Source organism: Anomaloglossus baeobatrachus, chromosome 2 (assembly GCF_048569485.1).
Source record: "Anomaloglossus baeobatrachus isolate aAnoBae1 chromosome 2, aAnoBae1.hap1, whole genome shotgun sequence".
NCBI classification, from domain to species: Eukaryota; Metazoa; Chordata; class Amphibia; order Anura; family Aromobatidae; genus Anomaloglossus; species Anomaloglossus baeobatrachus.
The window spans coordinates 635,181,962-635,254,050 of record NC_134354.1 but is presented as its reverse complement, the minus strand read 5'-3'; the positions used below and the strand labels follow the sequence as shown (position 1 = coordinate 635,254,050).

Below are 72,089 nucleotides of genomic sequence, written 5' to 3'. Positions count from 1 at the left end.
ATGACCAAGTAGCCGCTCGACAGATTTGGTCAATAGAGGCATCAGCCTTCTCAGCCCATGACATAGATATCACTCTAGTGGAGTGTGCCTTTAAGCCTTGAGGAGGTGTGGTGCCCTTAGCTGAATACGCCAGAGCGATAGCATCCCTGATACATCTGGTCAAAGTAGCTTTAGTAGCCCCATTACCCCTAGATTGCCCTTGAAATGTGACAAACAGGACCTGATATTTTCTCCATTCTTTTGTCCTATCTAGGTACGTGAGTAAGGCCCTCCTGACATCTAACGTGTGGAACCTAGTCTCTTTCTCGTTACGATGGGGATCACAAAGGGAAGGGAGCACGATTACTTGTGAGCGATGAAAGCTTTTACCTACTTTTGGGAGATAGAAGGGATCAGTTCTCAACACCACCCTATCGTCCATAATTTGGGTGTAAGGCTGAACTATGGACAGTGCCTGGAGATCTCCCACCCATATGGCCGAGGCAAGAGCGACGAGAAGCAAAACCTTAAGGGACAGCAATTTGAGAGGGACGTCCCCTAAGGGTTCAAATGGTGGCTCTGTGAGGGCATCTAACACCAAATTGAGGTCCCACGGGGGAACCCTGTGATTATGAACCGGCATGGACCTAGACTTAGATCTAATAAACCTGCAAATCCATTCATTCTGTGCCAGACCACAATTAAACAGTGCCCCCAAAGCTGATACCTGCACCTTGAGTGTGCTGGTGGAGAGACCCAATTCCAACCCTTTCTGGAGAAATTCCAATATAGCCAAAATAGGTGGGGGGCCCTCTGCCCAAGCTCCTCACTGAAGGAGAAAACGCTTCCAGACCCTCCCATAAATGGCCGTGGTGACTGCCTTCCTACTTTTAAGAAGTGTATCTACCAATCCTGGTGAAAAACCCCGACTAGCTAATAGTTGCCGCTCAAACGCCAGGCCGTCAAATGGAGGGCCGGATTGTGGGGGCGATGAACTGGGCCCTGGGAGAGGAGATGTGGGTCGTCTAGGAGAACCCAAGGATCCACCAGAGACATCCTCCGGAGCCAGTAAAACCATGCTCGTTTTGGCCAGAAGGGGGCAATGACGACAACATTGGCTCTGTCGTCCCTTATCTTCCGGAGTACCGAGGGCAATAGTATTAGGGGAAGAAATGCATAGAGGAGAACTTCCGAATAAGATATCTGGAATGCATCTATTGCAACTGGACTGTCTCTGGGGTTGAGTGAGCAGAATTTGTCCACTTTCCAATTCGCCTTGGTGGCGAACAGGTCCAGTACAGGTACACCCCACAGAAGCGTAATCCGGTGAAATATCTCTGTGTTTAAGGACCACTCCCCCTGACTGAGACAGTACCTGCTGAGAAAGTCTGCTTCCTTGTTGTCCGTTCCCCTGATATGAAGAGCAGTTAAGGAGGATAGATGTTGTTCGGCCAGCCGGAAGATTTGCAGAGACAGAGTCAGAAGTGATTGGGACCTGGTGCCTCCCTGATGGTTGACATATGCCACCATCACCCGGTTGTCCAAAAGCATCCGAACATGGCGTCCCCGTAAGGATGGCAGGAACCCTTCCAGTGCTTTGAGGACTGCCATGAGTTCTCTATAGTTGGAGGATTGCTTGACTAACTTTGTGTCCCAGGGTCCCTGAAGCACCTGTTGGCGCAGATGGGCTGCCCACCCCCAACTGCTGGCATCCGTGACTATAGTGTCTGTGACTTGGGAAAGGCAAGGAACCCCTGTCTGTAGGTGAGAAGTGTCCTGCCACCAACCCAGGGAGTGCAAGGTGTCTGCTGACAGGGTCAACTTCCGCTCCAAACAGCTTCTAAACAGTCTTTGAAACATTAGGACTTCCATCTGGAGGACTCTGGAATGGAGTTGGGCCCACCATACTCCTGGAATGCAAGAGGTTAGAGTCCCGACTAGTGACATAGCCTGTCGCAAGGACATGCAGGGGCGACTCCTTACTGAAGAGAGCAAGGACAGGATCCTGGTGATCTTGTCCTCTGGCAGGTGGCACAACTGTCTGGTTGAATCCAAGATGAGACCTAGGAAGACTTGACACTGAAGAGGCTGAAGTCTGGACTTCTCCCGATTCACCACCCAACCCAAGTCTTCCAAGATGGTGATGACTCTGGACACGTGATCTGCACATTGAGCCTCCGACTGACCCACTATCAGGAAGTCGTCGAGGTACGGGATGATTAAAATGTCCAGTTCCCTGACATGTGCCATGACCTCCGCGATGACCTTGGTGAAGATTCTTGGGGCCATAGAAAGGCCGAATAGCAGCGCTGTGTACTGGAAGTGTCGCAGCCTCCCAGACATGTGCAGTGCAAATCTGAGAAACCGTCGGTGAGTTGGGAAAATAGGGATGTGATAATAGGCGCCTTTTAGGTCGAGAACTGCCATAAAACACTCTGGATACAACAGCCTGATAGTTGACTTCATGGTCTCCATTTTGAAGGCTCGCTGCACCAGATGGAAATTCAATTTCTTCAGGTTGATGATGGTACGGAAGGAGGAGTCCGGTTTCTGAACAAGAAACAGAGGGGAGTAAAAGTCGTCCCCCTCCTGTCCCCTGGGGACATCTTGAACGGCCTTCCTTGAGAGGAGATTCATTACTTCTGTTTCTAAAGGTCCAGTCACACTAAGCAACTTACCAGCGATCCCAACAACGATAGGGATCGCTGGTAAGTTGCTAGGAGGTTGCTGGTGAGCTGTCACACTGCGACGCTCCAGCGATCCCACCAGCAACCTGACCTGGCAGGGATCGCTGGAGCGTGGCTACACGAGTTGCTGGTGAGCTCACCAGCAACCAGTGACCAGCCCCCAGTCTCCTAGTTACAGCACACATCAGGTTAATTAACCCGATGTGTGCTGCAGCTAAATGTGCACAGAGCAGGGAGCAGCGCACACTGAGCGCTGGCTCCTTGCTCTCCTAGTTACAGCACACATCGGGTTAATTGCCTGATGTGTGCTGCAGCTAAATGTGCACAGAGCAGGGAGCAGTGCACACTGCTTAGTGCTGGCTCCCTGCTCTCCTAGTTACAGCACACATCGGGTTAATTACCTGATGTGTGCTGCAGCTACATGTGCACAGAGCAGGAGCCGGCAGCACAGGCAGTGAGAGCGGAGGAGCCTGGTATCAAAGGTAAATATCGGGTAACCAAGGACAGGGCTTCTTGGTTACCCGATGTTTACATTAGTTACCAGCCTCAGCAGAAGCCGGCTCCTGCTCACTGCACATTCAGTTGTTGCTGTCTCGCTGTCACACACAGCGATCTGTGCTTCACAGCAGGACAGCAACAACTAAAAAATGGCCCAGGACATTCAGCAACAACCAGCGACCTCACAGCAGGGGCCAGGTTGTTGCTGGATGTCACACACAGCAACATCGCTAGCAACGTCACAAAAGTTGTTCGTTACCAGCGATGTTGCTAGCGATGTTGCTTAGTGTGACGGGGCCTTTAGGCCTGCTGCCTCACTGTGGACCGTAAGAATGTTATAATTAGAGACCCCGAGAGGGCGAACTGAACTCCAACTTCAACCCTTCCGCCACAATCTGAAGGAGCCATTTGTTGGATGAGATTGTCTTCCAGGCATGTAGGAAGAGGGACAGCCTGCCTCCCACCTGATGTCTGGCGTCATTGGGTTGGTTTGTTCTTATTGTTTGCCGAAGAGAAAACCTGAGGTAGTTTTTCTACGGTCCTTCCACTGATCTTGCGTTTTTTTGGGACTATTTACTGAAAAATTGACATCTCCGAAAGGGCCGGCTGCGAGAGGATGTCACAGTGAAAACCGAAAAACCTTTCTTCTTATCAGATGCTTTTGTGAGGAGGTCATCCAGGCCAGAGCCAAAGAGATATGTACCCTCACATGGCATGCCACACAGCCGTCCCTTGGAGTGGACATCTCCTTTCCAATTTTTCAGCCAGAGAGCCCTTCTTGTGGAATTGAAAAGTGCTGCTGATCTGGCGAAAAGACTCAAAGAATCCACCGAGGCTTCCGCCATAAAGGCTGCAGCATCCTGTATTAGGCTATGTGCACACTGGGAAATGGAATTTTCTTGAGAAAATTCCGCATGTTCTCAAAGATTACCGCACCCGCGGTAAAAAACCGTGGCAAACCGCACCCGAAAACCGCATGCGGTTTGCCGCGGTTTCACCGCGGTATTGTTCGCGGTATTGCCGCGTGCGGGTTGGATGTGCTTTATTGCATTCAATGCAATAAAGCACATTGAAAAAAAAAAGTCATTTAATTCTGAGATAGTAGATAGATAGACAGAAGAATAGATAGAGGGATAGATAGCTGCCGCCCCACCACCGTGCCGAGCTGCCGCCCCACCACCGTGCGGAGCTGCCGTCCCACCACCGTGCGGAGCTGCCGCCCCACCACCGTGCGGAGCTGCCGCCCCACCACCGTGCGGAGCTGCCGCCCAACCTACACCCCACCTACTGTCTCCTCCCCAAAATCCTTTAGGATGTAAGCCCGCAAGGGCAGGGCCCTCTTCCCTCTGTACCAGTCTGTCTATTGTAACTTGTATATGTATTCTGTATGTAACCCCCTCATGTACAGCACCATGGAATCAATGGTGCTCTATAAATAAACAATAATAATAATAATAATAATAATAGATAGACAGACAGATAGAGGGATAGATAGATAGATAAGAGGACAGATCGCTACTAGTGATGAGCAAGTATGCTTGTTACTACTCGGTACTCGCACGAGTATCAATGTACTCGGGCTACTCGGCGGGGACCGAGTAATCTCGCGATACTCGTGCTGTACTCGGGGTCTTCATGTTGGCGCTCTTTTTACAGCCATCCCTTATGCAGGGATTGGCTGGCAGACCACTGCAATGCCAAAGCCCTGTTGTGGAATTGCAGTGATTGGCCAGCCCGCACAGCGTGACCGTGCCTTTGGCCCGACACTTCCCCGCTCGGCTACGGCCCCTCCCGCACTCCACTCCGCGTGTATATATATATGCACGCTTACACACACACACACGTTTTTTTTTTTAATTTACAGTTTTATGGTTTCTACATGCTGCCGGGGGTCATTTCAGAATAATACTCGGGTCTCCCATAGGATAACATTGGGCTCGGTGCTCGGGCCGAGTACACGAGTATTTTGAGATGCTCGGCCCGAGCCTCGAGCTCCCGAGCATTTTAGTACTCGCTCATCACTAATCGCTACTAGTGATGAGCGAGTACTAAAATGCTCGGGAGCTCGAGGCTCGGGCCGAGCATCTCAAAATACTCGTGTACTCGGCCCGAGCACCGAGTCCAATGTTATCCTATGGGAGACCCGAGTATTATTCTGAAATGACCCCCGGCAGCATGTAGAAACCATAAAACTGTAAATAAAAAAAAAAAACGTGCGTGTGTGTGTAAGCGTGCATATTAGTGATGAGCGAGCATGCTTGTAACTACTCGGTACTCGCACGAGTATCGCTGTACTCGGGCTGCTCGGCGGGGACCGAGTAATCTCGTGATACTCGTGCTGTACTCGTGGTCTTCATTTCTGCATGTTGGCGATCTTTTGAGAGCCAGCCCTCATGCAGGGATTGGCTGGCAGACCACTGCAATGCCACAGCCCTGTTAGTTGTGGAATTGCAGTGATTGGCCGGCCTGCACAGCGTGACCGAGCCTTTATACCGGCCGGCGCGCTGTGCTCTGCTCACAGCTATCCAGACAGTCAGTGCAGGGAGAGTGTCGCTGATTCAGGGAAAGCTTTGCAGCCCTTTATAGCTTTTTCAGTTGCAGGGCTGCAAACAGTGTGACCAAAAGTCCTTCTCAGGACTATTCTAGTTGTATACAGGCAGGCAGGGTATAGCCAGGTCGGAGTACAGTAGCAGAGTCCTTCTCAGGACTATTGTTGCTATATACAGGCAGGGTATAGCCAGGTCTGAATACAGGCTAGTGACCAGAAGAGTCCTTGTCAGGACTATTGTACCAGTATACAGGCAGGCAGGCAGGCAGGGTAGTGGTGACCGTATACCAGCCTTCATCATATCTGGGGCTGGTGTACACAGTGTAAAACAGTCCAGATAGTGTCTGACTTGTCTGTAATTGTCGCTCCCCAAAAAAACCTGTTAGGTTCTTATTGCGTCCGTGCTTGGTTTTTAAAACCGCACGTGTGTGCCTGTTGGTGGCAGCGTACAGGTGCACTTGTGTGCAATTTCCACAAACTTTGATATAACGCACAAGTAGTGAATATACACGTCAGCAGTGCACAGCATTGCAAAATGCGCAAGGGCATTGGCAAGGAACAAGGAAGTGGACGTGATGGTGGTGCAGGCAGAGGCCGAGGTCGTGGGCAAGCTCTAATTTCGCCACAACAAAGGGCCACATCTAGTCGCTCGCACGTCCTGTCCCAAATTCTTGGGGACCGCAGCAGTACACCGCTCTTGAACCAAGACCAGTGTCAACAGGTTGTTAGTTGGATAGCAGATAATGCTTCCAGTCAGATTGGCACCACCACAAACACTCTGTCTTCCACACGGTCAAGTGTCAGTAGCCGTGATACTGCACCGCACATTTCTGAACCTGATCCTCCTTCCTACCACCAGGCTGAGTACACGTCCTCCTCGGACATTAATGATCCCACACTTGGACACTCGGAAGAGCTGTTCACGTTTCCATTCACACATTCTGGCCTCTCGCCAGCTCATATTGAAGTGGGTCATGAGGAGATCGTCTGTACAGATGGCCAAATATTTGAGCAGCCACGTTCTCACGAAGTTGGCAACGTGTCTCAACAAGTGGTGGACGATGATGAGACACAATTGTCAGGAAGTCAGGAGGAGGAGCAGGGTGCGGAAGAGGAAGACGACGTGGTGGATGATCCAGTAACTGACCCAACCTGGCAGGAGGATATGCAGAGCGAGGACAGCAGTGCACAGGGGGAGGGAGGCGTAGCATCACAACAGGCAGTAAGAAGCAGGGTGGTGGCCCCAGGCAGAAGTCAGGCAACCGTTCCCCGGAACAACACGACGACACAAGGTGCCTGTACAAATGTTAGGTCTTCCCGAGTCTGGCAGTTTTTTAAGTTGGATCCAGATGATTCAAAAAAGGCCATTTGCAACACCTGCCGTGCCAGCATCAGCAGGGGTATCAAAACTAGCAGCCTGACCACCACCAGCATGATCAGGCACATGTCAGCCAAGCACCCGACTTTGTGGGAAGTACAACAGAGTCGAGGAGCAGTGCTTGCTGATGTCACTGCTACGTCTTCGCTGGTTGTGCATGCGAGCCAATCCCCTGTCCATGCTGCCTGCGAACAAGCCTCCTCCACTCCTGCACCTGCAGTTGCCTACGCAGAAAGAACACCATCATCAAGCACGTCCTTGTCCCAGCGCAGCGTTCAGTTATCCATTCAGCAAACCTTTGAACGCAGGCGCAAATACACTGCCAACACTCCACATGCCACAGTTCTAAATGCTAACATTTCGCGACTGCTTGCGCTGGAAATGTTGCCTTTTAGGCTTGTGGAGTCAGAAGCATTCCGTTACCTGATGGCGGCAGCTGTCCCACGTTACTCGGTCCCCAGCCGCCACTATTTCTCCCGGTGTGCCGTCCCCGCGTTGCATAACCACGTGTCACAAAACATCACACGTGCCCTGAACAACGCTGTTTCACCCAAGGTCCACCTAACCACAGACACGTGGACAAGTGCTTGTGGGCAAGGCCGCTACATCTCGTTGACGGCACACTGGGTTAATATTGTGGAAGCTGGGACCCAGTCTGAGCGAGGGACGGAACACGTCCTTCCCACACCAAGGTTTGCAGGCCCTACCTCAGTCAGTGTTTCACCCACACTCTACAGCTCCGGAATGTCATGCTCTTCAGCCTCCTCCTCCTCCTGCGCATCCTCATCCACTGTACCCTCCACACCAGTCACAAGCTGGAAGCACTGCAGCACTGCCTCGGCGAAGCGGCAACAGGCTGTGCTGAAGCTAATCTGCATAGGTGACAAACCCCACAATGCAGAAGAGCTGTGGACAGCTCTGAAACAGCAGGCAGATCACTGGCTCACACCTCTGAACCTAAAGCCAGGAAAGGTCGTGTGTGACAATGGCCGGAACCTGGTGGCGGCTTTGAGGCGAGGCCAGCTGACACATGTTCCATGCGTGGCCCATGTGCTCAACCTCGTGGTTCAGCGGTTTCTAAAGTCATACCCAGAGCTGTCTGATCTGCTGGTAAAAGTTCGCCGCCTCTCTGCACATTTTCGAAAGTCACCTACTGCTTCAGCCGGCCTTGCCGGCTTTCAGCGCAGTTTGCATCTTCCGGCTCACAGACTGGTGTGTGATGTCCCCACGCGTTGGAATTCAACTCTGCACATGTTGGTCAGGATATGTGAGCAGAAGAGGGCAGTTGTTGAGTACCTGCATCACCTAAGCCGTCGGGAAATGGGTCAAACTCCACACATAACACCTGAGGAGTGGAGATGGATGTCAGACCTATGTACCATCCTCCAAAACTTTGAGGACTCCACCAAGATGGTGAGTGGTGATGACGCCATTATTAGCGTCACCATACCGCTACTCTGCCTTCTAAAACGGTCTCTGCTGAAAAACAAACATGATGCATTGCAGGCGGAGCGCGATGAGTTGCAGCAAGAAACAGTAGTGGGTGTGGGTGATAACACACAGCCCAGCCTCGTCTCATCACAACGTGCAGTGGAGGACTATGACGAGGAGGAGGATGAAGACATGGAGCAACTCTCCGGCCAAATTGAGGATATGACATGCACACCAGTCATATCCTCGGTTCAGCGTGGCTGGCCAGAGGACAGGGTAGATGAGGAGGAGGAGGAGGAGGAGGAGGAGGAGGAGGACAGCATGTTCAGTCATCTTGTTGGTCAGGCTACTGAAGTCCTGGCTGTTAAGAGTCTGGCGCACATGGCTGACTTTATGGTAAGCTGCCTGTCTCGTGACCCTCGCGTTAAGAACATCTTGGCCGACAATCATTACTGGTTGGTAACACTGTTAGACCCACGCTACAAGGAGAACTTTTTGTCTCTTATTCCCGTGGAGGAGAGGTCAACCAAAATGCAGCAGTTCCGGAAGGCCATAGTCACGGAAGTAGGCAAAGCATTCCCCTCACAAAACGCTAGCGGCATAGGTCAGGAATCAGTGGACAACCGAGGCGTACAGCCGAGAGAGGCACAAGTCCAATCCGCCAGAGGTAGGGGAACAGTCTTTAAGATGTGGGACAGTTTTCTCAGCCCCTCACGTACCACAGCCCCTGAGGTGCGGGGTAGTGCCACAAGAAATCCTAAGTTTGCCCAGATGCTGAAGGAGTACCTTGCAGATCAAACAACTGTACTCCGACATTCCTCTGTGCCTTACAATTATTGGGTATCCAAGCTGGACACGTGGCATGAATTGGCTCTCTACGCCTTGGAAGTCCTGGCCTGCCCTGCTGCTAGCGTTTTGTCAGAGCGTGTTTTTAGTGCCGCAGGTGGAATCATTACAGATAAACGCACCCGCCTGTCAACTGAAAATGCTGACAGGCTGACTCTGATCAAGATGAACAAGGGTTGGATTGGGCCAGACTTCACCACACCACCAGCAAATGAGAGCGTAATTTAAAGTTTGCCATGTACCTCCACTCACCCATGGGTACACACTTCTGGACTTTGGATAATCGCTGGACTGCTCCTCCTTCTCCTCATGCGCCACCATGATGATGACCGTTACAAATTGCAATACTTAGGCCTTTGTTTCAGGTATACCCCCAGTGGTAAATTTTTTCGCCCATTCTTTGCAGAATGGACATTACAACGACAGGAGACCCGCTCCTTTGCAATGGGAACAATGTTTTGAGGCCCTCATGCACGTCTCTACCCAGGGACAACGTGGAGCCTCCCAATTTTTGGCTGCCCTGCCTAAGGGCTATACTATAATACACCCACTTCCTGACAATGGACACTTAATGTTTTGAGGCCCTCATGCAAGTCTCTACCCAGGGACAACGTGGAGCCTCCCAATTTTTGGCTGCCCTGCCTAAGGGCTATACTACAATAGACCCACTTCCTTACAATGGGCACTTCAGGTTTACAGGCCATCATGCATGTCTCTATCCAGGGACAATGTGGAGCCTCCCAATTTTTGGCTGCCCTGCCTAAGGGCTATACTACAATAGACCCACTTCCTTACAATGGGCACTTCAGGTTTACAGGCCATCATGCACGTCTCTATCCAGGGACAATGTGGAGCCTCCCAATTTTTGGCTGCCCTGCCTAAGGGCTATACTATAATACACCCACTTCCTGACAATGGGCACTTCAGGTTTACAGGCCATCATGCACGTCTCTATCCAGGGACAATGTGGAGCCTCCCAATTTTTGGCTGCCGTGCCTAAGGGCTATACTACAATAGACCCACTTCCTTACAATGGGCACTTCAGGTTTACAGGCCATCATGCACGTCTCTATCCAGGGACAACGTGGAGCCTCCCAATTTTTGGCTGCCCTGGCAAAGGGCTATACTAATATAGACCCACTTCCTTACAATGGGCACTTCAGGTTTACAGGCCATCATGCACGTCTCTATCCAGGGACAATGTGGAGCCTCCCAATTTTTGGCTGCCCTGCCTAAGGGCTATACTACAATAGACCCACTTCCTTACAATGGGCACTTCAGGTTTACAGGCCATCATGCACGTCTCTATCCAGGGACAATGTGGAGCCTCCCAATTTTTGGATGCCCTGCCTAAGGGCTATACTATAATACACCCACTTCCTGACAATGGACACTTAATGTTTTGAGGCCCTCATGCACGTCTCTACCCAGGGACAACGTGGAGCCTCCCAATTTTTGGCTGCCCTGCCTAAGGGCTATACTACAATAGACCCACTTCCTTACAATGGGCACTTCAGGTTTACAGGCCCTCATGCACGTCTGTATGCAGGGGCATTGGTGAACCTCACAATTTTGGACTGCCCTGGCAAAGGAAAATACTACAAAGACTCACTTCCTCAAAATGGGCACATTAGACTCAAGAGGCCTTCATGTACGTCTCTTCTCAGGGACATCGGAGTGCCACACAATGTTTTCACGTAAAATCTTTCATGTATTAATCTCAAAAAGTAACATACACCAGCTCTATCTCACTATTGGGTATGTGCCCTTAACATTTCTGCCATGAAAAATCATTTTGGGGTCATTTTGGAAGGTTTTCTGGTGAGTCCGTAAAAATGGCGTAAAACGCGGACAAAATTGTTCACAGCTGTGACTTTTCAGTGATAAATGCTTCAAGGGGTCTTCCCCATGCTGTTGCCATGTCATTTGAGCACTCTTCTGAGACTTTTGTGACATTTTTAGGGTTTCTACATGCTGACGGGGGGTCATTTCACAAAAATACTCGGGTCTCCCATAGGATAACATTGGGCTCGTTGCTCGGGCCGAGTACACGAGTATCTTGGGAGGCTCGGCCCGAGCTTCGAGCACCCGAGCTTTTTAGTACTCGCTCATCACTAGTGCATATATATATATACACGCGGAGTGGAGTGCGGGAGGGGCCGTAGCCGAGCAGGGAAGTGTCGGGCTAAAGGCACGGTCACGCTGTGCGGGCTGGCCAATCACTGCAATTCCACAACAGGGCTGTGGCATTGCAGTGGTCTGCCAGCCAATCCCTGCATAAGGGATGGCTGTAAAAAGAGCGCCAACATGAAGACCCCGAGTACAGCACGAGTATCGCGAGATTACTCGGTCCCCGCCGAGTAGCCCGAGTACATTGATACTCGTGCGAGTACCGAGTAGTAACAAGCATACTCGCTCATCACTAATCGCTACATTTCCCACGGTCGGCAGTGAGTTCACATTACCGGCCGTGGGAAATGACCGGTAATTACCTCTGCTGTCTGCTGCATTCATTCAGCGCTGTGTCTGTAACAGTCGCGGCTGGATGTAAGCAGCGCAGGACCTGTGGATTACGCCGGAGCTTTGGTGCGGGAGGGGTTAATAAAATGGTGAACGAAGCTTGTTTGTTTTATTTAAAATAAAGGATTTTTCGGTGTCTGGTTTTTATTCACTTTACTTACGGGTTGATCATGTCAGCTGTCACATAGACGCTGCCATGATCAAGCCTGGAGTTAATGGTGGTGATCCACCACCATTAACCCCTTGTATTACCCTGACCGCCACTGCTACACGGCGGCAGGAAGAGCCGGGGACACGCCGGTGCTGCCGCATAATGCATGCGACAGTCCCGGGGCAGCTGCGGCTGATATTCTCGGCTGCGGGAGGGGGAGTGAGGCGGGGGACATTAACCCTGCCCCTCTCCCTCCCCAGCCTGAGAATATTGGGCCGCCGCTGTGTGCTTACCTCGGCTGGAAGGTAAATATACAGCGGAGCCCACGTTCTTTGTTTTCTATATTTCCGTTTTCTTTCTATGTGTGTTCTATGTGTCTGTGTCTATGTGTTCTGTGTCTGTGTCCTGTGTCTGTGATCTATGTCTGTGATCTGTGTGTGTGTTTACTCTCTGCACGGCTTCCTCTTCCTGTAATGACATCACTTCCCTGCAAAACCGCAGACAGGCGATGTACATTACCGGAGGTAAACCGCGAAATACCACAGGGAATAACGCAGGAAAACGCAGTGAACCGCACAGAATTTCCTTCCTGCGTTATTCCCTGCGGGATTTCACGATTAACATTGGAGTCAATGTAGTGAAATCCCGCAGCGACGTGCGGAAAAGAATTGACATGCAACTGTTTTTGCTGCGGGAATCTCGCAGCAAAACATGCAGCTGTCAAAATCCGCCTAATGCGCACAGGATTTTTTTTGCCCATAGGTTTTGCTGGTGATTCACTGCATAGATGTTATGAACATTTTCTGCAGCGAAACATGCAGCAAAACCGCAAAAAATCCACGGCAAAATCCGGTAAGTGCGCACATAGCCTTAAGGGCAAAGACGAGATGATATCTTTCCTCGTGTCATTTTTCAACTGGTCTTCTAATTGTTGAAGCCATACCATTAATGACCGGGCAACGCAGGCACTTGTCACCGTAGGGCGTAAGCCACCCGCTGTGGATTCCCAAGTCCTTCTCAGAAAACCATCAGCCTTTCTATCTAGCTGATCCTTAAGGGACCCCTATATCTTCAAATGGTAGGGTAGTGGAGCGGGAAGCCTTGGCAATGGCGACATCAATCTTTGGCGTTCTATCCCAGGATGTAGATGCTTCACCATCCACCGGGTACTTCCTCTTAAGGGAGGAGGAAAGATTCAACCTCCTATCCACTTTTCCCCACTGATCTTTTGGGGAATAGGAAACCCTTTACGTTTTTTGGAATCCAATCCCCCAAACATGACATCCTGGGTTGATTCGGATCCCCTGGGGTCCACCATCCCCATAGTTGATCGCACCACCTTCACTAAGGGGCCCACATCAGCCGTAGGGAAACAAGGTCTACCACCTTCATCTATAGAGGAGGAGCAGTCAGAAACGGACGAGGAGGATCCCGATGAGGCCGATGACTGAGAGGCGTGAGCTGAGCCTGCCGAAGTATCAGGAGTGGACAGCTTAATATGATGAGACTTCTTGCGTCTCTTGCCCCCCTTGAGAGATTTTAGGGATTCCTGTACTTCTGCCCTGATAATGGTCCGCAATTCTGAGGAAAACCCTGGCCCCTCTTTGATTAGGGTCTGCTGGATACAGCCTGCACAGAGGACTTTGTTGTAATCAGGTAACAGAGTGGAGTGGCATATTGCACATTCCTTATGACGCTGCTTGGAGGTACACTTTTTCTGTACCTAATAAGAAAGGGGACATGGAAACGGGGCCTTAGTAAACATATCTGACCACGAGGTTCACTCATCCCCCTTGACTCCTGGCAATACCGGATCTGGAGGCGGAATTTTTTCTCCCGACCTGTTCCTCCTGGAACCAACCGAACGAACGCTGCCTGGACTGGAAACAGTTTTCCTGGAACGTTCAGCTGAGCCGCGTTCTGAGCTACATTGCGGTGACTCCTTGCGCTGCTCCTTGCTGCGCGATGAATCTCCTGCTATAATGAAAAAACGGAGGAGAAAAAAACTCACCCGTCCCTTGCGCTGGTCACATTTTAAAGGGAGAGCTCTGTTTCATGGGCACAGTCATCTTGGATCCAAGTGCGCATGCGTCCCCCAGTCACTTCCTGGTCAGACTGCGCACGTCACCAGGGTCCGCGCGTCACTTCCGGTCGGCGCTTTCTGCTTCACTCCAGCGTGCTTGCACAGCAGGGACAAGCCTTCCAGTGGCCGCCGTGAGTGCGCACGTCTCTGGAGCGACGCCGGGCCGAGCTCCTGCTCCAGGCCTGCGCTACACCGCTGCAGAGGTTTGAGAACGAGGGGGGGTGCATCCAGGTCCGAGCACCGGCTTCTGGTAAGTACCAGGCTTCCACACCGGGTCGGACCTAGGACAGCAATGGGTTGTCCATACAAGAACAGGAAACCGAACTGATGCGGAGGAGAGGTACCGCCTTTTTATCAGTGGGTTTCCTGTCCTGATGTGGGCGGAACCTATCTCTCAGGTGGTGCTGTCATCGGCGGCAGGGAAAAAGTGAGGAGTAAGAAAACCGGTGGAGTAATAGTAAAGACACCGCCAGGACCTGAGGAGAAACATCAACCACTCAGGGGAGAAAGTAGCTGGAGAGCGGGAGATCAAGCTCCAGGGACAGTGGAATCCTGTGTGGGTGGAAATCCAGGGCTCCGAGTACTTTGCACGCACGGGGTGCAGATCCCAGAACAGACCGGGACTTCAAGCCATCTGTTAACTCTGCCAGACGTGTGGGTCTCCAGGAATCATTTGCCATCACTAACGTCCGAGGCATCAGCGGCAAAGGGAGGACTCTTAAATAGTCCAAGCTGCCTGCGGCAGGACCCAGACACCAGACTGACCTCCGGGTGCTTCAAGCCAGGGATGACCCTCAAGGGGTCAAGTGGCACAAGGTCGGCTGGCACAGGGACACAGGACTCGGAAACACCTGGAATCCAGCATGTTCCCAGGGTATGAACCCAGCTGTAAGTAAAGCGGCCAAACTGCATTCCCCTGTCTGGACTGAGTTATTTCCCTGCGCCTCCACGTTAACCCTTACCTACCCCTGGGGAAAAGCCCTACTCGTGGAGGGCTTCACCATCCACGCTGCCCCATCCATCATCCCCAGAGAGGACCGGCAGCGGCAGGCATACCATCCCTGGCCGCGCACCGCGAGTGGCGTAGTCGAACTATATTTTTATTATTTTCCTTTTATTTAAAACTTATCGACGGTGCCCCCGGATCCGAGACCCCTCGAGCCACGGACCGCCCGGATCCGAGCAGCTCGGCTGCAACGGGGCACAACATGAACATATCAGAGCATAACCGGGGTAGATGATCTGTTCTACAAAGGTTTATATGGCAAAGTTTAAGGCCCCCTTAGGCAATGGGATGGCTCTTATCTGAATGATTCAGCTGGTAGCCATTTCTCCCATACACAGAGGTGCTCGTTCAGCCAAATGATCCTGAGTTCTCCGAGAGAAAGCTGCCGACAGAGATCTCTGCCTGCGGTTTCTCTCTGGGAGAACAAAGCAATTGTCAAACCGAAATGGATCATGCCTGATCGACTTCTTCCCTGAAAGACAGTTGAATTGTGCCCCCATATATATTAAAATTTCAGCCAAATCCCTTGATACGCTATAATTGGTTCCGGCCAATATTAGCCTAATGTCTTTAGGGGGCTTTAGACAAGATGATGTCCTTGCTCAATTAACTAATTTTTACCCAAATAATCACTCTACTACTCCGACTACCCCACTGGTTTGTACTCATTAGTGACATGGTTGATTTCACCAGTGTTCTGATAGTTTCTTGCTTATTTCATACCCAGGTGTTTTTCATTTTATTTCTAGTTCAATGATATTTACACTGCGAATTCTATAATTGCCTCAGTTCACAGGTCACAGGATATGGAATAACTCAAGAGATGGAGTATAAAATAAAGCAGTTCAGAGTTTTATGGTAATGAACTGAATCGGAAGTGCAAAGTCTAACCTATGACACCACAACATAGCTGAACTAAGACTCATTGTTGACATGTAGATTAAAATAGCAAACTTTTATTATCCCAAGTGAGACAGTATAAGGACACGTATGCATAAATTGTAAAAAGTTAAAGGTGCAATTCATAAAACTTTCAAAAGTATGAAGATGTAATGTACAAAAAAATAATAAAAACATTCACATGCCAATATTTCCTTACTCCAGAAGTGCATTTCTTAAAAACATTTATATAAAAAAAGAAGATATTCAACTTTAAATTCACAAGTACAAATCCAATATGTCATAAAATGTAAAATCCTTGTAAAAATTGCACATGTAAATATCTCTGTGCTTCAGCCAAGTAATAACCATAAATGGTCCAGGAGATAACCATGAGGTAGTATTGCATAGAAGCTGTATAGAATGTATTGTTAAAGGCGTCTAGGAATTTTAGAATAGGTCATCAATATCTGATTAGGATGGCAGGGATGACACCTGGAACCCCACCGATCAGTTGTTTCAGCCGGATGTGCTCAGTGGCGAAGTGTAATTTAACAGCTGCATAGTGGCCGCGGCGGGGTACTGCACATCTGACCCCTATGGATTCGAATAAGTGATGGATGTCTAGCGGCCCTGACTACTATACATCTGAAAAAGCTGTGCTGTGCAGCTTAGTACATTTGCTGAGAGTGGCGGGCATTGCACCCCGCACAATAAGATTAGGTTAGGCTATCAATGTAAAAGTCCAAGACAAACCCATTAAAGTTGTGCAAGAGGATGACCCATTTGGCTCCTAGACCCTTTTAATTAACATGTTAAATAATAAAAAAAAAAAAAGGAAGGTCTTTAACTGTACAGAAATACACAAAATCTTGGTAGCTACCACTAAACTTTATAGCATATTAGAGCATCCTCCAGAGTCACTAAAATCTCAATACAGCTTATAGTGCAAGAGATATCAGCTAGAACATTACATCTAGAAGGAATATCTTACTAAAAATGCTGTGCAACAAACACAAAGGTACGGTATATAGTGTTTCTTGAAACCATCTTAGGCTATGTGCACACTAAAAAAGTGCCCTTTTCTTAAGGAAAATCCAGACCCTTTTAAAGAATCCCGCACCTGTGGTAAAAAAAACGCAACGAAATCCGCATACAAATTTACTGCGGTTTTTCCACAGGTTGGTCCCTGCGGATTTTTACCATTATCTATGGCAAAAACTGCAAGTACCTGCAGAAAAGAAGTGACATACTCATTAATTCCGCAGCGGAAAATCTGCGGATATAAAAGAAAAACGCAGTGCGCGCACATTTTTTTTTTTTTTAAAACCCATAGGATTTGCTGGGAATGACTGCAGCAATGTTATACACATTTTCTGCAGCAAATCTGTGGCAAAATCCACAGCGTACGCACATAGCCTTACAGAGGTTTTCCACTACTTTTATACTGATGGCAAAATCAAACAAACTCACTAGAAAAAGCCGTTAGCCAACAAGGGCCAAATGGCAAATGTACTTGCAGGATGCAGCCGGCCCCCTATGAGAAACGTGGGGGTAACACAGATGCAGAATACCGATGAGACAACCGCTCAAAGCCTACCAACTCATGGAGGGGGTGGTTGTTGATATTAACCCTAGAAAGCATACCTGGGGCCTCGCAGGCCTGCTAGGTTACTTGTTATCTATTGTAGATTTCTATGGTTGCGCGTTCTAGGGTTAAACATGCATACTAATGAGGTTTTTTAGGGCACCAGTCACACAGATACGTGTGATGCACAGTGTCTGTCTTACAGCCTATTGATGGCACCCATACTAATAGATCATGTGGGCTGCCATCTTCTGAAAGCATCCGCCTCCTATTGAAGCGGATGTGCAGTACCCGGCCAAAGTTACCTTCAGCAGAGAGGGCAGCTCCGGAACGGAGTATTTACGGCTGCCTGCTGCCACACCGGGACCGAGAACAGCTGATCGACAGTCAATCAGACATTAATTACCTTTCCTAAGGTTAGGCCATTAATGTTAAAGTAGTGGACAACCTCTTTAAAGGGGTTCTCCAAAATTGCATTTACTCCCAAGTGACATAAGTAATATTAGTATATATTGGTATATATCAAAAGGGTACTTCACGATTTATTTCAATTGCATAGTCAAAATTTGCATCAGTGAAAAAAAATCTTAGTAATAAGGTCCAGTCACACTAAGCAACTTACCAGCGATCCCAACAACGATAGGGATCGCTGGTAAGTTGCTAGGAGGTTGCTGGTGAGCTGTCACACTGCGACGCTCCAGCGATCCCACCAGCAACCTGACCTGGCAGGGATCGCTGGAGCGTGGCTACACGAGTTGCTGGTGAGCTCACCAGCAACCAGTGACCAGCCCCCAGTCTCCTAGTTACAGCACACATCAGGTTAATTAACCCGATGTGTGCTGCAGCTAAATGTGCACAGAGCAGGGAGCAGCGCACACTGCTTAGTGCTGGCTCCTTGCTCTCCTAGTTACAGCACACATCGGGTTAATTGCCTGATGTGTGCTGCAGCTATCTGTGCACAGAGCAGGAGCCGGCAGCACAGGCAGTGAGAGCGGAGGAGTCTGGTATCAAAGGTAAATATCGGGTAACCAAGGACAGGGCTTCTTGGTTACCCGATGTTTACATTGGTTACCAGCCTCTGCAGAAGCCGGCTCCTGCTCACTGCACATTAGTTGTTGCTGTCTCGCTGTCACACACAGCGATCTGTGCTTCACAGCAGGACAGCAACAACTAAAAAATGGCCCAGGACATTCAGCAACAACCAACGACCTCACAGCAGGGGCCAGGTTGTTGCTGGATGTCACACACAGCAACATCGCTAGCAACGTCACAAAAGTTGTTCGTTACCAGCGATGTTGCTAGCGATGTTGCTTAGTGTGACGGGGCCTTTATACTGAAACCAACATTTGCATATACTGGACGTGCAGGCCCAGTGAGGATAGAAATACCCGGCTATGAGAAGTACTAGAGGTAAAACTTGGCTAAGATTAATTGATAAAATCAGTGAGTGATTGAATCATTGATGGATCTGGTAAACATCTTAGTTATAAACTCTCAAACTACAAATGTGTTGTCAAGAAACCCCAAAAAAATGTTTCTTTATAGGACAACAGAACAAAATGTGCTTTCCTTCACTTCCACATAATGGAGCTGAAATAATGACTTGTGTCATATGTATTGAACATGTGCCGTCAGTAACCGCTGCTATAAGCTGCGCCCCTGATTTATTAAATTGTTCCATTAAACTCTGTCTAAACAGATCCACATACGTCAATGGCTCACACTACAAGTGACCATGTGTCAGGCTCTCAAGCAACTTCCTCTGCCTCCTCATGGGGCTGGAGGTTTTGAACATCTTATACTTCTTTCGAGTGACTGGGGCCTCTAACATCCTCTTCGGAGACTTTTCTGTGGGTTTGGACAAGTTAAATATGACTTCAGGTTTATGGCTTGGCAATCTTTGCCCGAAGGCTTAACATGATTGAGTAGAAAGAAATGTAAAGTAAAAAAAGGCAGCAGAGCACAAAAATCAGCAGGAACTATTACTCAGTGCTGTGACAGTCCAACCAGAGCAGATCCTAATGAAGAACAGTTCCATGACATACTGTATTAGCACCAAGCTGGAAGCACATGCGATAGATGGACAAAGCCAAGACTTCAAAGACGCGGCTAAGTATTTTCATACTGCTAATGACCTAAGGGAGGCATGCAAATCAGGAATCTAAAAAGAAAATCACGAAGTCGTAGTTTTTAGCCTGGTTGAAGAGCAATGTGTTTTTTGTTTTTTTTCCAAGCAAAAATAAACAAGCAAAAACAAAACCTATGTGAATTTGGCGCAGCTGTCCAGCACATGCACATCACTTCTGAAGATATCGCATGCCCCATGCTGGCTTTCACTTGTATGGATTGAATTAAGTTTACATCTTCTGAAGTACAGACAAGATTCCAAGACATTTCCACGGCAGACTCCTCCTATGACAACATGGACAACTATGCCGTAATGCCAGGGAGGGGTCGCACACATCTTTATTGTAGGGAATACCTCGCATTAGTAAAATAAGTTGCTAAACATTCTTCATATAAGGTTGGGTGCCCACGATCAGGGGTCACAACGTTTTGGATGCGGTGTTGTTGCTGTGTTGTGCAGTACAAGCACTGGGGATGGGATTTCTAGCAATCACCTGCCCTCTGTGCTTGTTTCTCCCTCAGCATAAACTGACATGCAGCGCAGGTTTCTGAGCCGCAGCATGTCAATTTATTGCTACGAAGCCGTGAGTGTTCTCCACAGGGAAGACACAAAGTCCGCAGTGGCCTAAACTCAGACCATGGCTACGGGCCCCTGCGGTCTCCTGCGGAGAGCACTTGTGACCCCGCAGGAGAGGTCCAGGACGCAGCATGTCCTGATGGTGTGCACATACCCTGAGAATGTCCTGAGTCACGAACTCATGTAGCAAAATCCAGGAGGTGCACCGTCCTGATTGTAGCAATTTGCCTGCATTGGATTGATTCTTAGGCTACATTCCCATGATCAGTATTTGGAAAGTTTTTGCAGATTTTTTTGCAGCCTTTCTGCACCTATTAGGTAAATGAAGCTAATTGCATTTTTTTTTTTTAATTGTATTTTTGACTGCTTGTGTTATATGTGTTTAGCGTGTTTTTGACTCTGCAGTTTTGGTCTCTTTTTGGTTTGTCATGCTTTTAATACTTCCTCGTATTTGGCTTTTACAAAACATACTTCTAGTCATGTTTTGATTACATACAATTTTACTATGTTTCTACAAAGGAAACACATCTGAAAGAATGGCACCTGGGGGGGAAATTAACTTTATTTCTCCAAGTAGCCACCGGCTTTCAGTCATGCAGGTGTGCCCAGAGCAATTACAGTCACCGCTCACAGCAGCGAGAGTAGAGGCTGTAACCATAGCACCGCACAGACTGACAGCCGGTCTGTGCAGTGCATCATTGCAGAGCCAGCTAGGAGTCAGTGCTGGGGTTGCTAACAAGTAGTCATTTAACATTATTTAAAATTGAAAGCTGCAATCATTGTTAATGTTCACCTACATTTCCTCGGTGGGGAACTGTATGTCTGCAATTTGCATATTTGCAGTTATGTACAGACTAGATTTTCCTTCACGTCAATGTTTTAGCAGGAGTCTAGTCGGCATGTGAATGCAATTATGCAGATAACATACACGCGGTCACAACCATCCAAGGGGAAATCACGAATGACCGGAATCAGCAGTATGCAGAAACTACAGACTTCTTAGATTGGACAACGCCATTAAGTCATTTTTGCCAACCACCAATATACGTTTGTACATCTCGTAGCAAGGAAACCTTTAGGCTACATTCCCACAACGAGCTTTTGGAGTGTATCTGATGTTACAGAATTTCTGAACCATTTCTGCATTATTTAAATTAGGTTGCTTGCATTTTGTTTGATACTAGTTTAACATTTGGTAATGTCATGTTTTAAATAAAGTTGTATTTTTTTTGATACTTCCCTGGTATTTGGCTTTGACACCTTTATTGATCTACTTAGGTGAGGATATACTTACATCCGTTTTTGCAGCAGAAAGTCACTAATACACCTTCCCACCTGCTGGTTTTCCATCTCATCCCTTCTCTGCTCTATAAAGACAGTGCTGTCAATCACAGAAGCAAGGAGGGTGGAGATTGAGGGAAAACAAGGAGGTGGGCAGGTGAATTTAAAGAATTACCCCCACCATGATCCACAAGTGCCTGTACTTTGTGTGAACAGTCATCCTGTGCTGATAAGAGTCCCTTTAATGCTGAAGATTTTCACCCTTCAGGCTATGTGCGCTCGCTGCGTATTTCGGGTGCGTTTTTGGTCTAAATGCTGCATGACTTTGCTTCCCCAGCAAAGTCTATGAGTTTTCATTTTTGCTGTCCGCACAGTGCAGTTTTGTTTTAGGTGCGTTTTTGTGGTGACCACAAAGATGCAACATGTCAATTATTTCTGCGGTTTTTTTGCCAGTGTTTTCAACCCATGCACTGGAAAAAAATGCAACAAAAACGCAGCAAAAAACATGCAAAAACGTGCGCTTTATGAGTTTGTGCATTTTTTGGGGCCAAAAACGCACAAAAATGCTGCATCTTTGTGGTCCCAAAAAAAACCGCAGCGTTCGCACATAGCCTTAAAGCTAAATCTGCAGAGCTCAGTGCAGTTTTTGCTGCCTTGGGAAGGCTATTATAAATATATCAGTTTTGGCCAACAAAAAATTACCAATCAAAACCTTTGGGCAATATAATATACAGCTCCCATATCACAGTAGCATGAATGCAGCCTTACAGTATGGGAAAGGAATCGCAGTCTGCATACTGCAGAGCTTGTACTCAAGATCCTGGATATAGTTGGTCACAGCTGTGGTGGTTTCCTCGGGATGTCGGTATGTGGACTTGTGGTTGGAGCTGCTGTGAGGCCTTGATGACAGTAACATTTGTCCAGCACATGGCGCTTGTTCTGCCAGCATGCTTCTCACTGGCATATTGTACTGTGTCAAAGGGGATTTGTAATAGCCACACATGGGAACAATTCTCCAACAGGGTGAGCATTCCTCCCACACAGGCAAGCAGTGTAACATGGGCAGGCAGGAATCTAGGAGTGCCCCGTTAGAGTTAATAGTGCGGCAGTAGCATGTGGAGTGCACTCAAACACTGTTGTATGGAGTGAAAGGTTACCTTCATGAGCACCATATAGACGGCTCAGCTGGGTGAAGATGTGGCACTGAGCGCTGAAGCCTGAGAAAACAGCTCGTGAACTGTACACCGCTAACGCCAAAAGCCGTGCAAGGTCATCTCAGGACAACTCCGATTACTTTCTTGAAAAACATTTGGAGACGCCTTGAATAACCTTTTGATTCTGAACACCTATAAAAGCTAAAACGCAGGTTACCGCTAACAAGAGCAATACGAAACCCTGGTGTAGGCTTCTGCTGCTATACTAGAGATCTGCATGACAAGTCCCAGACATGTCTATTAACCCTTTATAGTATATGAACAGTTGTAAATCAGGACTACTCCAGTTAGACAAGAGTAGATGCTCCCTATTTATGGATATCTCCCCCACTTATAAAAAAAAAAAAAAAAAAAAGCGATTTGTAAAGGAAATGATCATAAGGTAAAGGCATTAATATAATTAAAACAAAATGTAAAGTTGAGTTTTGCTTTAGAAATGGATATCTCACTTACTCATTTCATTAAAATATTACAAGAAAATACTTACACGTGAAATCTATAGTAGCTCACACACCACTATCATACAATATCATCCACCTGACACCCAAGTGGCAAAAACTGCATTGACTAAACCAGGGTTTTGGAGCCTTAAAAGGAACCTGTCAGTAGGATCAACCTTCCTATGCGGTTTATATGGGCACAAAGGTCATAGGACTCTGAATAAAATGATGCATGTCTGATGTCTTATTCCAGAGAAATCCTTTTTATATGCAAGGCTGCTTTCACACTACGTTTTTTTTTTAGCATGCGTCATGAACGTTTTTTTGCTGCAAAAGCGGATCCTGTTTTTGCAAAGAAAAAACGCATGCAAACGCATGTGTTATTTTGCAGGATCCTGTCACTAAGTTTATGGGCGGGCATTGGAGTCATGAGATCGGTAGTGAGGGGAACTGAACGTGAAAAACTGAGAGCCGACATCTGACAGCTGTGGAGGCTCGTAACCAAGGTAAACATCGGGTAACTTGCTTGGATACCCGATATTTACATTGGTTACGAGCGGCTGCAGCTGCTAGGAGCCGGTTCCCTGCACACTTAACCAAGATACATCGGGTAACTAAGACCGCGGTTACCCAATGTTTACCTTGGTTACCCGATGTTTACCTTTTGTTACGAGCGTCCTCCTCTCTCAGGCGGGGGAGAGTGGAGGGAGAGAGGGAGGGGGAGGGAGGGAGGTGGGGAGAGAGACTGATCACGCGAGGCTGGTTTCTATGAATGCTCAGTAGAGCAAGCAGGATCCTGCCTATCAGCATGCGAGCGTTCACATGCGTTCACATACGTTTGCATGCTGTTTAGTCAGGATCCACTAATTTTCAGTATTTGGATGCAGCTCAAAAACACTACAAGTAGCATTTTTGAAAAAGGTTTAACTGCAAATCGCTGGATACTCCCTAACGCACGCAAACGCATGTGAACGCATGTTGACGCGAGTCCATTGCAAATGCATTGAAATGAAAACGCATTTGCACTGGATCCATTTTTGCGTTAAAAAAAAAAACAAACGTTCATGATGCGTGTTAAAAAAACGTAGTGTGAAAGCAGCCTAAATGTGATGTTCCAGGCCAGACACAGATCTCCACGAGGGATTATTTTAAATTAAAAGAAGGGTTACCAGTGTGAGACAAGTGATTAACACAGGACAGCAGAACTGAACTTTGTCTTCTTGCAAATACGTTAGCAGCAGCAGCGCTCACAGCTCTGCTTTATTGTAATAATATTGCCACAATGTCTGCCTGTGAGATTGAAGCTGAAATGGAGAGAAAGCTGTAAGGGCTCACTCATACTGGCATATAATACAGGGGTGTGAGAAAATCTCACATTGCACTAGGACTAATGTTAGTCAATGATTAAAGACAGAGCCCAAGCATCTCACACGGTCTCTCCTTCGCTGCACAGCACCGCAAGAAGGGATGCTGGGTTGTGATGAGCGATGAAACTCTGCCCACAGCCCAGTCACTCAGGGAGAGTGAACGTCACTTGATGGGGATGAGCAGACCGCTATATTGCCGCTCAGAGGCAGAATGTATTGCAATTTGACAAAAGCCTTCCCTATGAGTTTTACAGATGTGGCCACTAATGCTGAGCAGTGGACCACCCCCCTTTAAGCTGTTATTCACTCTACAAGGGTCCAGCGATGACTCTCTGGTGCTGTTCTGGGTTTTCATCAGCTGCTAAAGTGATGTCATGGCCACAATACTCGCAACTGTTGCAGCCAATCCATGCGTTCAGCAGTCCGACCGATGTAGACCCAGGTGATTGGCTGCAGCAGTTTAGGAGTGCTGCAGTTGTGATGTCACTGATACAGTAGATCAATAAAGACTGCAGCAGTAGCATATAGGCAGCATTATTGGGGTAGGCAACAGCTCAGATTAGTTTCAACCTCTCTAAACCTTTTTTTTGGGAGGGGGGGGTGATATATTTTAAAGGTAAAATAAAACTTACATTTAGTTGCCGAAGAAGTACAAAAAGTTAGTGGTTTATGTAAGTAAGCAAGAGATTGTGGCAGCCAAAGGACTATGAAGCTTTTTTGGAGTAGCCTCAACAACCAGAAATTATTCATGACTGGTCATGGGGTCTAACATTTACTTTGCACCCAGATACACAAGCACTGACGGAACATGTGTGTGGAAATTTCCACCACAAGAAACTTCATATAAACCTAATCTTTATATCTTCACCACAGTAGCTCTCTGTGAGGCACGCAGTAACAAATCTGCAGAGTAGACCTATCAGGGTGGGTATGAGAACGGTAGATGTATAATGGAAAGTTTGACAGGACGTATGCAAGATAATGAGATTTTCACCAGGATTGTTACATTAGCCAAATTTGAACAAGTGTGTAAGTAATCGCTGTCAGCCACATTTATCATCATCACTGAAGAAAAGCTACCACATCAGAAAATTCAATGAGAGTCTTGTGTAGAGCGCGTTATTCTAAATGCAGGAAATTAACCATTTAATGTTTCCACAAGTGAGCCCTTACCAGACCAGTACACAATGGGGAGTGTGTTGTATACATAAAACCTGAGCTTCAGTTAGTACATTTTGTGCACGGCAGGTTCCCCTGGCATTTAGGGAGAAGTGGAGAGACTACAGTGTCTTGACGCTTGTACAATACAGGATGTTGGCCTCTGCTTTGAACCAGCACAGAACCGTTCTGTGCAGCCGCTTCCTGCTGGCTCCGGGACTCCTCCGTAAGCCTTTGAAGAGCTGAATTCACTTAAAGAACATCTCACATTTTCTTTTTAACAGTAAAAACCTAGAAATTGGTACCCACTACCTTTGCAAACATTTTAATGAAAAACAAAATGGTATAAAGTTTAACAATAAAGTCTTAAAGAAAATACAAAGCTTTCCACTCTTCTCCAAAACAATAAATAAATAACTTAACTTTTTATATAAAGGGGGTGCTAAAGAGGGCTGGCCTCCTCTTCTAGTGATCGGTTTAGTCCAGGGATGAACTTCAGAAGTCTTTTTCGAAAGCTTTTGTGTTTTTTCCTGGGTAAAGACACAAAGTTACTCTGCTCCTTGGGTTTCTCCCAGTTCGTTGCAGGACTAGTACACTTAACACTAGAGCTGCGTGTTAGTGACGACTTGTAAGGCTTGAGTGTGCTTTTGTTGGGAATGGCGTGAATATCGTCTGTAGAATCGGAGTTGAAGTAGCAGGTCTGGTACACAGGATCCTCAGTATCTTCTGCTGTGCTGAGGCAGCTTGCGCTACTGCATATACTTCCAGTGGCCAAGGAGCTGTGGAGTGGATCTTTGGTACATTGTGGAACTGTCCCATAAATGTATGATCTGACGGATTCCAATGTGTCATAAACACTGGGGTCCTTTACTACGATGCCTACAAGACAGAATAACTGCATGAGAAAATCATAAACCAGAACCACATTATGACAAAAATCAAACTGGCGCACCACATGTCAACCTTAACCTCGATTCATGGTCAATTAATAAATGGAAACAAGTATTAGTAACATCTTCTATGGTGGCAAGACAGGACACAAAGAAGCCTATTGTGACAACCCAACCGAGGACGTACTAAAACAAGTTTTTAACTATTAGAATCTGGTTCAACTTAAGTCTAAAAACATCCCAAGACGTGATAAGAACATAAGCAGAAGATGTCATTTGTTTGGAAACCATAAATAACACTTTTCCAAACATTCACCTTCTCCTTATGGCAAGAGCTAGAAAATTCTCTACTTAATAAGCTATCCACTAAAAGACTAAATTCTTCCCGGCCCATATGTCACCTCTGACCTGGCAATAAACAGCTCTCCTGCATGGGTTAAGTTACAATGTGAGTAGCCTCATCTTGTACAAGAAGTACAACAGCAGCAGATAAAACAGACAATGGTGTGAAAATAATCTCTAATAGCGGATGCTCAGAATTAGAACATGAGATTTCTGGTATCAAAACTTCAGATAAAGGCATTAAGCCTGGATATAATTTTGCATTATACCACAAGGCAACCTTGGTCCACCGCTAAGGGGAGCTTCACACACAGCGAGATCGCTGCTGAGTCACGCTTTTTGTGACGCAGCAGTGACCTCATTAGCGATCTCGCTGTGTGTGACACTGAGCAGCGATCTGGCCCCTGCTGCGAGATCGCTGCTCTTTACACACAGCCCTGGTTCGTTTTCTTCAAAGGCGCTCTCCCGCTGTGACACACAGATCGCTGTGTGTGACAGCGAGAGAGCGACAAATGAAGCGATCAGGGAGCAGGAGCCTGCGTCTGACAGCTGAGGTAAGCTTGTAACCAAGATAAACATCGGGTAACCAAGGTGGTTACCCGATATTTACCTTAGTTACCAGCCTCTGCAGCTCTCACGCTGCCTGTGCTGCCGGCTCCGGCTCTCTGCACATGCTCAGTGTGCACGGCTCCCTGCACACACAGCTAAGCGGTGTGCGCTGGTAACTAATGTAAACATCGGGTAACCATACCCGATGTTTACCTTAGTTACCAGTCTCCGCAGCTTCCAGACGGCAGCCCCGTGCAAGCGCAGCGTCGCTTGCACGTCGCTGCTGGCTGGGGGCTGTTCACTGGTCGCTGGTGAGATCTGCCTGTTTGACAGCTCACCAGCGACCATGTAGCGATGCAGCAGCGATCCTGACCAGGTCAGATCGCTGGTCGGATCGCTGCTGCATCGCTAAGTGTGAAGGTACCCTAAGAAACAAGGACTCATTCCAATAGGAAATGACTCTACTGGACAGAAAATTTCAATGTGATCCAATTTACTCCTCCATTGAAGGCAACCTGTCAGGTCATTTTTTGCCCCAAAATCTCTACCCAAAATGCAAGTACAGTGTTAGTTCTGGTCCTGGCGTTTCCTCACTGCTCAATTGATAAGTCAATTTAGGTTGTGTGACGCATTTCACTAAAGCTTTAGCTTTCAATACCTAATATTCCCACCCTAAATGGTAAGAATATCTTAGTTTTATTTGGCAGTGGCTCCTTCTTGACTGTCTGCAACAAATTTTCGTTTGGCTTGAGTGGACAGTACAATTTATTTTCAGCAAAATGACATTAAATTCGGGCATTATGGACACCTTTAGAGACCACAAAAATCAAATGATCCATTACACATTTAAGTTTAGAGGGAGGGGATTAAAAAATAGCTAACAAGTTCCTTAAAGGTGGATAACCAATACCCATAGTACCCACTACTAAACCAGCTATGGCCAAAACATTTAATACTTCTTTGAAAATAATCAATAAAAATATAGTTGTAAGGAATGCCACTTACCATGTAAGAGCCTCTGCTCCTGCACCATTAGAGAGCGATATTCTTCCCATTTTTCATACAAAGTTTGCTACAAGAACAAGAAAGATCCTTCAGAATAGTATAAAAAAGAAGTTACATTCATAATTAGGCAACAGTGAGCTCCCACCTGTCCTATTGAAGATATTTTACTTTCCTAGATGACGTGTAACTGCAGCTGTAAAATTTACAGCCCTAGGGCACTTTTGCAATTAGGTTGATATATAATGCAGATTACAGAACTGTTTATTTAATATACACAAATTTATTTTACTCATATAGCTCTAATAATTCCACAGCAATTTACAGATGTGATCACTGTCCCCATTGGGGCTTATCTTAATTCCCTATCAGAATGTCTTGTGCGAGGAAACCGGAGAACCTGGAGGAAACCCATGCTAACATGGGGAGAACATACAAACTCCAGGCAGATATTGTCTTTGGTGGGATTTAAACCCAGGACTCTAGTGCTGCAAAACATCAGTGCTAACCACTGAGCGACCGTGATCTATCAGTATACAATGTGTTTATATAGATATATCTATATAACCTTTAAAACCATCGTTCAGACTATTTGAAGCTCTGCAATATACAAGAGATTCACATTGCAGTAGTTGACAATCACTGACCTTCAGATACTGTAGCCTGGCCTCCAACTCAGCTCTTCGGATAGCAGAACCATAGACAGTCTCCAGCCTGTTGGTAGTCAAAACATGGAAATTATGATCGTAGAACCACAGTGCCAAAGATTAGACTAAATTGATAACGGCACAAACCGTACAAGTTGCAAGGCCACCGCAGCAGCCACATAGCAATGAAATCATGAAAACTAGCTCATAAGAGATATCCGGGGGATATATGACAATTTAATAGGATCTGGCATGTCTTAAATAAGCAGCAAGGTATCTTAGTAAGAAGTCCAGCTGTCAGCTGTGTTTGGAGTCTTATTTTAATGCGCCATAGGGGAAACATACAAGTTATCCTCCTCTCAGAAGAGAAGAATACTACTTCGCTAGTGACCCTGGTTGATGAAAGCCTAGTGCAATAGTAGCTACCTCCAATTATGACCCGGTATAGTCATAAAACTGGAAACTCATGTACAGACAGGCATGATTGGTTAAATGTGTGACCCTTGTTGGGTAGCTACCTCCAATAGGTGGCACTAGACAGTTTTCTTGCCTTAAAAAAAAATAATCTTCAAACAGACCGCAAAAGTGTAGAACTAAGTCTAAAGGCCCCCCATACACATAGGATGTCTGTCAGGCAAGTATAGTTTGGCTGACAGCCATCTCAGCCGGTGCCCTTTTACACAGGAGCGCTCATTCCACCAAGCACTCTGCTGTTCTCTACAACAAAGTGATCAACAATCCGAAATAGAACATGTACTATCTACATCTTCCCTGACAAACCGTTGTCTGGCACCCAGAAGCACAGCATCCGCTGGACTCTTCAATATCTGTGAGTGCAGTTGACATTAGTCCAATGTCTATGTGGGGCTTAATAAAGACTAGAGTGGTATAATAAAATTCCAAATGCACTTGGCGCAACAACTCGAGTACCACAGTGTTTTAAGGAAGACGTAAAATACTAGATGGTTATGGCACCATTTGGTTCCGTAAATTGGGAAACAAATGTTCTTACCTAATTTTATTCCCAGACGCTTTTATAAGTTCTACAATCTCCTTGTGCCGGACTCCTTCCATATTGAGGCCATTTACACCAGCAATGATGTCACCTAAAAAAAATAAATAATTATATATATGCATAGGTACACAGTACATAGAGATCAGTCACATTAATTGTTGTGATGTTCATTTGTTTGGAGCATCTAAAACCTTATGCAACCAGGTACTAATAATCAGCGACAAATAAAGAACTCCCTGGCTTCCTCATTATTGAAATGCACGTGGAAAGTTCAAGTTCACCAACCACAAGGTTTATTGAGTAGCTAGCTAGATGGCATCATTTCCACAGAAGGGAAATTTATGACGGAAAACAAGGTTTGAGCAGTAAACGCTAAAGTCAAGATTCTAAAAGACGGCTGTATAATAAGATTTATATCAGCGATAACCTAAACTTTCCTTTTTAGGCTGTAGTCACTAACAGTCCCCTGCACTTTCTAGAAAAGCGATAATATGGATTGGAAAGAAGGTGCCTGTAGTTTATACGGATTCCCCTGAATTTCTGCACAATTTGGCAGCGCTGATGAGAGCAGGAACAGAAGTAGGGAATGCTCTGTCCGTCCTGTGGACACAATTGGAGGCTCCTTTCCAAGTCCTTAGCTTTACTGACTCATTTCCTGCACAGAACATGTTGTATAATATAAAAAAGCAACAGGGACTGAAAGAAAAACAGCCAAAGAACATGAGTTTTATATTAACACATTGCTGTTCAAAGGCACAGAATCATTACCCAAACACACACTATGGGTGCAGATTCTTCAAAAACAGTGATTCAAACGGATCAAAAAAATAATCAGAATGGAGTAAGAGAAATGCTAGTAAACAATAGAGGAATGAGGTGGTCGTATCCATTATACACATTATGCAATCATGTACTAGGAGTTGTTGCTTTAACTCCATAGAAATATACAAATGTTTTAAACCTTGGCTGCTTTTGGGATTAACACTTAAGTATGCGTACACCAAATAATGTATGTCAATTTATCACAATCGTCCATTAAAGATTCTATACAATGAATGCCCTATACACATTAGCTATATGTCGGCTGAAACTGTCAATTTCGGTGGGATTGGTTGACCATCTAATATGTTTGGGAACTTCAATTGTTCCCCATCAGATTTTGTTAGTAGATATAAGGATTGGTTTGTTGGAAATCAATTTCTCGACCCCTTTGTTTGGCCGGGAGAAGTTGCTGCCAGATTATTCTTGCAGTGTCTTTTTTGTAGAAGATAAAGGTGCACCTATCCAAGCCAAGAGTGTATGGGACATTGAGGAGCAGTCAACCAAATGACCGTTCAGTTGCCAGCTATCTAATGTGCAGATTTTTTGCCCAAATGAATATTGATTTACAAGTGGGTCTTGGTGCTAGTTTAAATACCCTCTTACATGGGCTGATTCAACTAGTCCATGGATAAATCATTAATAAGATCATTTAGTCAATACAGTTTGCATATTGTTGACAACAAGTCTCCTTTTAAGATGGGGAGGTAAGCTGTTAATGATTGTGCTCATGTTTACAAGGCCCAAAATATCTTTTGGGAAACAGCACTTTTACAAATACTCAGTCGGAAGAACCATAGAACGGTAGAGTTGGAAGGGGCCTCAAGGACCATCGGGTCCAACTCACTGCGAGTGCAGGTTTTCCTAAATCATCGCAGTTCTATGTTTACCCAGCTTCCACTTGAAGATTTCCATTGATGGAGAGCTCACTGCCTCCCGTGGAAGTCTGTCCACTCTGACTTCCCTCACTGCTAGATGCTTATCAACCATGTAAGAAAACCTTAAAAACATGCCACAAACATTAGATAAATCCTGGGAAATACTTGTCTAATTCTCCTAAGTAGGAAAAAATTTACTTGATTGTCCTTTAGTTATTTTATGTATATGGGGACTTAAAGACCTACTGTACTATACAGGTACATTGACATGGGTGCTACTGATGACAAAGCCTAGACTAAAGGGAGTTCCCAGATCAGTTTCCTTTGTGCTTTATGTGAAAGTCAGAGGATAACGGATGACCCATCTCATTGTTTGTTCCAATAGGATCATAAATGGGTCCGGCATTGACATCAAACATGTTTAATAGGAAATTACAGATACTCAATAGCTACAACCTTTGGAACCTCTTAGTTTCACTATAGAGGGTTTGATAGAAAAGTTGGACAAAGTACAGCGCTGTGCAACATCTGAGCAATTCAATCTGACATTGCATTAAGCAATAAAACTTCACAGCAAAAGTATAATTATACCACAGACTATGCCGGGACCCAGCCTGATTAGATAAATGACCACAGGTCGCTCTGGCCCTGCTGCTAAGGTTTCTATGTGATACATTTTTCCTTTTCCCACTTCATTTGCCCTCTCATAACCAGTAGACTGCCTCTTACATTATTGGTCAGGAGTGGATATCGGATCGTATGGTCAAATCCATAATCTAATACATCAGATATAATTATACATAGGTAATTGTGTCACATTGAACACTTTTCAGGCCTATAATTGCTTTGTGGTGCTCGTTATCACGCCATCATTAAACAGGAAGGTGCAGTTTAGGCAGGAAGTCATGTCATCGGTTTCCTAAGCAAAACCACTCGCATTTCTTATAAAAGTCAGGAGGATGACGGTAACCCCAGGAAATTCTAGATAAATGTACATAATCTGACATTTTCTTTGAAGAGTCAATTGTGAAATAACTGCTGTGTGCGCTTATCCTGAGCAAGACCACACTCACCAACTTTCAATCCACACAACATGGCAGGACTTCCTTCATGGACCCGACAGACGAATGTGAACATCTCCACAGTGTTTCTGTCCTTATGATGTAGTCCATATGTCTAGAGAACGAGAAAAAGGCTGAGATCAATTACTATCAAAGTTTAGCATTTGATTAAAGGGAACCTGTCAAACGTAACCACCACTTCCCTCCAAACCATTAATATGACTGTGTAGCCCTTTAAGAGAAACCAGTCAATCGCTTTATGACCCTAAAGTGCTGCTTCAGCAGAGAGAAATTGTGACGTTCAGTCTGGAAGGGTATTGCAGCACAACAATGCACTTACAGCTCCTTAAGGTACCGTCACACATAACGAGATCGCTAGCGAGATCGCTGCTGAGTCACGGTTTCTGTGACGCAGTAGCGATCCAGTTAGCGATCTCGTTATGTGTGACATCTACTAGCGATCAGGCCCCTGCTGTGAGGTCGCCGGTCATTGCTGAATGGTCCAGGTCATTTTCTTCAAAGGCGACGTCCTGCTGGGAAGGACACATCACTGTGTGACACTGTGTGACAGGGTCACAGTGACTGCTGAGATCGTTATACAGGCCACTACTGCAACCTGTATCGTTCTTGCATCGTTGGTAAGGTCTGACTGTGTGACATCTCACCAGTGATCTCCCAGCGACTTACCAGCGATTCCTATCAGGTCGCATCAATTTCGGGATCGCTGGTAAGTCGTTGTGTGTGACTGGGCCTTTAGCCTCATCACCAAATTAGCAGCAACCCTCTTTTTGGTTGATTGACAAGGTTGTTTGTTTTGGTACAAGGCCACTAACCTGTCAGCCAGGGGAAGGGGCTGCTAGTCCCAGAATACAGCTGAGGCTAAGGAGCTGTTAGTGCACTGTCACACCGCAATGCACTTCAAGACAACTTCAAAGCACTATTTCTTGCTGATGAAGCAACACTTTGGGTGTCATGAAGGTATGAGCTGGCTTTTTTTTTTTTTTTAAAGCGCTACACAATCATTTATGGTTTGGGGTAGAGGGTATTAAAGCTCCAGACAGGCGCACTTTAACGTTCTTAAATTATTTTACATTATGTGGCCCCCATAAAGAAAAGGGAGCACAGCAGAGGTTAACGCCACAATGGGGAAACAGAATGGCATGACCATTTAATAGTGACCCCCATACAAATGTTTGTACTGCTACTACATGTTATTAAAGACAAGGATAAGGAAATATTAGGTAGGTAGATGGATCGGTCAATCAACAAAACTGGCCAGTTGGCCAAGGTGCCAGTTGAACTATGTGTTAATGTGACACTGGGGAGAAGACTGGTTGAAAATCTCTACAAAAATTAGGGATAAAACAAGGATAATCATTCAGTCTTCAAACAGAACTGTAAATGGCAACACAAATATGGAAAAAATGACAATATGCAAACACTTTGTCTGGACACTTCCTAGCAACCGTGACAGAGGCTGCGAATTAACAAAGTGCCAGGTGCTTCTGTTTGCTTAACAGAATGCAGGAACCGGGCTACGTGAGCGGCTGTAGCCATTATTAATTAACTACTTGCGTGATCCATAATCACAAGGAACATTACATTAAACAGGCCATATATGCTCAATGTATCAATTGTAGTCTATTTAGAAAGGATTTAGTGAAAAATTCTAGAAAAGGGAACGCATCATTCTTCGATCCTGTTCCATCACAAACGAATGGCAAGGTAAAAAATTCAGCATTTCATTCAATATAAAGGTGACTGTTGGTGATGAGTGAGCACAGCCATACTCGGGGGCTCGGTAAGCGTAATGAACACGAGTACCCGAGTATAATGGAAGTCAATGGGGAACGCCAGCATTTTTCCAGGGAATCTTCAGAAAAAAAATGCTTAAGTCCTCCACTGACTTCCATTATACTTGGATACTCAAATTGCACCCATTTGCACATCTAATTACTTGTCTTGAGTAACGAGCACCCGAACATGGTAGCGTTCGCTCATCACTAATGACTTTTCAACATACACAAAAATAAAAAAAATGTGAAGCCATTTAATCTACTTAAGGGGTTGTCCAAATTAGAAAACCCATTTTAATATTCCAGTAAAGGGTGCATTCACACATTGTGTGAGGTGTCTGGGTTGTGGCAGGGTGTTTATTTTTATATCGACTATACAAACCCACTTACTACGTCCTAATCTAATCCTCAACATCCAATCAGAAGTGGACACACTCTTGGTTTCTTGGATCCATCATTTCCACAGATGTATGACTGGATCTGAGAGACTATGCGTCTGAATAGTGAGACAACACTCCAATAGTTCATACTGATGTGAACGCACCCCAATCCTCAGTTTTATAACGTATATCTTGCTCTGGAGCGCCTATTGGAAAAACTTCACACCGGGCTGAATTCAGAAAGGTATGGCAAGTTAACGTGCATTAGACAGGACTTCTAGACTTTTGTTATTAGTTGGCTAAAGTTTAAAAAAAAATAGGTATATGAGCATCAGTCTGTGATGTCATTGAAACGTAACTAGTTAATTGTTATGATTGTAAACACAGAATATGTATAGACAGTCAGCCAATTCATGTAAATTGACATTATGTAATGTTTTTTTCCTGTGGCAGAAATTCATGGAAATTGAGCACTAAGGCTATGTGCGCACGTTGCGTAAAAACATGCAGTTACGCTGCGCTTTGCAGCGCAGCGTAACTGCATGCGTCCTGCAGCCCCTGCACAGTCTATGGAGATTGTGCAGGGGCCGTGCGCACGTGGCGTTTAAGAGCGCAGCGCTTCGGCTACTGCCGAAGCGCTGCGCAAAAAGTAGTGACATGTCACTTCTTTCCTGCGCTTTGCCGGCAGCTCCTGCTCTGTCTATGGCAGGAGCTGCAGGCAGAGCGCATGGAATCGGCGCTCACTACGGACATTTCTGCAGCGATCTAAAGCGCACATGTGCTCTTCAGATCGCTGCAGAAATTTCTGCAGGGCTTGTACGCAACGTGCGCACATAGCCTTACAGTCATGATTTAGCGCAGATTACAACAGATTGCTGTGGGTCCCAGCAATGGTAGACAGTGATCTACTTATTAGACATGCATCCCTTTCCACATTGGTCTATGCCCACTGCACGGGAGCTGGAATACCGCCCTTTCCTGCTGGCATCCATGGCTCCTTTGATTAGCTGGCCTGGCCCAATATCAATGTTGCTGTGTGATGCACATGCGAAATCACGCCAGGTTGGCAAATGAAAAGAAGAGCTGCGGATGCCATCAGATAAGAGACCGATGGCATAATGTGTGTGCGAATCGATTGCAAAAAGATGAACTGCCCAATGTGCAGCAACACATTTTAAAATTTCAAAATTTTCAAAATAATTTAAATTGATGAAGAGCTGAAGGATCTGTACTATACATGTTCGGTGCTCATTAAGGCTGAGTTCACACTTGTGTTGTACGGCATCCGTTGCAATCCGCCGCCTTGAGGAATTACGGTAACCGTTGCTGGAATCAGTTTATTCCTCATAGGCTTCTATTAAGGGCGGATTACAACTGATAGTCTTGGGTTGCATCCGCCCCGCATCAGTTTTGGTCGGTGACCGTCAGGCAGAAGGAGTGCATCATGTAACTTTTTTTGTTGCTGTAAAAAAAAAAAAACCCACACTCTGCAGGATTCCATTGGGATCCGTTAAGAGGCATAATGAATGTCTATGGTGCTGGATCCCGTGGCCATGCGTTTGGCGATGGATTCCAGTGAAAGATTGAGTCACGTTCTACTGAGCATGCTCAGCATGTCCAGCAGCAGGTTCTTAATAGTTTAAAAGGCACGTCCGTACGTCCGTCCCCCCCTCTCATACTTGCACGGCTGTCACACTGCTCTGGCAGCTTCTCCTGCTTTTGAAAATGCCGACCTCTCATTCTCTCTCGTATTCACTGCTTCCCCCGCCCACCGGCACCTATGATTGGTTGCAGTCAGCTGAGTGACAGCTGTCTCACTGCAACCAATCACAGCCGCCGGTGGGCGGGTCTATATCGTGCAGTACAATAAATAATTTATAAAAAACTGCGTGCGGTCCCCCCCAATATTGATACCAGCCAAGATAAAGCCACACGGCTGAAGGCTGGTATTCTCAGGATGGGGAGCCGCCCTGCCTAAAAATATCAGCCAGCAGCCGCCCTGAATCCATTAGATGCGACAGACCCTGGTGCGGTGGCAATCAGGAGATAATGGCAGCCCGTAGATGCCACAAAGTCCTAGGTTAATCATGTGCAGGAGTCTGAGACACCCCCAATGATTATCTGTAAGTGAAAGTAAATAAACATACACCCGAAAAAATCCTTTAATTTGGAATAAAAGACAAAAAATCCTCTCACCACTTTATTGAACCCCAAATACCCCTCCAAGTCTGACTTAATCCACACGAGGTCCCACAACACTTTCAGCTCTGCTACATTGGAAGCTGACACGAGCGGCCGTAGTTCACCGCCGCTCCTGTGAGCTCCACGCAGAAACTGAAGTGAATCGCGCTGTCAGCGGTGACGTCACTGAGGTAGTGCCTGCGTGTGGGCGGTGATGATGGAGGCGGTAGTGCCTGCGTGTGGGCGGTGATGATGGAGGCGGTAGTGCCTGCGTGTGGGCGGTGATGATGGAGGCGGTAGTGCCTGCGTGTGGGCGGTGATGGAGGCGGTAGTGCCTGCGTGTGGGCGGTGATGATGGAGGCGGTAGTGCCTGCGTGTGGGCGGTGATGATGGGGCGGTAGTGCCTGCGTGTGGGCGGTGATGATGGGGCGGTAGTGCCTGCGTGTGGGCGGTGATGATGGGGCGGTAGTGCCTGCGTGTGGGCGGTGATGATGGGGCGGTAGTGCCTGCGTGTGGGCGGTGATGATGGGGCGGTAGTGCCTGCGTGTGGGCGGTGATGATGGGGCGGTAGTGCCTGCGTGTGGGCGGTGATGATGGGGCGGTAGTGCCTGCGTGTGGGCGGTGATGATGGGGCGGTAGTGCCTGCGTGTGGGCGGTGATGATGGGGCGGTAGTGCCTGCGTGTGGGCGGTGATGATGGGGCGGTAGTGCCTGCGTGTGGGCGGTGATGATGGGGCGGTAGTGCCTGCGTGTGGGCGGTGATGATGGGGCGGTAGTGCCTGCGTGTGGGCGGTGATGATGGGGCGGTAGTGCCTGCGTGTGGGCGGTGATGATGGGGCGGTAGTGCCTGCGTGTGGGCGGTGATGATGGGGCGGTAGTGCCTGCGTGTGGGCGGTGATGATGGGGCGGTAGTGCCTGCGTGTGGGCGGTGATGATGGGGCGGTAGTGCCTGCGTGTGGGCGGTGATGATGGGGCGGTAGTGCCTGCGTGTGGGCGGTGATGATGGGGCGGTAGTGCCTGCGTGTGGGCGGTGATGATGGGGCGGTAGTGCCTGCGTGTGGGCGGTGATGATGGGGGTGCTATCTCGGCTAAAGAAAACTAAAAAAAACGCAACACGTTATTTCACAGGAATCCATTGCCTTTATTATCACACTATTTACAACGCATCCATCACACAACGCACTGTGACAGATGCCGCACAACGTAAGTGTGAAAGTAGCCTAAGAAACTTGATCGGCTAAATCGGCATGTCTAAACGAACTAATAAGCTTTGGCTGTTTTCAGTGACAGGAGGGAGATCTCAATGAATATGATAACTTCCATGAGTAATTGCTCTTACTGTATCACATTGGTTTGATGAAGCAAGGCTACAAAACTTAGAAAATAAGAATATATTGCATACATTTAGAGACACTGTGCGCACGGTCACACTTTACTCACCTGAATCTCAAATCCAAATGTTTCACAATCTTCTTTTTCTAAAGTGACTATTTTCCTGGGGAAAAAAAAAAAAAAGTTAATTTAAGTCTGTACTGTTCTCCTCCCCCTCATCTTACACATCTTCACAGCAGTTTGCCACTAACCAAGACAAAGCATGTGTAGTGTTTCCAGCAAAATGCGTCTCATTGTTCTTTTAAAATGAGGGTTTGGGCTGCACATTTAGAAAGCCACAACACCCACCACCAATGGTTAAACCCCCTTTTATTCTAGTGTCTGCTAGATCTAGAGAAACCTACCGCGAACTGATCAGACTTCTGTATGCCATCATACAGCATAGGCAAAAACTAGATGACAATAATACTCAATAATAATTCTTATCAATGGATGCATGAATAGGCAAATAGAAACTGAAAAGCAAACATGAAAAGCGGCTGCCATATGTTGTACTGAAACCAGGAATCAATAACTGCCACCTCTTGATAAAAACTAAAATTTGTCTATGAAGATAAAGGACCATGATGTGAAAGCAATGCAAAGCAGGGATGAGTGTTTTTCTTAGCAGATGGATGATTTGTGCGTAATATCGGAAATGGACGGTACAGAAGCCTTACCTGTGATGCTCTGAAGCCTGGCTTACATTCTTCCAACCCATTGGAGATCCCTAAATAAAAACAAAACATTACAATTTACCAATAATAAATAAATAAATAAATCTTCATGTAATACATATATATTCTGCAGAAATTAATTTAAGAAGAGTACAAAGAAATCCCAGCTGTCCCTACCAGACACCTCATCTGCACAGCAGCATAAATGGATAATCCGACAAATCTAATAATGCTAATAATGGGTGGGGAACGTCAGTATCAGAGACCCTTCTTAAGGTACCGTCACACTAAGCGACGCTCCAGCCATCCCACCAGCAACCTGACCTGGCAGGGATCGCTGGAGCGTCGCTACACGGGTTGCTGGTGAGCTGTCACACAGGCAGATCTCACCAACAGTGAACAGCCCCCAGCCAGCAGCAACGGGTGGAAGCGATGCTGCGCTTGGTAACTAAGGTAAATATCGGGTAACCAACCCAATATTTACCTTGGTTACCAGCGCACACCGCTTAGCGCTGGCTCCCTGCACTCCTAGCCACAGAACATATCGGGTTAATTACCCGATGTGTAGTCTGGCTATGTGTGCAGGGAGCCGGCACTGACAGCGTGAGAGCGGCGGATGCTGGTAACGAAGGTAAATATCGGGTAACCAAGGGCTTCTTGGTTACCCGATATTTACATTGGTTACCAGCGTCCGCAGAAGCCGGCTCCTGCTCCCTGCACATTCAGATCGTTGCTCTCTCGCTGTCACACACAGTGATGTGTGCTTATCAGCGGGAGAGCAACAAAAAAAATGAACCAGCAGTGTGTGTAACGAGCAGCGATCTCACAGCAGGGGCCAGATCGCTGCTTAGTGTCACACACAGAGATCGCTAATGAGGTCACTGCTGGGTCACAAAAACCGTGACTCAGTAGCGATCTCGCTGTGTGTGAAGTACCCCTAATGTACATGGGGGCCTCCAGATTACTTAAGGGGAACCAAGCCCCCGTCACATTTAACGACTTACCAGCCAGCGATAAAAACGATGTGACCTGATAAGGATCGCTGGTAAGTTGCTAGGAGATCACTGGTGAGATGCCACAGTCAGACCTTACCAACGATGCAGTAACGATGAGCAACCTGTATAGGAGGTCACTGTTAAATGATATCACCTTTGAAGAAAATGGTCCAGACCCTTCGGCAATCACTAGCGATCTCACAGCAGGGGCCTGATTGCTGGTAGGTGTCACACATAACGAGATCGCTGGCAAGATAGTTAATGTGTCACAAAAAACGTACCTGTAGTGGTCATCTTGGATGTTTAGGTTTTGAAATCCAAGAAAGTGAAGTTTGTAAAATGAGCAGCTTGTTGAGTGACAGTTGCACTGGAGCAGATCATATATTCATAGTTATCCCCTCCCTCTTAGAATTAGCATAAGTATTATACAAACGACTCACTTTGTCTAGCAGGACCTGTGTGAGGTCATACCCATGTGACCTGGTATCCAGCTTTGGTGGCTGAGACCCCGCCCCTTCTGATCACATGGGTGATAAGAGGGAGGAGATAACTATGAATATATTATCTGCTCCAGTGCAGCTGTCACTCAAGAAGCTGCTCATTTTACAAACTTCACTTTTTTGGATTTCAAAACCTAAGCATCTGAGCTGACCTCTAATAGTAGGTTTTCATATATTTTTATTAAAATAAGGTTACAAAATAACATATCAAATCCACACAATCAAGATATTATGCGTAGCATACCATGACCTCTAATAGTATGTAGAGAATCCGCCTGATAGTGCCAGTATAGCACTGGCTTTAGGTTATATACGAAAAGCCTGGTGATTGGTTACCTTTAAAAAAAGAGGTTAGAGAAGATTCTTTATGTTGGATTTCCAAAAGCTGATTGTTTGGTTCTCTGACCGATAAGCCACTGCCAGATGAGTTGAAGAGTACATTTACAAGGACTGACAAGCGGCATGATACAACCTCTGACAGGTACATTTTACCTGTGGTCGTATAAATGCCAGTTTACATAAGACCAAAGCAAATGATGCACACTGATGAATCTATAATTATCGCTCAGTAGACATAGCCAAAACATTCTATCAATAGAGCGACTCACACAGAACGATGCACCGGCGAGAACTTTTTCTTTTTTGTGCTACTGCAAAGATCTTTTCACCCAATGATCGATTTTGCTCAGTCATCGGGTGTTCGGCAACCTGGTTATACAGCAAGGTAATCAAGGCATGTTTCCAAGAACAATTGTTTACAGCTACAATTCAGTATAATATCTCAAAACGCTAAACCTAGTGATCCTACATACAGCAAGTTGGTAGAGATAGCCATCGTCAAAATTCAGCTGACAGCTAACCATAGCCTTTAAAGAGGTCAATATATTGATGACCTGCCCTTCGAATAGGTCCTCAATATCAGATTGGATGTGGTCTGCAACACAAATTTTAAGCTCCAGCAGTGGCTGTATTTGTATGGACATTTTGGTACTGTAGAATAGCCATGTCTGTTCCCAAGCAATAGAAGTTGAGGAAATATATCATATCACAGCTACCCAAAGTTTTTTTAGGGTTAGGGTACTTTCTCACACAGAGGCCATGTAACAACTACTACCACAAACAATGACTTTCAACATGCCCAATCTATGTACTTTTAAGCCACTGTGAGGGGCTTCTGAAATAGGCTAACTGCCCTCTCCCCATTATAAAGACATGCACACCGCTGAATGCAGGGAGGTGTTGTATTGGGAGCGAGGAGGAAAAGCTAATCAGTCAAATAGCCATCTGAAGTGTATAGAAATCAATTCCAGCATAAGTGTCTTATTAAAACAATGTAACATTGATTACCTATAAAGGAAGCAGCATTTCTACAAACTGCTAAAACATGTCACTTATTTCCCCAAACACATGGCTTGTGCCTTTTTTCGTTGACCCTTGTAAAGCGACAGCTTTGATGGTGCAGTTACTGTTTATATTACATCAGTATTGATTTAGTCTAAATCGTTTATGATCTGTAAAGAGCGGAGTAAGCGGCTGAGAGACTTACAACGTTCATATACAGCCCGCATGAATACACTTTATGTCAAGAAAATGATTCCAATTCTTTAAAACAAAGACATTAATTGAGAGTGGCATGCCAAATGAGATAATATTCTTAGACGTGGTAGCAAGACAATAAGGAATTCAGTAGGTTAATCTGGGCTTAAGGTACTGTCACACATAACGAGATCGCTAGCGAGATCGCAGCTGAGTCACCGTTTTGGTGACGCAGTTGCGATCCCGTTAGCGATCTCGTTATGTGTGACACTTACCAGCGATCAGGCCCCTGCTGTGAGATCTCTCGTCGTTGCAGAATGGTCCAGGTCATTTTCTTCAAAAGTGATGTCCTGCTGGGCAGGACACATCGCTGTGTTTGACACTGTGTAACAGGATCACAGTGACTGCTGAGATCGTTATACAGGTCGCTACTGCGATCTGTATTGTTCTGCATCGCTGGTAAGATCTCACTGTGTGACATCTCACCTGCGACCTCCCAGCGACTTACCTGCGATCCCTATCAGGTCGCATCATTTTTGGGATCGCAGGTAAGTCGTTATGTGTGAAGGTACCTTTAGACATATTAAATACATTATGGGCAAACAGAGTTGACAATGAAATCATTAATGAGAGGCCAAATTAACACTAAAAGGTTCCTACTGAGACTGTTACATCTTTATCATCCCAAAGAAATGAGTCATTGACACTGACACAAGGTATGATGATGGGTATCTCATTACAAGGTCACATTATCGCTTCCATAGTCTTATCAATATTTGTTCTATGAGTAAATAAATGCAAATTTGTGCTTTTCACGTCAGATACCACAGCATTTAGAAAGTTTTTATTTTAGTGGATTTGCTCCAAAATTCTCCTCCATAAGTGCTTCACAAACACTTTGAACTTCCCATAAAAATTAAGATTTCAATCTGATGTTCATTTGAGGGCTTTTTTGTCACCAGGTTTTTGCTCCCCTATCTGAGAGCAGCATAATGTAGAGACAGACACCGATTGCAGCGATGTGTCACTTAGCTGTTACAATGTTTTCTCTGCTGCAGATCCTAGCAGTAAGGCCTAAGCCACACCGAGAAAATCGGTGCGAGTAGAGTGCGATAAAACATCGCATTCCACTCGGACCAATTCTAGCCTGTGTGTCAGCACACATGAGCGATTGTCTCAGCCCTAATCGGACCGAGAAAACAATCGCAGCATGCTGAGATTGTTATGCGAGACTCTTTTCTCTCGCACCCATTCAAGTGAATGGGGCGAGAGAAAAATCAGACTGCACTCCTGTGTACCGCACATGCAGAGCAAGAATCGCAGTAGGCGGGTACGAAGGAGAGAGTGAGATAAATCCCGCTTGCCCCTCCAAAGCGTCGGCCCGCCCCCTGCAGCTGAGGTCCGCTCGCACAGTCGGACCGCAGTCGCAGGGACACACGCATGACACTCTGCACCCGCTGTGCTGCCAGTGCGAGCCAAGTGTCATGCGAGCATCGCAGTAATCCCCGTGTGGCCCCGGCCTTCTACGGAGTTCATGAATATGCTGAGATAACTGGCAGCACGCCAATTAGTCCTGTAATGATAAAAATCACTGATTAATCTGCAATAGATTATCAAAACAACAGTATGCAGCCCAGTAAGTAAAAGACCGCTGGAATCAGGATCTTTGCCCCTACGTTATGCTGCTCTCAGATTAGGTGGCAAAAATCCTGGTGACAGATTCCCTTTAGGCTATGTGCGCACTAGACCGTTTTACCCGCGGATTTACCTGCGGATTTGCCGCGGAAATTTCTTGAGAAAGATTAGAAATCTTTCTGCAGACATTTCCCAGCAAAACCTATGTGTAAAAAAAAAAAAAAAAAAAATAGCTGTGCGCACACTGCGGATTTTTCTCAAGAAACTTTCTTGAGAAAATGAGCATGTCCATTATTACCTGCGGAATACCCCCGGAATTCCTATACTTGCATGTGTCAGGAACAACCTGCGGAAAATCCACGATGAAATCGCGGTAAACTCCCAGAATGTCTCAAGTTTCTTGAGAAAAAGGACATTTCTAGTGCGCACATAGCCTTAAGCTTTTTTCCCCCCATTAAAAGATCTTGAAAAACTACTGTTGGAAAAAAAAGGGCATGTCACTACTTTGAAACGCTTCTCTGAGGGAATCTGCTCCAAACTAGGCGCTGTCTAATCAGGAAAGGCTTTAAGAAAAGAATACATACTCCAAATATTCCTCCTGTTTCCTTAAGCGGCATCTGCTTGAAGAAAAAAAAAAAAAAAAAGATTTGTCCAACTCTAGAAACTCCATGTGAACACGGCCTAACCAAAAAAAAATAAAGTGCAATCTATGGTTTTTAATAACTTAACTCTCCAACTATGGACAACCTGTAAATTTCAGACTTTTTTCTGCTTACAAGTGATTTATTTTCTACAGAATGGGATGATAAAATCAAATATTTTCTGAAGCTGCTTTATAAGTTCTGCCAGAAACGTTAAAATATGATGGATGAGATCAATCAAATGTGGGCTACAATTAAACATGACGCTCCTGGATTGTGACGTGATCCTGGCAATAGAGGTGCATTTGGCACAATGTACGAATGATGTTAATAATCTGATGGTACACAAATGTGAAGGGCTGGAAAATCCAAAATGATACGTCATTCACTGTGAAGCCACAGAGCACTCCTTATTTAAAAATTTGAATATTGAAATCTTGTGGAAAATTGACATATGCATGAAGCAAAAAGGACAAGAACATTTGCATCTAAAGAGCATCTACGTAGCTTTCAACGTCAGCCACATTCTTCCATTTGCTCCATATTTCTCCATAACGCAACAAATGTCGCTCATGCAAGTAAATGAGGGGTGCCCTTTATCCCCAGTCCTCACTCAAAGGTCTCTCACATTGTCCGGGATAAATTTTAATAACTTGCAATTCATTTTCAAAGACAATTTATGCCATTGTACTGCATGAGGCTGAGAACTCAACACAAGGGTCATTCTGTAGGGGGAAACATAGGGCCCATTCCAAGTTCATTTATTAGATCTGAATAGGACCCTCAATCCTTAAAGAAGGCGTAGGGGTGAAAACGTGAGAGTATCAGAGCATTAGGCTTCACACAGGCAAGAATGTCAAATATGTATTAAAGTGCAAAGTCAACTTAATATTTGCAGCAAAAGAACAATTGTTGCAGAAACTTGTGGAACTTACCGAGCCGAGAAACTGATGTGAACTCGCAAACACTACCAAAACCACTTCTGGGCATATGACTCAGAGCTGGCTTCTGCTTATAGTCCATAAAGTAACAAATTTGGTGAGAATAAAAAGAGGAAGCATACAAAACATCTCAAATTTTTAAGAAATATTCATGGGGAAGTATTTTTTACATACCTAACCCATTACAGTTTAGAGTCTATATGTCTGATGCCCTGTTTAACGAACCAGCCGCCGTTCTTCCATTCTTTTGTCCCATGTGTATCCTCTCTGTGTGTGTCTTTGTCGGTGACCATCACATATGTATCGCCTGACCTGAGTGACTTTGCTGGTGGTTCTGACAATACATCTACGTTGTCTCAGAATGAAGTGGACATCACCCATTTTGCCACTTCACTTGAGGCCACCTTGGCCTTCTGCTGTATCTAGTTATTTGCTCATGCCTGATGAAGGGTCGGAGACCAGATACTTTGCTTACAAGAAAGTGCATGTACAAACTTGGTGTTTCTTGATGGAAAGTTTTTGGTGCAAATCCCCCAAACACGGATCGCTGTTCTGTCATGTTTTGAAGTCTGTTGAGCAAGTGGTCAGCTCCATGGGATGGTGGAACCTATCGGTATGCAATCCTTACAGGAGCTGTGTTGCCTTGACTTTCACACACTTTATACCATTAGGCAATGAGGTGGGGGCATGTTTTTGACTTCCAAGAAGGCTCCAGCAGTAAGCCACAGACATAGGTGACTATCTTTGGAAATGTAAACTGTGCTCCAAAATGCAGTAAAGATTACAATTACGGCACCAGATTTGTTGGCTATTGCATTGAACATTTAGCCTCAATTTTTTTTTTTATCCTACCTGTTTTTACATGCGTCACCTTGAAACTAATCTGTACTCTATATTTCAGAATTATTTTTTAAAAGGCATTAATCCCACACAACTAATAAAGGTTTTTGTGTGGTTAATTATTATATGGCCGGCCATTCATCTGAATAAAAAAACAAATTGAGTGAGAAGATTATTAGGCTAGCTTCTGTGTAAAGATGGCTGTCATGGGACATCCCTTTCCACAAAACTGTCTAAAAAGCAAACCATCTTTGTTGTCCATAGCAATCAGAGCTCTGCTTTTATTTCTTGAACTTGTCTGGTACAATGAACGCTGAGCTGTAATTGGTAGTCAGTCTTTCTTTCAGACAGTTTAATAGATTCCCCTAAACTGTGCACAACTCATAACACACTTTCAGGTATGAAAAGGGACAATGCGTTCCCAGTTGGGCAGAACAGACTTGCAGTCTTGAAAATATTTTAGCCCCAAAGAAATTAACAAAAGGGACCTAAAGCCCCCGTTACATTTAACGACTTACCAGCGATCCCAAAAACGATGTGACCTGATAAGGATCGCTGGTAAGTCGCTGGTGAGATGTCACACAGTCAGATCTTACTAATGACACGGTAACGATCAGTGACCTGTATAACGATCTCGGCAGGCGTTGGGACTGTGTTAGGAGGTCGTTGATAGGCGTCAAACACAGCGATGCGTCCTGCCCAGCAGGACATCACCTTTGAAGAAAATGGTCCCAACCATTCAGCAACGACTAGCGATCTCACAGCAGGGGCCTGATCGCTGGTAGGTGTCACACGAGATCTCCGTTACATCACGGAAACTGACGCAGCAACGATCTCGTGTTTGACGGGGCCTTAAGTCTAAGAGTGCATTTATTTACTCTGGACTGGTATGAAGAATGAGTGTCCCTGGCAATGTACAATTCCAAATCAATCTAAGCAAGCTGCTAATCGCCTGAAGAATAAGCAAAACATTCATTCTCAGACAAAATTTTGTGTAAACTTCATTGTCTTTGCAGCACATTGTGAAGTCACAGCTCAATGTAAAGGCCACGTCACACTAAGCAACATCGCTAGCAACATCGCTGCTAACGAACAACTTTTGTGACGTGACATGTGTGTGACATCCAGCAACAACCTGGCCCCTGCTGTGAGGTCGTTGGTTGTTGCTGAATGTCCTGGACCATTTTTTAGTTGTTGCTCTCCCGCTGTGAAGCACAGATCGCTGTGTGTGACAGCGAGACAGCAACAACTGAATGTGCAGGCAGCAGGAGCCGGCTTCTGCGGAGGCTGGTAACCAATGTAAATATCGGGTAACCAAGAAGCCCTGTCCTTGGTTACCCGATATTTACCTTTGTTACCAGCCTCCGCCGCTCTCACTGTCAGTGCCGGCTCCTGCTCTGTGCACATGTAGCTGCAGGACACATCGGGTTAATTAACCCCATGTGTACTGTAGCTAAGAGAGCAGGGAGCCAGCGCTAAGCATTGTGCGCTGCTCTCTGCTCTGTGCACATGTAGCTGCAGCACACATCGGGTAATTAACCCGATGTGTGCTGTACTAGGAGAGCAGGGAGCCAGCGCTCAGTGTGCGCTGCTAGCTGCGTGAGCTGGTAACCAAGGTAAATATCGGGTTGGTTACTCGATATTTACCTTAGTTACCAAGCGCAGCATCTTCCACACGGCGCTGGGGGCTGGTCACTGGTTGCTGGTGAGCTCACCAGCAACTCGTGTAGCGACACTCCAGCGATCCCTGCCAGGTCAGGTTGCTGGTGGGATCGCTGGAGCGTCGCAGTGTGACATCTCACCAGCAACCTCCTAGCAACTTACCAGCGATCCCTATCGTTGTTGGGATCGCTGGAAAGTTGTTTAGTGTGACTGGACCTTTAGACCGCCGATCAGCCTATCTACATGATTGTTCATTAACTGCCACTGGTCGGCAAGCGTAAAGGTACAGTCACACTAAAAACACCAAAAAGAGGAATAAAAACCTCCAAAAGTTAAGCCAAAACTCACAGACTAATGGCAGAAGATGTAAACTGCCCAGGCCAAAAAGACTAATGCACTGCCAGGATGCAGCAAGACCTCCATTAAATGGAGACATCACAGGTGCAAAGGGAGATGGTAGTAAAATTGCACACTTGTGGCTTGCATAGGTCACTGTTCACACACACAGGCACACTATCTGTTAAGCAGCCTATTACCGTATTTTTCGCTTTATAAGACGCACCGGAATATAAGACGCACCCCAAACTCAGACATAAAAAAAAAGTAAAAAAAAAAAAGAAAAATGGGGTCCGTCTTATACTCCGGTGTTCTCTTACCGGAGGGGGGCAGCAGTGGTGGTGAAGCGGGGTCACAGGAGGCACAGGTTGTGCTGGCAGGCGCGGCGGGTCAGTGGCAGCGGGGTCCGTGGTTGCAGGTGCTGTGGCGTCCGTGGTTGCAGGCGCGGTGGCGTCCGCGGTGGCAGGAGCCGTGGGGTCCGTGGTGGCGGCAGCAGCCGTGGCGGGTGAGCCGTGCAGCAGGCCGGTGCAGTGAGTGTCCGCGGTCCCGGTTCAGTGGTGGCAGCGGCGACTGCTCAGTGGTGGGAGCGGCGGCGACTGCTCAGTGGTGGCAGCGGCAGGGACTGCTCAGTGGTGGAGTGTGTCCGCAGTCCCGATTCAAGTAATGGCACCCGGAGCGACGCATGCGCAGATGGAGCTCTCATCCAAGGGCTCCATCTGCGCACGCGCTGACTCCCGGAGCAGCGCGTGCGCAGATGGAGCTCTCATCCAAGAGCTCCACCGGCGCCATCATTTGAAAGTGGGACCGCGGACAACTGGTAACATGCTGCACAGCCGCCCGCCCCGCATGCACAGAGTGGCAGCCAGCAGGCTGCTCGCCCGCCCTGCGTACAAGCAGCCGGGTACCGGTGCTTGCGTGCGGTGGCAGCCGGGTACCCATGGCTGTGAGGGTGGCAGCCGGCTGTCGCCCGCACGGGCACCCGACTGCCGCCCGCACACAGCACCCGACTGCCGCCCGCACACAGCACCCGACTGCCGCCCGCACACAGCCACGGGTACCCAGCTGCCACCGCAAATTTTTGGGAGGAAAAGTGCGTCTTATAAAGCGAAAAATACGGTAGTTACGCCCATCACAATCGATGCAAGCGGGCTGCACCAGTACTATATATGTGCACCATGCAGGGACAGTGAGTATAATATGCAAGGCCTAACATTAAGAGGCCTGGCTGCATCCTGTGTAAAATATTCTGTGCAAAAGAATAAATAAATATATGAAGTATTGGTAGGTAATATGGCCATAACTTTTGGAGGTTTTTATTCCTCTTTTTGGTGTTTTTTATGTATGTACATATATGATATATTAGTGTAGGGACCCACAAACATGAGGATCCGTGACGCGGATTGTGGGCTTACCGTACTATGGCCATATTACCTACCAATACCTCATATTTACGGTATTTATTCTTTTGCACAGAATATTTTACACAGGATACAGCCAGGCCTCTTAATGTTAGGCCTTGCATATTATACTCACTGTCCCTGCATGGTGCACATATATAGTACTGGTGCAGCCCGCTTGCATCGATTGTGATGGGCGTAACTAATAGGCTGCTTAACAGATACTATGTGCCTGTGTGTGAACAGTGACCTATGCAAGCCACAAGTGTGCAATTTTACTACCATCTCCCTTTGCACCTGTGATGTCTTGCTGCATCCTGGCAGTGCATTAGTCTTTTTGGCCTGGGCAGTTTACATCTTCTGCCATTAGTCTGAGTTTTTACAGTCAGACTAAGCGACGCTCCAGCGATCCCGCCAGCAACCTGACCTGGCAGGGATCGCTGGAGCGTCGCTACACATGGAAGCATGCTGCGCTTGGTAACTAAGTTAAATATCGGGTAACCAACCCGATATTTACCTTGGTTACCAGCACACACCGCTTAGCGCTGGCTCCCTGCACACCTAGCCACAGTACACATCGGGTTAATTACCCAATGTGTACTCTCTGCTACGTCTGCAGGGAGCCGGCTTCTGCGGACGCTGGTAACCATGGTAAACATCGAGTAACCAAGAAGCCCTTCCCTTGGTTACCCGATATTTACCTTCGTTACCAGCGCCCGCCGCTCTCACTGCCAGTGCCGGCTCCCTGCACACATAGCCACAGTACACATCGGGTTAATTACCCGATGTGTACTCCAGATACGTGTGCAGAGAGCAGGGAGCCGGCACTGACAGCTGAGAGCGGCGGACGCTGGTAACGAAGGTAAATATCGGGTAACCAAGGGAAGGGCTTCTTGGTTACCCGCTGTTTACCGTGGTTACCAGCGTCCGCAGAAGCCGGCTCCTGCTGCCTGCACATTCAGTTGTTGCTCTGTCGCTGTCACACACAGCGATGTGCGCTTCGCATCGGGAGAGCAACAACTAAAAAATGGCCCAGGACATTCAGCAACAACCAACGACCTCACAGCAGGGGCCAGGTTGTTGCTGGATGTCACACACAGCAACATCGCTAGCAAGTTGTGCCTCAGCAGCGATGTTGCTAGCGATGTTGCTTAGTGTGACGGTACCTTAAGCCCACCCTCTTGTACTATGTTTATGTCATAGTTCTCTATGTTTATCATAAGAGGAAGAAGGCATCATCACCTAATTCAATTCCTGATTTCTCTTCCTTAATGTCAAACCTTGTAGGTTGCAAATTATGAGAGATGAACACATCTAAAATTTCTACACAGCAACCCTGTTTATAAAGATTTAACGTAAATGCTCTAAACCCACAGAAACTCCCAGACTGACCGTAGGACATAAGAGGGCAGCTACGAGAGGAGACATTTCATTATCCAGACACGTAAACATGCCTTTAGGACACCACCACTGTTTGCTGCGGGTACTATTCCTATAGATACTGCAAAACCAGTTTAGACCATAACAACCAGTCTGACATGTGTCAGTAGTAGTCCTGAGAATGAGGAAGATTGTGGTGGAGGGATCTGGCTTGACCATTAAAGCACACAACAGGTGCACAAGAACGAGCTCCAAAAAGATGAAACTTCCTCAATGTGAAGTTAGCTCAATTTTTTACCTTCTATTTAGTGATAAGGGAACTAAGATTGTATAAATGAGGATATAATACTGTTTGCGAACCATAAAGTAACAGCCGCCATATGGTGACCAGAGAACTTGTAATTGTGACAAACAAATAAAGCAGTCCTGGCTATAAAGCTCCTCCGTGCTATCCTGCATCTGTTCATGTGCTTTCCAGGCCTCATGAACCATGCACCCGCTCCGGTCTCCCACCACCTAACGCTCAATCATCTTATTGTCCCCAACTTCATGAACCATCTGTTCCCCAAAAGGAAATCAACTAATACAGCTTAAACCGAGCAGTAATTAAAATAATGGCAATTTAGAGACAGGGTGTGACTACTGCGCCACTACTTGCCCGGGAGACCAGGAAAACAAATGGATTATTAAAGAGATCAAGAAAAAAAAAAAGCCAGAGACGACAGCACGTTAGGATAATGTCACCGACAAAAGAAGTGCAATTATTGCAAATTGAATGGAAAAGAAACATCAAGCAAATAGACAGTGACAGGGAACCCAACATATCATTAGCCGATTAGCCACCGCATAAAGCTGGCCAGCACCAAATGTTTTCAAAGTAGTCGCTGGCACAGAACACATGCATCAGTCACTCAAATGTAATGAGATGGGAAAATGTGACATCTGCCCCCTCCACACTTATAAAGCCCACACGACCCCTCAAAATGCAGAAGAGGCAGCATTACCCATAAACTGCCTAATTACAACAGGGGAAAACACGGCTCAAGGGAAAGCGATCGCTGCGCATGGCAAAGTCTTGGCACCTGTTCAGCAATTAAGTCATGTGAAATAACTTCTCCTTGTAGATTCATGCAGATGTTTATGGTTTTCTGATTTACACAATTGGTATTAGCAAATGTCAATTTATGAAAGCAGGTTTCAGAGAAGTCGATGACGGATGCCCAGACTAGAGAAACCTCTTCCCCCCCCATGGGTGACGTATGTTCACTTCTCAATTCTGATGTGCCACATGACTAAACATTCACGAAAGCAGATTCAGAGGTGATTTCACATACTGATGGGGCACAATCATCAAGTTAAATGCAACAGAATTCTGAAAGGACCACTCCAGCCGTATTTCTTTTTATTGCATTGCTGGAGTGGTCCCTGTACCTAGTCTCATACTAAGCATCCGCCAACCTCAGCTCTCCCCAGCCGTGCTCTGGTCCCCATCTGCCATCTTGTGACCACAACTTCTGACTGACTGGAAGTCAGAGGTAAATGACAAAAGTTTTTAATGTAAGTATGAGAACCTTGTTTTGGCTCTCAGACTTAAGGCCCAGTCACACTAAACAACTTCCCAGCGATCCCAACAACGATCCAACCTGATAGGGATCGCTGGTAAGTTGCTAGGAGGTCGCTGGTGAGATGTCACACTAGCGACACTCCAGCGATCACACCAGCAACCTGACCTGGCAGGGATCGCTGGAGCGTCGCTACACGAGTTGCTGGTGAGCTGTCACACAGGCAGATCTCACCAGCAACTAGTGACCAGCCCCCAGCACCGCGTGGAAGCGATGCTGTGCTTGGTAACTAAGGTAAATATCGGGTAACAAACCCGATATTTACCTTGGTTACCAGCGCACACCGCTTAGCGTTTGCTTCCCTGCACACCTAGCCACAGTACACATCGGGTTAATTACCCGATGTGTACTCTGCTACGTGTGCAGGCAGCAGGAGCCGGCTTCTGCGGAGGCTGGTAACCACTGTAAACATCGGGTAACCAAGAAGCCCTTACCTTGGTTACCCGATATTTACCTTAGTTACCAGCGTCCCCGCGCTCACGCTGCCAGTGCCGGCTCCCTGCATTCTCTGCACACATAGCCAGACTACACATCGGGTAATTAACCCGATGTGTACTGTGGCTATGTGTGCACAGAGCAGGAGCCGGCACTGACAGTGTGAGAGCGGCGGACGCTGGTAACCAAGGTAAATATCGGGTAACCAAGAACAGGGCTTCTTGGTTACCCGATGTTTACAGTGGTTACCAGCCTCCGCAGAAGCCTGCCTGCACATTTAGTTGTTGCCGTCTCGCTGTCACACAGCGATGTGTGCTTCACAGCGGGAGAGCAACAACTAAAAAATGGCCCAGGACATTCAGCAACAACCAACGACCTCACAGCAGGGGCCGGGTTGTTGCTGGATGTCACACACATGTCACGTCACAAAAGTTGTTCGTTAGCAGCGATGTTGCTTAGTGTGACGTGGCCTTTACATTGAGCTATGGGGAGATAAGGTATGCACACCAGTGACTATGGAAGGGGAATACATGGAATAGCAGAAACTGCTGTGTGAATACTGACATGAAAAATTCAATAGCTATTTGTAAGAATGAAATGTGAAAAATGGAACCTGCATTACTGCCATGAATATATGAATAAAGAGAAATTTAGCTACTGAATTGATCAATGCAGAAGAGCCCCAACACTACGCCAAAGTATTTCTCTACGTTGGGGTCCCTAGCTTGTGTGTGTCCTCTCATGCAGTTAAAAAACTTACCGTGTATGGGACGCTGAGACCCAGGCTATATATACGATGTGGATTGGCATGGCAGTAATGCAGGTTCCATTTTTCACATTTCATTCTTACAAATAGCTATTGAATTTTTCATGTCAGTATTCACACAGCAGTTTCTGCTATTCCATGTATTCCCCTTCCATAGTCACTGGTGTGCATACCTTATCTCCCCATAGTGATGTTTTTTAGGTTTTTTGCACCCAGTTCAGACATAGAATGGAGTTCCAAACGTTATTCCTTAATGTTAGTAGTTTTTCGTTTGTGAACCCTCCCCATACACACCTATTGCCAATCCACATCGTATATATAGCCTGGGTCTCAGCGTCCCATACACGGTAAGTTTTTTAACTGCATGAGAGGACACACACAAGCTAGGGACCCCAACGTAGAGAAATACTTTGGCGTAGTGTTGGGGCTCTTCTGCATTGATCAATTCAGTAGCTAAATTTCTCTTTATTCATATATTCATGGCAGTAATGCAGGTTCCATTTTTCACATTTCATTCTTACAAATAGCTATTGAATTTTTCATGTCAGTATTCACACAGCAGTTTCTGCTATTCCATGTATTCCCCTTCCATAGTCACTGGTGTGCATACCTTATCTCCCCATATTTACATTGAGCTGTGACTTCCAGATCATCCAAACTTGTTGATTTTCCCCCCAGACTGCAAGCGGCTTTAACTGGGGTGCCAGCTCCCATTGTTCACTGATGGAAGCCAGTTGTCTTGGATTGTTCACGAACACATCACTAGCTGGATCCTAAGGAGCAGAACATACTGACAAAACAAAAAAAAACTACAGAATAAAAAAGGTATTGTCCATAAATATAGGACACTAGTGTAAGTCAACTGAACATGACCGCCTTAAATTAAAATTGGTCATTTCGGTTTTACATCTGTTATTGAAGTTTGGTGAAGTGCGCATATTAATAAATCAGGATTTCACACCTGAAGGCACAAATCTCAAACAATTTGTGGTAAAGAATAATAATGCTGTGCTATGATACATTCATTATTGGGAGCAAATACAAAATATACCAGATATACATGCTCCTGTAATGTCCAAGACAGTAGTCAAGTGTATGACCGGTTCACAGCTTGTGCCTACATACAAGATAGTCAGTGCTAAGGACCACATTTCATGCTGTAAACATCTTCTCCGACGATCACTACCAATGACTCGGCATCCGCCCATTCACAAATGTGCATGCTCTTTTCTTAACAGATGGTGGAATCTATTAGCCTTTGCACTCAAGTTCTATGTGACTACTGATACTAAGCAACACAAAAATAAAGGGAAAGCGAAGAATGCAAAGGAGAATTCCTTATCCCAGCTGCTTAGGAACTTTATACAGAGACATGACAAGGGAGTGTTACTCAGCCATCACGTAACAATGTGCTATACGCTATCCAACTGTACAGATGAAACAAATACAAGAGAATGAATTCCTGTTTGAGATATATCACAATTCTGAGCAGCTGACCCCCTCGCCCACTCCCAGCCCTGCATTGTCTCCAGCTATGCAGTAGGACACATTAGTAATTTAATAACATTTTTAACACATTAGTTAAAATCTTAGAACAAGGTGGAAGACTCACTTGCAGGCAATAATAGAATATAACATTATATACACTCTGCAGACACCCTGGATGGAGGGTGATGCTCAACTTCTCCCCAGAATTCCCTATAGGTGTTGGGCTCACATCAGAAGACATACTTGGACATTGAAGCACTTTCACCCTGTTCTTCAGAACTGGAACAGGTGTGTTTTGGATCATTTTCATGTTGGAAATGTCATGTCTACCAAGGGACGGAGTGATGGTAGCATCTTGTCTTTCAATATAGAGCAGTGCATCTGTGAATTCAAGATACCATCACACCAACAGCTCTCCAATGCCACCACCATGTTTCACTGTAGGCACCATGCAAAGAGAAAATTAAGAAAAATGCAAGGTGCCTACAATGATACATGAATTCCCAGAAATACTGCTCTTTATTGAAAAAGAAGATGCCACCATCACTCTGTGCCCTTGGTAGATGTGCACTTTTCTAACATGACAATGATACAAAACATGTCTGTTGCATTTCTGAAGAACTGGGTGAAAGTGACTCAGTGGCCAAGTATCTCCTGATCTAAACCCAATCAAACATCTATGGGAAATTCTGGAGAGACGTTGAGAATCACTCGCCATCTAGACTCTAAAAGAGGTCATTCTTGAATAATGTGAAATGAAAGATGTTGCAATATTTCCCCAACTTGTTAATTCACTTGGTGCTGCTCTTAAAAATCATGGAGGTCATAAAGTACAAGATGTAGTTTTTTATGTGTGGTGTATACATTTTTGCATAAACTAATTTGAAATTAAAACGGAAGATTTTGAAATGAAAGTTATATTAATCTTACTTTCATGTTATAGGTTAAACAGGTTCAATGAAATTAAGTTGCCAAAATTTCAGAAATTGTCCTTGTATTCAGTGAAATATTGATTAAAATCTTATTTTGCAGTGGGTGTACTCCTTCGTGGTCAGAGTGTGTGTGTGTGTGTGTGTGTGTGTGTGTGTGTGTGTGTGTGTGTGTGTGTGTGTGTGTGTATTTTTTATTATACATAGCAGGCAGTAATCTGCCACCTCATTTTAACAGTATTATGCTGGTGTCACACACAACGACGTCGCTGCTACGTCACCATATTCTGTGACGTAGCAGCGACCTCAACAGCGACGTCGCTGTGTGTGACACATTACGATCAGACCCCTGCTGCGAAATCGTTGCTCGCTCCTGAATGTTCCAGGTCATTTTTTAATCGCTGCTATCCCGCTGCGCCATGCTGATAAGCTGATAATCCTTGTGTTTGACACCGCAGCAGCGACGATCGCTACGCTACGTCTGAAACCACACAACGACCGTCGACGTCGCTATGATCGCTGCTCCGTCGCTGCTTTATATAACATGTTTGACAGCTTACTAACGATCATCTATGGTCGCTGCTACGTCACAGAATATGGTGACGTAGCAGCGACGTCGTTGTCGTTGTGTGACACCAGCTTTATATAAGTAGTCACTAAAATTTCCCTCCCCTAATAACAGAACTCGTCGTCCTCGCAGAACTCTTACTGTACTCCGGCAGATGTTTATTTTTCCACGTTGTGACTTGGCTGACTACGTCATGCAAATTAGTCAATAATTAGGCCTTCATTTGATAATAAAATGAACCCCAAAGAAGTTGGATGGAAGCAAAGTGAAACTTGATTTTCCAGTTTTGTGTTAAGTAAATAGCCAAACGTTTGCATAACTGACAGCTTTTTATCTAGGTGCCAAAGGCTGGATCCAGCATGAAATAATTATGATCCCTCAGATCAGACTTCTATTCCAAGATAAGGCACTTGCACAGCTGAGCTCTAGACAGTCAGATCTGGATCCAGTTTGGCAAGCCTTGCAAACCCAGACTCTGCACAATTAATGGCACCACGCTGGGAATGCACGCTGCATACAGCATTGCTTCACGTGCTGAACAGTAAATGGTTCAGGATGGAAAAGCGCTGTACCCACAAAGGTGGCGCTGACATGCAACACTGTACCCTACTGACTATAGCCAATATGCTGCCACAACACTGGCACAGACCTGATCATATAGCCTTTGACTTCAGGTTACACTAACATGTCTATCAAAAGTGCAATAATTTCTTTACAAACAAGACATTTACTTTTCTGGCTTTTGGCACAAAGAACCTGCCCTGAAATGCGTCACATAATAAATAGCACATTTTCCTGTAACCATTTCATTATATCATTGTGCTGAGCTATGTTGCTCTTCTTGATATTGGCCTGAAAAGCAGTGGATCTAACCCAATATTACCAAACAGTCCAAGCCCAGAGTTTATCCTGTCACTTGATCCATTCGGAGAGCTGCGCTGGCCCGTGTGTTCCCACCTGAAGTTTTGACTTTATTCCACGTAACATAGTTAAATCTAAAACACTCCCAACGTCCCTGGGTAGAGATGGGGGAACTTGGGCTGCTACATATTAGGAATTAAGCACAAAGTATTAAAGTAAATTAGGCGACGTCATTAAGTCACTGAAGCACACTTGTGGTTTAAGTACACTTCTAACACTACATAGAGGTTTATTAGATCCAAGATCCCAGCATCAATGGGAGAAAGAAACCTGAGAACTGTGGCAGTTACGGTCCCCTCATCAGCTGTTTCCACCTTTCAGAGATTATGTAGCCATCTACTGGTGATATACATTATATGGCTCATTAATGCACTCCGAGGAAGGCTGTATGTACCAACAGTGCCGACGGGTCAGTCATTGGATTCACTGCATCATCACTGACAGATAAAGAATATAACTGTTAAGCTATGTGCGCACGGTGCGTTGTTCGCGGCATTGTTGGTCTAAAAAACGGCATAACTTTGCTTCCCCAAAAAAGTCTGAGTTTTCATTTTTTGCTGTCTGCACAGTGCAGTTTTGTTTTAGGTGCATTTTTGTGGTGATCACAAAAAACATGTCAATTATTTCTGCAGCAACAAAAATGCAGCAGAAAACGCGCAAAAACACATGCTTTTTTATGCGTTTTTACCACGGGTGCGTTTTTGCAGCGAAAAACCACAAAGTCAGCGTTTTTTTGTGCTTCACACAAATGCAGCATACGCACATAGGGTTAGGCTGCGTGCCCACGATCAGTGTTCACAGCGTTTTGGACGCAGCATGCTTCAGCTGCATCCAAAACACTGATGTACAGTACAAGCACAGTGGATGGGATGTCTAGAAATCCTGTGCCCACTGTGCTTGTATTTCAGCAAACACTGACCTGCAGTGTGCCTTTCGGAGCCGCAGCACGTCAATTGTTTGCTGCAAAGACAAGTGTTCTCCACAAGGAGAACAGAAGACAGAGACTGCAACTGTCCAAGACTGGATCGTGGGGACTGGCAGCTGCGGTCTCCTGCGGAGGACTCGCGGCCCCGCAGGTCAGGACCCGCCGTGCTCAGAAAGCAACGGGTCCCGATAGTGGGCATGTACCCTTAGGCTCGCTGCCCATGATTAATTTTTGATTGCGTTTATTTTTGGTGCATTAACACAGCGTCTTAGAGTTCTAGCAAATTGGTTGAAATTTATAGAAGTCTCCTGCCCATTCTGCTTTTTCACTTTGCATAAACTGACCTGCGGCGTGTGGTTCAAATCCGCAGCATGTCAATTTCTCTTGTGGATATGTTGAGTTTTCTATGCAGAATTTTCCCACAGACTTGTATGAGATGCAAAATATCCGCAGGTAAAAAAAAGTGCATTTCCACTTTGGAAACATGTCACAAAACACAAGTAATCCATACATGACTGTCAAAGTTTGGTAAAAGCCAAATACCAGAAAGTATCAAAGACAAAGCAACTTTAAAACATGACAGACCAACAAGAGGCAAAAACCGCAGTATCATAAACGTGCTATAAACGCATATAAAATTTGCCTGTGTGCGTAACAAAAGCTACAATTGCCCTACATGGACAAACAAAAATTCTTGCGTGAACACACCCAAAGTCGACGTTCAGACACTCAAGTGCTGTGCGGACAGGTCAAGTTCACAAACTCAATACATGACTGCTTCCCCACACAGCAGACAGGTGGAGCTATTAGGCCCTGTGCGCACTTACCGGATTTTGCCGCGGATTTCCTGCGGTTTTGCTGCATGTGTCGCTGCAGAAAATGTTCATAACATCTCTGCAGTGAATCACCAGCAAAACCTATGGGGAAAAAAAAATCCTGTGCGCACTATGCGGATTTTGACAGCTGCATGGTTTGCTGCGGGATTCCCGCAGCAAAAACAACTGCATGTCACTTCTTTTCCGCACGTTGCTGCGGGATTTCACTCCATTGACTGCAATGTAATCGTGAAATCCCGCAGGGAATAACGCAGGTAGCAAATTGTGTGCGGTTCATTGCGTTTTCCTGCGTTATTTCCTGCAGTATTTCGCGGTTTCGGGAAGTGATGTCATGACAGGATGAGGAAGCGAAGCAGAGAGTAAACACACACACACCACAGACACATCACAGACATAGAACACACAGATACAGACATATAGAACACACATCGAAAGCAAACGGAAATATAGAAAAAAGAAAAAAAAAAAACACGTGGGCTCCGCCGTATTTTTACCGTCCAGCTGAGGTAAGCACACAGCGGCGGCCCGGTATTCTCAGGCTGGGGAGGGAGTGGGGCAGGGTTAATGTCCCCCGCCTCCCTCCCACGGTATTATTGTGGTATGTATCCACCTTCACAAAAGATGCTCCAACATATGTTTTCACATTCTATTTATTGTTTACATCTGTCAGGAAAAACACAGGAGCAAACTCTGAACACTACCTTACACCAATGGAAACTGTCGAGAAATTTCTGCAATTATTTCACAAAATGGCGCGTTTAAATGAAGCTTCTTCCACCAGTACTCGGCCAAATGTCCTGACAACAAATATTGGGAAGTGCCACGCATCTTTCTCAGTATTTCCGTCTTCACATGACCCCAATGCGCTTCAATGCACTGAGTATTAGCACCAGTTATCGGATCAACGAAATTCTGCTCATGATTGACGGTTTAATGCGCATAATTGAACATGGGCCAGTTATTTATATTTCGATAAGCGGCCCACTGATCAGAGATGATCCTAGAACCAGGCGCAATGTGACGCTGAATAATAGGTCTCAACGTTGCTTCGTAACGGCGAAGGACGTGAAACATGCGCAATTCTTGCTCACCATTTGCATGCTTCCACACCATGCCGAAGATCCATGGACCAACTGCTCTTAGGTTACTGGAGCATGTCAGAGTATCTTTTGTGGAGGTGGATACATGCCACAATATTTGGATCAAAACTGACTGCTCTTAGGTTAGTGGATACATACTGGAGCATGTCAGAGTAGTTAGTGGATACATACTGGATGTCAGAGTATCTTTTGTGGAGGTGGATACATGCCACAACACCCCCTCCCACAGCCGAGAATATCAGCCGCAGCTGCCCCGGGACTGTCTCATGCATTATGCGACAGTACCGGAGTGTTCAGAGCTCTTCGTGCTGCCGTGATGCAGTGGCAGTCAGGGTAATACAAGGAGTTAATGGCGTCGGATCACCGCCATTAACTCCAGGCTTGATCATGGCAGCGTCTATGAGACAGCTGACATGATCAACCCGTAAGTAAAGTGAAAAAACACACACACCGAAAATTTTTTTATTTTAAATAAAACACAAAAGCCTCGTTCACGCTTTTATTAACCCCTCCCGAAAAAGCTCCGAAGTTATCCACAGCTCCGGCGTCCTGCGATGCTTGCATCCAGCCGCGACTGACAGACACTCTGCTGAATGCAGCCTCGCAGCGAGACAGTAGAGGTAACTCCAGGGCATTTCCCACGGCCGGTAATGTGAACTCACTGCCGACCGTGAGAAATGCAGAGTGTGCTCACAGGGACTCTATCCCTCTATCCCTCTGTCTGTATCTATTCTTCTATTCTTCTGTCTATTTCTCTATCTCAGAATGAAATGACTTTTTTCAATGTGCTTTATTGCATTGAATGCAATAAAGCACATACCAACCCGCACGTGGCAAAACCGCGGTAATACTACGAACAATACCGCGGTAAAACCGCAGCAAACCGCATGTTTTCGGGTGCGGTTTCCCGCGTTTTTTTTACTGCGGGTGCGGTAATCTTTCAATGCCTGCGGAATTTTCTTGAGAAAATTCCATTTTCCAGTGCGCACAGGGCCTTAGTGTGGCTCATAATTTGGACCAAACTAGCACCTGCTGCGATTTTTCTCCTTCAGACAGTTTTGGAAAATGGACCAATGTTGGTCTGGACTAGAGCACATGGCACTGAAGGTGGTCCACTGTACACAGACAGTCCAAACAATAGTAAGGTAAACTTAAAGGTACTGTCACACAACAAGATCGCTAGCGAGATCGCAGCTGAGTCACCGTTTTGGTGACGCAGTAGTGATCCCGTTATCGATCTTGTTATGTGTGACACCTACCAGCGATCAGGCCCCTGCTGTGAGGTCGCTGGTCGTTGCCGAATAGACCAGGTCATTTTCTTCAAAGGTGATGTCCTGCTGGGCAGGAGGCATCGCTGTGTTTGACACTGTGTGAAAGGGTCACAGTGACTGCTGAGATCGTTATACAGGTACTGCGACCTGTATCGTTCCTGCATCGTTGGTAAGGTCTGACTGTGTGACATCTCACCAGCGACCTCCCAGCGACCTGTGATCCCTATCAGGTCGCATCGTTTTCGGGATCGCTGGTAAGTCGTTGTGTGTGACTGGGCCTTTAGCCTAAGGCTATCAGGGGATGAATCAAGAAGGTCAGAACTCAACCTAAAAGTTAAAAATTATATAAACTGTAAAACACAACACGGAGAACACGTGTATATACGGATGGTACCTGCTACACATACGCAGATCATGACTTCAAAGCGGCCACAGTTATTCAGGCTTCACGAGTCTCAGTATGGCCAATTTACATGGCATTTACCAAATAAATCCTTCAAATGCTTCCTGCAATACTACTTATAATTTCTAAGGAGGGAACCACAAGAAAGGAGCTGTCAAATCAATTAGATGCACACCTGCTGTTAATAAAGTGTGTCCTATTAGTAGCCTGGAGGTCACTATGAGCCTACAATATTCAGCAGTAGAGCACTTCTATGCTTTGCCGCTGTGTAGCCCACAGGCCGTCAGGTGCTCTCCCAGGACATGCAGAGTCTGATGGAGGAGGAATGTCTACTGAGTGTACTTTACGTCAAGTCACAACAGCAATTCTCAGGCAGGTCGCTTGGTCAAAACATTTGCACAACTTGTCTGCAACTTGCTCTTGTGACTTTCTAAAGCTGCAAATTTGCAGAAAAAATATGAATAAAAGAAACAAATAGTCATCATTGCTTGTAACTTGCATTGAAGCTTTTGCCAAGTGAATCGTTTTTGACTTACAATTAATGACAGTCAAAACAAGTTTGACTTTTGCGGGCTTTAATGTGACACCATAGGAAAGCAAGCAATGCATGGGATGGAACAATGTGACACCACCATATGCCGCTGTGTAGCCCTTGCCTAACTCCGCAGACAATACTGTAAGGCCATGTGCACACATTCAGTATTTTATATCAGTATTTGTAATCCAAAACTAGGAGGGGAACAATCAGAGGAAAAGTATAATAGAAACACGGGCACCACTTCTGTATTTTTATCCACTGCTGGTTTTGGCTTACAAATACCGAGGCCAAAGCCTCGCCAAATACCGAGGCCAAAGCCTCGCCAAATACCGAAGCCAAAGCCTCGCCAAATACCGAAGCCAAAGCCTCGCCAAATACCGAAGCCAAAGCCTCGCCAAATACCGAGGCCAAAGCCTCGCCAAATACCGAGGTCAAAGCCTCGCCAAATACCGAGGTCAAAGCCTCGCCAAATACCGAGGCCAAAGCCTCGCCAAATACCGAGGCCAAAGCCTCGCCAAATACCGAGGCCAAAGCCTCGCCAAATACCGAGGCCAAAGCCTCGCCAAATACCGAGGTACACCTCAGAGCTGTACAAAATGGAGCCATAATATGGCCATGTGTTTAGCATTGAAAACAGTTTTTAGACTAAGGTCTGCCAGCCATCAGATGTGTATGGGGCATCCAAACTCTCCAATTCCAGTTTTATCTGAAGTACCAGCCGCCACCAGGAGTGTTTTGCAGCATCTCTCCTCTACCCATGCAGAACACAAGGATGCTCAGCCGAACAGTACATGGTTGGAGAATTCGGAGATGTCGCTGTCAAGCCGAGGTATAGGCACCTAGCTCCTATATACCATATGACTGCGTTACGACTTGCCAAATGTGTTGTTGCTCACCCTGGGTATTCTCACAAGCAGTGGAAGGCATGGCTACTGACCTTCAAAGCAGCCCCCATGCACTGCACATTACGCAATGATTGAATTCGTTATGTCCAGCAGGTACACTGCCACCCCATTCAAAGTCTATGGAACAGACAGAAATGGCTGAGTACTCACAGAACTGTTCAGAGTCCCTGATTTTGAATGGAGCAACAGATTGACTAGCACAAAAGTCAAACTTCCAGTGACATGAATAGGGTTGACTTGCAATTTTACACAAATTTCGAAAGGAAGCGGGGGGGGGGGGGGGGGGTTGAACTGTTCAGAATGGCTGTCCAAACATACAGGCGCTCGGTGCACCCTTGGTGTGGCCAAACATTCAAATGCAGCTTGCCACTTTGTTTCAATTACACATCATAAGAGAAAAATATTTTGGCACATTACAGGAGTGTTCAACTAATAAAGCTGTGTGCCACTTCTCATCCTGCCGCTCGTACCAGAGTCCAACTTTATCCACACTTTTGCATCATCTGCAGGTATTAAGTGTGAACATCAAAGACTGTAGGGAAGTATGATCGCTGTGGTCGGAAAGACTTAACATGTTATAAGAAGTCATCAGGAAATGTCTAGAGACTTAAATATCAGACGGCGGACGTGCAATCGTCTCAGACACCTACACTTATTTCTGAAGTTGCAGCGGTTAGCGGTATTTCTCGCTTACTTCAACCTCATATGTATATTTGGAGAATACTAAACAGTATTCCCCACTGCAACCCAGTGTAACCACATGTCACCATTTCACAGAATTACTCATGTAGAACGCCAGCGATGGCATTTAGGTATAATTGTATTATGGTCAGGTGCAGATTATAACTACAGCTGGCTATAACAGGTTGAGGCACAAAGATGGAGCTAATGGTGGCTCCTGAACTACGGCAGCAAAGATTGGTACCGATGTCATAGGACAGCAACAGAAAATATGCACCACAAGATGTAATACACAGGACCGGCAGGCACTATTAAAGGACAGCAGCAAAATATGAACCACCCAGGACAGGTACTGTTATTACAGGACAGCAGCAAAATATGTACCACCCTGGACAGGTACTGTTATTACAGGACAGCAGCAGAATATGTACCACCCTGGACAGGTACTGTTATTACAGGACAGCAGCAGAATATGTACCACCCTGGACAGGCACTGTTATTACAGGACAGCAGCAGAATATTTACCACCCTGGACAGGCACTGTTATTACAGGACAGCAGCAGAATATGTACCACCCTGGACAGGCACTGTTATTACAGGACAGCAGCAGAATATTTACCACCCTGTACAGGCACTGTTATTACAGACCAACAGCAGTATATGTACCACCCTGGACAGGTACCGTTATTACAGGACAGCAGCAGAATATTTACCACCCTGGACAGGCACTGTTATTACAGGACAGCAGCAGAATATTTACCACCCTGGACAGGCACTGTTATTACAGGACAGCAGCAGAATATTTACCACCCTGTACAGGCACTGTTATTACAGACCAACAGCAGTATATGTACCACCCTGGACAGGTACCGTTATTACAGGACAGCAGCAGAATATGTACCACCCAGGACAGGTACTATTACAGGACAGCAGCAGAATATGTACCATCCAGGACAGGTACTGTTATTACAGGACAGCAGCAGAATATTTACCACCCTGTACAGGCACTGTTATTACAGACCAACAGCAGTATATGTACCACCCTGGACAGGTACTATTACAGACCAGCCGCAGAATATGTACCACCCTGGACAGGTACTGTTATTACAGACCAACAGCAGAATATGTACCACCCTGGACAGGTACTGTTATTACAGACCAGCAGCAAAATATGTATTATCCTGGAAGGGCACTATTACAGACCATCACAAGACACATTTATGCTGTACATACTGACAATGGTGTAACTCAGCAGAGTATCACACAGGACAAGTTCTTACAGGACAACAGCATAGTAAGCATCTGACAGGGTGTTATTACAGGACAGCAGCACTATATGCAGCACACAGGCAGGTACTGTTATTACAGGACAGCAGCACTATATGCAGCACACAGGCAGGTACTGTTATTACAGGACAGCAGCACTAGATGCAGCACACAGGCAGGTACTGTTATTACAGGACAGCAGCACTAGATGCAGCACACAGGCAGGGATTGTTATTACAGGACAGCAGCACTATATGCAGCACACAGGCAGGAACTGTTATTACAGGACAGCAGCACTAGATGCAGCACACAGGCAGGTACTGTTATTACAGGACAGGTGAAGTTACAGACACCACACAGTCCGCACCAGTTTAACAGGACAGACAGGTTTGTTTTTTTTTTAAATGGACAGTTATTACAAGCCAGGTACTGCTATTACAGATGTTATACACACACAACCAGTACAACAGGCACCTTACAGGATAACCGCACAGTATGGAACACATAGGACTGGATCATCACACCCAGTCCTCACCAGGATGGCACCCTGGCACCAGCATTGCTGGCAACAGCTGCAGGTACAGACAAGACACTGCAGACAATGGAGCCTATGAACAATAGGTCACTGCTCCCCCCACCTATATAACACTGGCGTCCGTTAACCCCTGAAGGGACAAAAAGAAAATGCCATGACAACAGGAGGCAGGTCGTGCCTTGGCCGGAGCACAGCCCGCCACCCCACCTGCCCCGGGCCCGCCACCCTCACCTGCCCCGGGCCCGCCACCCTCACCTGCCCCGGGCCCGCCACCCTCACCTGCAGACCATGTGCACGGCGCTCTCACCTTCTTAGCTCTGGGCAGGGTCCCGCCGGAGACCACCAGCGCCTTGTACATGTCATCCGTCCTGTATGAGCCCAGCGCCATGTAGGGGTCAGCCTTGTCTCTTTCCCGGTAAATGGCCGGGTCCGGCGGGGACGTGTAGTCCTCCTTGCTGTGCAGCTTCTTCAGGCGTCTGAAAGTCATGGCTTTCCCGGCAGCTGCTGCTGTTCGGCGGCCGCGTTCCTCCGGCTCCACTCCTCCGGCACCACTCACTGTCTGTGGAGGGGGCGGCGCTAGCACGGGGGATATAACTGATCTCGGGGGCGGGGCTAGAGCCATGCCCCGCCCCTCCTGCACGTGTCTGACGCCGAGTTGTGTCCTGTGTGGGATCATAGAGAAGTAATTAGTGTCTTCCCTGCGGCGCCTCAGTATCAGCAGCAGCGGGGAAGTAATGTGCCCCTCATTACATGTCACCTAGGGGGGCTCACACCCGGCCATGGAGACCGCACACTATGGGGAGGGAGTAATGTGCCCCTCATTACATTTCACATAGGGGGGCTCACACCCGGCCATGGAGACCGCACACTATGGGGAGGGAGTAATGTGTCCTTCATTACATGTCACCTAGGGGGGCACACACCCGGCCATGGAGAGCGCACACTATTGTACCGCCCAGGGGCTCGTCCGGCTGCCTAGCCGCTCAGATCCGTGCTCGTCGGTGGGTGGCTCGAGTTTTTCACGGACCTGGGGTTCACGTCGCTCTGAAAGGGGGTTGGCACTACACGTAGGGACTTCGGTGGGGAGGTCCACGGCCGGAGCCGCGGTTGTTTGTAGGGGATTTAAGTTCGTGACGCCACCCATTGGTTGTGGTGAATGGATGGACACCACCGCTGCCATTGACTTGGCTCCCGGCGACGGTGTTGCGCAGCTTGGTGTTGACCCCCTCCGTGGGTAGGGGGGATGATGGGCCCGAGGGAGGTGCTGAGGCGAGGGGATGGATGCGTGCTTGGGTGTCGGTGCGGTGCGGTGCGCGGCCCGTGTTGTACTCACTATGACAAACACACTGGAGTCTCTGGTAAACAAAACAAGATGGTGAACGGTGCCCGCAGCCGGCTGCAATTTTCCCCCTAACAGGTTGGTGGTTTCTGCCTTTCTCCTGCACCTCACTTATGTAGAAATCACGACTCCTATGCCTGAGCAACGGTAGTCCGCTCCCCGTTTTGATATGTGATGGGAGAGCGCTCTTTGCCCGCAGACGCTGGCCCCTTGGGTCTCTATGCCTTGGCGGTGGCTTTACCCCTTTGGTTGGGCTGTTGTTTTCAGTCGAGTCTTAGGTGGGAAAGGTCCTAAAGTCCAGTCCTCAAACAGTTGATTTGACTCAGCCCGGTTGTTTCTGGCCCTCGTACTGGGTCTGAGTACCCCTCCTGGTGCTACGGTTTCCAATCAGTTCCCCGGTTCGGTACCGGCGGGCCACCTCCCGTCCCCGGTCCCTACGGTTCCACCGGCTGTAATTCCAGCTCCTGCAGGCGGCCACCACCGTCTGCCTCCTTGCCAGAGGTGACTGGGCTCCAACCCAGACACCAGTTGTAGGCTATCGCAGACCTAGGCACAGGTCTGCCCTTGAACTTGACTCCACTTCACTCCACTGTCAAAGCTCAACTCTCACTCTAACTGTTTTCCCGCCTCTGGGCCTGTGAACTCACTGGTGGGCGGAGACAACCACCTGGCTCCGCCCCCCTGGTGTGAACATCAAACCCGGAGGGACGTGACAGGGGTTTAGTAGTTTGGCTGCTGTCACCTTACTAAGAGGGGGGGGGGGGCGTGTGTACATGGGACTACCTGTGACAGCCTGGCTAGTCTAGAGCGTCACATTATGGGGAGGGAATAATGTGCCTCTCATTACATGTCACATAGGGAGACTCAGATCTGAACATGGACACCGCACTCTATGGGGAGGGGAGTAATGTGCCCCTCATTACATGTCACATAGGGGGGCTCACACCCGGCCATGGAGCCCGCACACTATGTGGAGTGGAGTAATGTGCCCCTCATTACATGTCACATAAGGGGGCTCAGATGCGGCCATGGAGACTGTACACTATGGTGAGGGGAGTAATGTGTCCATTACATGTCACATAGGGGGGCACACGCTCGGCTATGCAGACCGCACATTATGGGGAGGGAGTAATGTGCCCCTCATTACCTGTCACATAGGGGGGCTCACACCCGGCTATGGAGACCGCACACTATGGGGAGGGGAGTAATGTGTCCTTCATTACATGCCATATAGGGGGCACACACCCGGCCATGGAGAGCGCACACTATGGGCAAGGTCTTAATGTGCCCCTCATTACTATCACATAGGGGTCACACACCCGGCCATGGAGACCGCACACTATGGGCAGGGGCGTAATGTGCCCCTCATTACATGTCACATTGGGGGTCACACACCCGGCCATGGAGACCGCACACTATGGGCAAGGTCTTAATGTGCCCCTCATTACTATCACATAGGGGTCACACACCCGGTCATGGAGACCGCACATTTTGGCTGTGTTCACACAGCATTCTGGTATTTTGAATTCTTTTGCTTAAAAGCGTTTACATTTTGGGCTATATAATGTTATAGTTTGATAGATTGGTCTTTAATGAAGCTGCAAGATCAAAAATGTGTATTCAAAATGTTGGATTTATTTTTGGATGAGAAAATGGTGGTGATTTTATTTTTTAATATTTTATCAACTTTTTTATTTAATTATTAAGTCTTTTTAGGGGACTTGAACCTGTGATTGATCAATAGACCGAAATACTTCAGTATTGCAGTTTTGACAACAATCATGGGCTCCTATGTTCACAGAAGCGCCAATATGGTGGTGAGGGGCGCTGCCATCACTGCTGTTAAGCCTCATTCACACATCCATGTCTCCGGTACTGTGACGCCTACCGGAGAAAACACGTCACTTAAAAAATAAAGAATTTTTATTCTTACCAGTCTCCTTCGCTGCTGTCTCTGCCTGTGCTGATACTTCCGGGCCCGCTCATTATGCGTTTTGCATATTTACTGCACTTACCGCGGACATGGAAGTAACAGCAGCGCCGGAGACAGGTAAGTATACCAGGTCACGCTGTCCATGTGCTATCTGGATGTCACACGGATAGCACAGGGACAGCATTCATAGCACACACACACACAGAAGTGTACCGCCCCCGTGTCAGCGGCCGAGCCGCTCAGATCCGGAGCCGCGGTGGCTCGAGGGGTCTCCGGACCCGGGGGTCCGCGCGGACACTCGAATTAAAAGAAGAGAGGGGGAGTATGTACAGGGGTTTAGAAAGTTTGTGACGCCACCCACGGTGTGTGGTAATGTAGGAGACCACCGCTGCTGTTGGGGCAGCCCGGTGGCGATGGGGTAGCAGCAGGATGTTTAACCACTCCGAGGGTAGGGGGTTTGTGCCTTGGGGCCCGTTGGGTGTTGATGATTGGGGTGCCGTTGGGTAGAGGAAAAGGGGCTTTTCAGCGTACTCACTCAGTCCAGGAATAATAACACCGACAGCTTGTAAACCAGAATTCTGAGCATCACTGCAGCCTGGAGGGAGCACGCTGGGATCCGTGCCCTTGGTGTTGCTGTTAGCCTGTGGCCTTTTCCGTGGCACCTTCTCACTAGTTGGACACTCAAGCTTGAAACTTTTCGAGTCCCGCTCACCCTTATAGCTAATGGAGTGAGCTTGCTCTCAGGGTTCACGCGTAGGATTTCTTTGGACTGTATTTGGGAAAATCCTATCCCATCGGTGCGCTAGTACCCCGATTTTGGAGCAGGTTGGGGATGAATCTTGAAGTCTTCACCCCCGTCGGGTAAATTACCGGGACGTGTGAAGCTACTTCCGGGCCTAGGGTCCATGTACCCCGTCGTGCCCTGGCCCCTGCTTGGTGATGACTCAAGGCCGCCGGCTGCCGTCCTCGGCAGTCCGTGCCCTTAGACGCGATCCCCTGCGACCAGGGTTCCAGCTCCTACCAGGCCCAGTCCAACGTCTGCCACCTAGTAAACTCCAGGAGCCCTGCTCCGGACCGGTGACCTCTCTCTCCCAGAGAGTCACTTTCCACCTCCTACTCCTTTCACTCCTGTTTCACTTCTCTGTCACTTTCTCACTTTCCCCTTCCAACCCCCATATGGGCGGCCCTATTCCCTTCAGGCCCCCCAATGGTGTATCTGGTGGGTTCGGTGTAAAGAGATCCTAGGATTTTGACTGGCTAAGCTGTTAGCAACACCAAAGGACCAGGATCCGTAACCAAGGAGGAGTGGATACTGTGCAGAAGGGCAGGTTGCACAATACCCTGTGATGACCTGATAGGCCAGGGCATCACACAAGCACACACATATGCACCGTCACCAAGGACTATGCAAAATGTTTGTGTTTTGCACGGACATATGAAAGAGGCCTTAGTGGCAGCTGCCGGCTGTATAACTCCTGAGCTCTCGCCACAGATCTGCATTTGCTTCATGACAAGGGTATATGTCATGAAGCAGGAAGTGGTTAATTTAGTTGTGCTCTACTGGATAAGCTATTCTTAAAAGGAAGAGCACACTGTTTTTAGTGTGTGTTCTAAGACTATCTGGCGTGATGCCATTTGTGGGGGCGGCACTGGTCTCAGCAAGCTTGGTATTCTGACACCCCACACTGACATTGCACTCGTCTCTGGTGCCGGCACACCTCACATTGACAGTGCACTCTTCTCTGGTGCCGGAAACACAGAGCGCGCTGTCATTGTGCACATCACTGAGGAACTAGACCAGCCGCATGAAACAAGTATCACCAATGACGCTTTGTTTCAGGCAGGGGGCAGTGACCACAGCCCCTTTTTTTGAGTGTCCAAGCATGAACTGTGATTCTCAAATGTAATGTCATCAAAATAGGAAATATAAAAAAAAGAAAACCAGTTAGAGAGGAGGAAAGAGAGGGGATTTTTAAAGTATATTATAGAATATTTTAGATTATTGCATTAAAAATAGATAGGGATTTAGGAGTCAAAAGACTATGTATGACGGACCACCCCTTTAAATTTTCATGTGACATTTTAGAGCAGATTACATTTCCTCAACTATGTCTCTTGGCTATAAAATAATACACTGACTGACACGGACAGAAAAGGACCCTCTGTACAAGAACAATATTTGGGCCTTGTGCAGTCTAATAACATGCTTTGGAGGTGGTAGTGGCCCCCGTTACCTCTTGGGCCCCTGTCCGGCTGCACAGGTTGCACCAATGATGTGTCCGTCCCTGTAATAATAGCCTCCTTTGAAGCCTGTCCAGGTGCATGTGCTTGGCAACATTTTGGTGCATAGTAGATAGAAGTGTTTTCACATTGGCCATTTTGATGCAGTTGTTTTAACCC

At 46.6% G+C, this 72,089-nt stretch overlaps 1 protein-coding gene across 1 annotated transcript; it reads right to left on the bottom strand.

The window, feature by feature from the left end:
• Nucleotides 1-26,067: 26,067 nt before the first annotated feature.
• Nucleotides 26,068-66,972, bottom strand: TAMALIN (trafficking regulator and scaffold protein tamalin). The gene is made up of 8 exons (XM_075334399.1): nucleotides 66,725-66,972; nucleotides 39,369-39,418; nucleotides 38,758-38,812; nucleotides 32,974-33,076; nucleotides 30,201-30,294; nucleotides 29,189-29,255; nucleotides 28,545-28,611; nucleotides 26,068-26,637 (listed from the first exon to the last, which is right to left on the bottom strand). The coding sequence occupies exons 1-8, from the start codon at nucleotides 66,902-66,904 to the stop codon at nucleotides 26,201-26,203; spliced, it is 1,053 nt and encodes a 350-aa protein (XP_075190514.1). The 5' UTR covers nucleotides 66,905-66,972; the 3' UTR covers nucleotides 26,068-26,200.
• Between the last annotated feature and the right edge of the window lie 5,117 nt (nucleotides 66,973-72,089).

What these genes read in the sequence shown, in the direction of transcription:
- TAMALIN (XM_075334399.1), bottom strand. Translation starts at nt 66,904, where the DNA reads ATGACTTTCAGACGCCTGAAGAAGCTGCACAGCAAGGAGGACTACACG. An exon ending in CAGGCTTCAGAGCATCACAG is followed by an intron (nt 38,813 to 39,368) that starts GTAAGGCTTCTG and finishes TTTTTTCCCCAG; the next exon opens with GAAAATAGTCACTTTAGAAA. An exon ending in GGAGCAGAGGCTCTTACATG is followed by an intron (nt 26,638 to 28,544) that starts GTAAGTGGCATT and finishes TCTGTCTTGTAG; the next exon opens with GCATCGTAGTAAAGGACCCC.